The 58,090-nt window shown below is 31.4% G+C and overlaps 5 protein-coding genes across 14 annotated transcripts; 3 read left to right on the top strand and 2 right to left on the bottom strand.

Moving 5' to 3' along the window:
* Nucleotides 1–15,486: 15,486 nt before the first annotated feature.
* On the bottom strand, nt 15,487–16,041 carry LOC130891538 (DNA-binding protein HEXBP-like). Its single transcript, XM_057796358.1, has one exon. The coding sequence runs from the start codon at nt 16,039–16,041 to the stop codon at nt 15,487–15,489; it is 555 nt and encodes a 184-aa protein (XP_057652341.1).
* Nucleotides 16,042–18,247: 2,206 nt separating this feature from the next.
* On the bottom strand, nt 18,248–33,439 carry LOC130891658 (protein timeless). 7 transcript variants are annotated; one of them, XM_057796514.1, is made up of 16 exons: nt 33,202–33,409; nt 30,815–30,919; nt 30,490–30,693; nt 30,019–30,374; nt 29,679–29,948; nt 29,466–29,618; nt 28,977–29,290; nt 28,523–28,883; nt 28,178–28,464; nt 27,926–28,124; nt 22,506–22,639; nt 21,308–21,801; nt 20,978–21,178; nt 19,901–20,054; nt 19,668–19,751; nt 18,248–19,170 (listed from the first exon to the last, which is right to left on the bottom strand). In XM_057796514.1, exons 2-16 carry the CDS (start codon nt 30,900–30,902, stop codon nt 18,891–18,893), a joined length of 3,579 nt encoding a protein of 1,192 aa, XP_057652497.1. In that variant the 5' UTR covers nt 30,903–30,919; nt 33,202–33,409; the 3' UTR covers nt 18,248–18,890. The 7 variants fall into 7 exon arrangements, with proteins under 7 accessions (XP_057652497.1, XP_057652500.1, XP_057652499.1 ...); XM_057796517.1 differs by having other exon boundaries at nt 21,308–21,765; XM_057796516.1 differs by having other exon boundaries at nt 30,490–30,684.
* A 272-nt stretch (nt 33,440–33,711) lies between these two features.
* Nucleotides 33,712–39,197, top strand: LOC130891660 (uncharacterized). Of its 2 annotated transcripts, none has more exons than XM_057796521.1 (17): nt 33,712–33,992; nt 34,048–34,262; nt 34,321–34,619; nt 34,697–34,984; nt 35,951–36,154; nt 36,318–36,440; nt 36,564–36,721; nt 36,795–36,981; nt 37,317–37,503; nt 37,563–37,645; nt 37,705–37,738; nt 37,812–37,920; nt 38,011–38,180; nt 38,240–38,465; nt 38,523–38,644; nt 38,748–38,941; nt 39,020–39,197. In XM_057796521.1, exons 1-17 carry the CDS (start codon nt 33,785–33,787, stop codon nt 39,039–39,041), a joined length of 2,829 nt encoding a protein of 942 aa, XP_057652504.1. In that variant the 5' UTR covers nt 33,712–33,784; the 3' UTR covers nt 39,042–39,197. The 2 variants fall into 2 exon arrangements, with proteins under 2 accessions (XP_057652504.1, XP_057652505.1); XM_057796522.1 differs by having other exon boundaries at nt 33,749–33,992; nt 36,011–36,154.
* Nucleotides 39,198–39,202: 5 nt separating this feature from the next.
* LOC130891663 (inositol polyphosphate 1-phosphatase) lies at nt 39,203–41,604 on the top strand. The gene is made up of 6 exons (XM_057796530.1): nt 39,203–39,493; nt 39,890–40,090; nt 40,207–40,474; nt 40,589–40,754; nt 40,906–41,102; nt 41,334–41,604. The coding sequence occupies exons 1-6, from the start codon at nt 39,488–39,490 to the stop codon at nt 41,567–41,569; spliced, it is 1,074 nt and encodes a 357-aa protein (XP_057652513.1). The 5' UTR covers nt 39,203–39,487; the 3' UTR covers nt 41,570–41,604.
* Nucleotides 41,605–42,507: 903 nt separating this feature from the next.
* LOC130891664 (aquaporin AQPAn.G-like) lies at nt 42,508–57,387 on the top strand. Of its 3 annotated transcripts, none has more exons than XM_057796531.1 (7): nt 42,508–42,629; nt 49,621–49,772; nt 55,386–55,558; nt 55,618–55,761; nt 55,830–56,042; nt 56,159–56,239; nt 56,664–57,387. In XM_057796531.1, exons 2-7 carry the CDS (start codon nt 49,628–49,630, stop codon nt 56,796–56,798), a joined length of 891 nt encoding a protein of 296 aa, XP_057652514.1. In that variant the 5' UTR covers nt 42,508–42,629; nt 49,621–49,627; the 3' UTR covers nt 56,799–57,387. The 3 variants fall into 3 exon arrangements, with proteins under 3 accessions (XP_057652514.1, XP_057652515.1, XP_057652516.1); XM_057796532.1 differs by lacking the exon at nt 42,508–42,629 and adding an exon at nt 45,019–45,188; XM_057796533.1 differs by lacking the exons at nt 42,508–42,629; nt 49,621–49,772 and adding an exon at nt 51,141–51,322.
* Nucleotides 57,388–58,090: the final 703 nt, after the last annotated feature.

Raw genomic sequence — 58,090 nt, 5'->3', positions numbered from 1 at the left:
TATTAGATTTCAAAACCTTACTTAGGTCTGAAAAATACGCCAAAAATACCTCTTCCTTATAAGTTTTGGCCCCTTTCCCCTTACACCATGTAACAAAATGGTCGTATTGCTTCTCATACTTTAGTCTGGATTTGGCAGGTAACAGCTCGGAATTAGCTTCATTTGCAGCCTTCAAAACGGCTTCGGGAAGTTATTCGTCGGATGAATCCATTAATATTATTGTATCGGATTCGGTTTAATGTGGTTTAATTTAAAAGAAGATTGTTCTTATTCGGTCACTTCCAAGACGTTTTGAACAACTTTGACGTTTTAGTAACAATTACACGCTTGGGTTGTCATAGCAACTGATATCAAACCAGTTTTGATATTTGTTTCTCCTTTGAAGAATGTGTGGGAAAGTGACACTTTCAAAACTAAAATGCGTGCGGGAAAGTGGGTTAAAACGCACGGTCGTAGAAAAAGTACTTATTCAGTCGAAATTTCAGTGTTTTTCAAATGTTTCAAAAATGAATTGCGTTCAGTGTTTCACCACATTTCTGTTATTTTACACCGAGAATTCATTTTATTCATATTTATGAATTTATATAAAGGAATCTGAATGGATTTTTTTAATTACAGCAATCGAAACTTAATTTATTAAATTCTTAAAAATTATATATTCTATATCATGAATTTAATTGTTGTTATGTATAAATATAAAATAAAAATAAATTCTGAATAAGTAGAACTTGTATTTTTATCAACAGAAATGTTGATAAAATCAAAGGTTATGATTTCCTTCTTCAGAGTTAGATAAGTGATAATTTAAGTTTGTTCAGTTAATTTCGATTTCAATGTTGCCTCAAGGACTACAAAATTTTAATTTTTATACTTATTGAATATGAACTACATATTAAGGGGAACAGTGAACCAATCAAATACGATTCATGATAAATGCTGGAAATTATTAATAATAGCTAAAATACATTAAGCCTATATCACATCAATTCTCGAACACTTTCAAATATTTGACGTGTTTTTTTTATATATGTCTTTGGAAACAATTCTTCAAATCTCTCGTATCAAGTATCGGTATGTTGTTTTCTCTCAAACTCAGACACATGGAGCCAATTCTAGAGATTGAGTAGTCTGGTGTGTGAGCTAGGTAGGTATGATGTGTATGTGCATTACATTTCTTTCTACGACAACCGTTCACCAGCATTAACGGCAATTTTTATATATTCTGTGTGTGGCTTACCTAAAGTAGAAGTTTTATTGTTAGGAACATACAACTTTAATTAGTGTTGCCATGCCATCTGTAAGTGCTTATAAGAAACACCTAAAGACAATTGAATAAATAGACTAGAATCATTGTAAAACCTAGAATTTCTACTTGACGCTAGATGGCGCTTGTTCAATGAACTCTCTGGAATTGGCAACAGTTACTAGACCAGTTAGATTGTTACCGTACATTCAAACAAAAATTATATACTCGATGCATTCTAATAAAATGTTCGTTTGGGTATATAAAGACGTGAGGCGCTTTTTAATTGGAAGCGATTAACGAAACAAGCTAACAAGCGAATATAAGACTATCGGCTTGTCTGTGTTAATCGATATTGATTTATATTTATTATTATAAGAAGTGTTGAGTTGTGAAGTTTCTGAGTGTGTCTCCATTCTTCATTTGTCATCTTATCAAAATGGACATCAGAAAGATTTTCGGTAAGTTATGTACTGCTTCAATCTTGGACTTAGAGCTAATATTTTTATTTTATTTCTCTTAACTAATAGTTTTGGTAACGGATATACTAGCTAGAGACGTATAATAATCGTTAAGAATTTCATTTTTAATTTTATCTGGAATATTTTTGACAAGGAAAGAAAGGATTGATTATGTGCAAGAGAAATGTTAATATATACTATTATTTTATTAAAAACGGGTTTATTGATTCAATCTTTATGAATTTAACGTTAACTAAACAGTGGCTTCGTTTTCAGTAATTCATTTTGAAAACAAAACGTAAATTATATTTGTGGTTCAATTGAATACAAATTAATACAGATCCTTGATATAAATAAAGTTAAAAAATACAACTGAGTATTTATTTTAATATTTATAAGTAATTGAACAATATAAAACTGTCTTCCAGTTAAAATTTAATTAATTAAAGTTTTATCAAAGCATTTTGTTTTGCAGGAAGTTTGAAACGAAAAAAAAAGGATCAAGTAGCGACAGCGATGAACAGGACAAAGTAACGACAATATCGCATGTGTCTTTATCGGTCACCACAACCACAACAGGTTATATTCAGCCGCAGGAACTATAAGACCATTCATTGATGAATGACTCATATGACTGCAATGAAAATGATATTGGGCAATATGTTGGATAGACACACATGTCATCAACAGTAAAGAAAAAGGAATTGATTGAAAACTGTTGGTTAGGTTAGGACCTATAATGGAAGATGCAAAACATTTAAAGAGAAAATTTAATTATTCTTGGTTGGAAACCATACTTTCCATGGTTGGTATATTCCAGGCGCCAAAAAGGAGCATTTTGTAAATATTGTACGTTCTTCCCACCAAATCCAAATTCATTTAGAGGCATATTGGGATCTTTTACTATAAGGCCCTTTTGTAAATTCAAAGATATTCACGAGCAGTGAAACGAGTTCATTGCACGAAAGCACATTGAAACCCACTTCCATAAGGAGGCATTGAAAGCTGTTAAATCCATTTTCGAAGGTGTGCCTGTCGATTTGCAACTGAACAAATATTCCCGGGGAGTTATTGAAAAAAAACGCAACATTATAAAATCTATTATTTCCTGCATTACGTTTTGCAGGTCACACGAATAAGAACTGAGAGGTTAACATTATAGTGAAGGTATTCTCGAGGATTTATATAAGCTGCGGGAGATTTGATTTTAAAGAAACACATTGAGCAAGAGAAAAAGAAAGTTCAGTGTATATTCAAAATGAAATTATTGTTATTTGTGAAAGCGTTATTAAGGCTGATATGAAAAAAGTGAAAGAAGTAGCAGCATATAGCAGACGAAACAGCTGATATTTCTGGCACTGAACAACTATCGATTGGGTTGCGATATTTTGGTGATGAAACACAGGAAGTCCAAGTAATGTTTACCAGTTTAATTGAGCTAACAGATTTGGATGCGAAATTTATTGCATATAGCATAGATGGGTTTTTGACAAAAGAAGTTCTGAATATAAATAAATGCGTTGGTTTTGGTTTTGATGGTTGTTCAACGATGTCAAGAAAAAACGGAAAACTACACCAAAGCCTTCTACTTTCATTGCTAGTTCCACAAACTGAACCTAGTTATCAATGATCTAAATTCACTTCCTGAAATTAGAAATGCCATGGGAACCACCAAAAATACTATAAACTTTTTTCGGGAATCAGTTTTGAGGATGAAGTTGATACCTAATATTTCCACACTTTGCGAGACAAGATGGAGTGAAAAACACAAATAAACCATCAAGAGTTTTTAAAGAAAATCTTCCAGTAAATCTGGAAGCCTTACATACATTTTCTCAAGAAGGAAATAGTGCAACTCGGAAAAGTGCCTTGCATGCGGCTACTTCCATAATTTCTTTCATTCTCGAAATTATGTTGGTAGCCAAATACTCAGCTTTGAAGAAGCTCGACAAGTTTGAAAACTGTGAAAATTAGCGCCTACCAATATCTTCATTCAAAAATTTAAATTTACCAAGAGAAGCTGAAATTATACTTTTTTTTGATTAAATTGATGCTGTCCCCTTGTAATTGTAATTCTGTGTAAAGTGGAGGCCATTAAATTTTTTAAACAAATTTGTCAAATATGTGATGTTTGCTTTAAAAGTGGTCAGGTTTTGTTTTAAATCTGGATCATTAGTTTCCAAACAAAAATTGAGTCAAAAAGTAAATAAAATCTTGATAAACATCTTCTAACAACCAGCGTACTTCGGTATCTTACAGCAATCGTTTCCTTTATTTGCTTCGCACAATTGTGCAAATGAGCGCATATTCAATGCATTGTTTCTTATTTTGATAACTGCACACAAATTGAAACGTTTGGTGCAATCTATCACCCAAATTTTTCACTACTAGATGTTGTCGGTGGATAACACAGTTAATTGCAGTTACCTCTAGTATTATTCTTGATATCTCATAAGCGATATCGCCTTACTATAGCAAGAGGTCCATCTGTTGCCACCGGAAAGTTTGTGAATGGAATCGATTTTTAAACAAAAAAAAATCAATCGCGACATTAAATATTGATTAACCTTGGTCTTGGTTTTCTTAAGATTTCGCTAATAGTAGCTCTTCATGAATTTGTTCGCCTATTACAAATCGAACATATGCCAATAATAATGCATAATTGCCAGGTAAAGATGACTCATCCAGTTGAATATAGAAATAAGTTGCATGCAAATAATTACACAAAAACTTTCAATATCAGATCTCGTCTTTGTACAGTGTTGTTACTCAAAGGAAATTCTTTGAGTGTGTCAAATGAAGACTTTTGCAAAACAGTTTTTAGAACCTCTTAACCAGCAGGTAAAATTAACTATTCTCCAATGCGGTTTTCCAGATTTTGGTACAAGCACTATCTCATCGTTGCTGATCACAAATACACAAAAAATGCACCGACTGCTCTACATAAACATGAAAAAAATGAACCTCATGAATTTGATATTAAAAAAACAAAAGTCTTAGCTCAGGACAGTAACTACCAAAAATTATTAATCAAAGAAATGATACACATAAAACAAGATAAATATTCTGTAAATGATAGACAAGATATAAAAAACGTCGGCCAAATTTACCATAATTTGATCAATTAGTTTATTTCAATCTACGTGGTATAATATTGTTTTATTGAAATTTAGAGACAAATACACTGATTCTAATACTATGCTTTGAATAATGTTTTTAAAATATCTACTAACATGCTTTTATCTATCTATTTTAATGCTCCGAAGGAAGTAGCGTTATATATATGTATAACGTTAAGTGTGTGATGTGATATTTCATCGAATTATTTTATCCAAACAACCCTCGAACACAAGAAATTAGAGAGAGGAAAAAAAATGAATTTATATATCTATATATACATATACAGGGTAATTTATTAAGAATGTCCAATCTCTGAACTGTAGATTCTAGACCTCAAAATATGATGATTCTGCTCAACCTGCCTTATGCAAATATTGCTAGTTTCGGGGTGTTCAAAATTTAAATTTTCATTTTCGCAATAATTTTTTATGTTTTCACAATTTCTCTTTGAAAATTGGCAATTTTACGTCTTGGTCTTGGAAGTGAGTTTGCTTGGCCACCAAGAGGCCCTGATTTAAATCCTTTGGATTGTTCAATTCGGTCGCAAATGAAAGCATTAGTTTACAAAGAAATAATTACTTCACTTCCACAACAGCGACGGAAAATAGAAGAAGTAATGTAATGCGGATGTTATTGAAAATAATAGACAAGGATTATTTGATATCAAGAGATCTTTACGAAAGCGGATCATAAAGTGTATTGAAGTAAATAGTGGGTATTTTGAGCATTTGCTTTGAGGTTTTTTATTTTTGTTTACAAATGTTTCTAAATGTTCTCTTCTGTTTCAAAATTAGTTTTTTTAATAATTTTTAAAAGATAGATAAAAATTGACTTGAGTATTTATCAAATCAAAAATGATATTGACAATGACAATTTGCGTATTAATATTAATCAATGGATCACATACATCATGAATTAAAAAAAAAATGAAATCAAAATAGAACTTCGTTCTAATAAGGAAAATTAATTTTTCCTTATTCCTCACATTTCAAATATGTAGCAGTAATCAATTAAATTATTTGTAGTTTTATTAGAATTTACAAAATAAAATTATAAATTTTACTCAAATTATTTAGGTGTTTTTTATAATTTATAGCATTTTCGTTCTTATGAATATGAACCATTTCTTCAATTTTCTTTTTTGTTATAAAAATGACAAAAAAAATCTCTTGTCTCCGATTTCGCTAAAATTGTGCACGGAGGGAGGATCCCAGAAAAGCTACCAGTTTCTTCGAAAAAAAAATCATTAAGTGGGGAAAAGTGGATAAAAGTCGAAAAACTTTTTTTCATGAGAAAATACATGTAACCTCGTGTTTTGTTCGATACTCTCCTTTTCTGATTTGATTAGATAGCTGTTTATAAAAATATCAAATTTGATTATAATTGATTTAGTCTCACCCTTAAGGAGAGGCAACCAATCATACACTATATTTAGAACTGGATGTCAAATAACACGAAAAAGACTATTTATAGTTTCCGATTTCGCTCGTTAAACGGCGATAAAATCGTGAAATCATAGAAAAAGTAAAAGAATTGAGGTTTCATTTGAAAAAAAATTTTTATTTTATCTATGCGAGTCTTATAACGGGTTGCGGATATGACACGCGCAACAAAACACGTGCGTCCTCTCTGCCACAATGTTTGACCACACTTTCTCACTGTACAGTAGAGAGGAAAGTTTGTGTCTTGTCGGGTAGATGGCCAGGGGTGAATCAAGAAGAGAAAATTAGATTTTCACGAAAACCATTACTCAAATTCGAAAACTGATGTTATTTTCGGAATCTCCATGAGAAAAAACATGTAACTATGCGTTTTTATCAATACTTTCGGAAGTATGCCCTTTCTTCAAATTTTCAAAGGCTAACAACCCCTTTGTTATGAAAATGTTTATTAATTGAAGAACGTAGAATTTAGAACGATGTTGTTGAGATTTATTTCGAATTCCAAAATATCAGCTGCGTATGTATATAGTACAAAACAAAACATTTTTGTTATCTTGGTATCGAGAATTCTGTGATTTTAAAATTTCTCATAGTTTAGGGTAGTTCTTATCTCCAAATTAAATAAACATTCAGAAGGGATTTTGTTGAACGATATCTCATGAATACCAAAAATAAGTTCGAAATGTAAAGTAAATAACCAAAGGTATCTAAGATGGGTCTGCACGGTAATTTTTCGAAAATATCAGTAATAAATCATCGATATAAAGTAAACAAACTGCTATTTCAAAAGCAGAAATAAAGGATTTTACAATTGCACCGCACATGTTGTTTTTCAAATATAGTGAATATGAACCCACGGATATAACATTATAAACTATTAAAAATATTGATTACTAAACACTCTACATACACTATAAAAGTTTTTTGTAGAATAAAAAGAAATAAAAATGATGTGAAAAACTGAATCAAGTGCTCAATCATGGAAGGATCATAGAACCTTCCATCGAACGTTCCCTGAAAATAGATAATTTTACATTTCGGCAACAATAATAAAAGTATAATAAATCTGCAATTCCTCAAATAAGAAAAAGGCCCATAAGAAAGTCCACCATAAAATATTGGATACTTTTAACTAAATACGGACATCAATAGCACAATAGTATAATAAAAATAATTTTGGGTATTTTTGCAAACTCTGAAATGTGTATTTTTGAAAAAATGTACGAGGCTATTATTGAGGACTATTGAGAAATAGCATTACTTGATCATAATAAGAATACTTTTATTATTGAGTTATTGAGTGACTTATCTACAGGACGTTCCCAAAATAATCAAGAAAACCAAATAGAAATCTTTGAATAATAATTGAACCATTCTAAAAGTATTCTGATATCTTATGATATTAAATAAATTTTACCTATTTATATATAAAACTTTTGTATACCTAGTTATTTATTTTTGTCTTTTAGCGTAATAAAGATGTTAAAAGAGTTACACAGAGTGTACCAAATAATAGTAGATGTACGGTTTACAATTAATTTTAGCAATTTTCTTATAAACTTAACGTAACGTAACAGTTTCACTTCTTAACGTGTTTATTTTTCGAACACATATTCATTTCGAAAAACAATTGACATTAATTTGATTACAAGCAAATGCCATGAAAACATTTTGACGAAATCATCCACGAAAAGTAGACAAAATTTAACAAATATATCGACATAAATGATATACGAGACCCGTCCCATTTGAGTTGGACCAATTGAAAAAAATTACTAATTATTGCTTTTTCGGCTATTAAAAACCGGCAAATTGTTTCGTTTTGAGCATTTTATATTTTCTATAAACATTTTAGATACTTTTATAGGAGTTACAAGTCTTAACATATTTTATAATTACAAACCAAAGAAAACAAAAACCAAATGTAATCAAAAAAGGTTAAATATTAAACATACTTTTAAAAGTTACCATTGCTTAACATCCCCTTTATTTTTAATAACAGCCGTAATTCTTTGAGGCATCATGTTTATCAAATTCTGGCAGCATGCGGGAGTAAAATCATCCCAAATTTCTTGTAGTGTTTCTTTTAATCCCATTACAGTTCTAGCTGCATTTGCACGCAACTGCTTTTCATTTCATGCCAAAGTGTTTCTATTGGTGATAAATCTGGACTCTTGAAACCCACTCTAAAAGTGGAATATTGTTGTCTGGGAACCATTTTGAAGCCTTTTTTCACTTATGGCATGCTGCTCCATCTTGCTGAAAAATAAAGGCCTTCCCAGCGGTTAAAGTTACCTCTCTTGTTGGCAAGAAGGATTCTTCTAAAATTTCCAGGTACTTTTCAGTATTGACAACTCCGTTTATGAAATGCAGTTTTTCCACTCTTGCAGATATCGAGCCCCACGCCATCACAGATGCCGGAAATTTTACTTTCTGCTTCAAACAATCTGGATAAAAAGCTTCATTTTTTTGTCGAATAACTCTACTTCGATCGTCACCCACGCAAACTTCAAAACGAGACTCATCACTCCAATGTATACAGCTCCACTGTTCAAAATTTCAATTTTTATGCTCTTTGGCCCATTTAAGTCTATTTTTCTTTTGGATTTGAGTCAATAATGGCTTTTCCTTGGCCTATGTAAAGAAAATTTAAATTTAGAAAAATATGCATTAAACTAAGGCAGGGGTCTAAAAATTAAGGCCCGCGGACAGATTTTGTCCAGCCCGCGGAGAGCTAGCATACTTGAAAACTCCTTTTAGAGAACATATTTTTTATAGCAAATTAAATTTAGTTTACTGAAGTATTCTAATTTTATGTTGAATAATTATTAATATGACATCTACATTGATATGGTCATGCGCTAACTACTCATAACATTGTTGTTGGATAAAGAAACACAGAATTGTAATAAGCAAAGACATGTATAATATGCAGAAAATTTAACTTCAGTATATAATAACTAACAAATTATTGAAATGAATCCAACTAACATTTTATACATTTTAAATAAAAACATAATTTATAACAAGCATAATGACATATGAAATACTAATGATATTTATGTAATTGAGATTTTCCACTGTAAAAATGTTTTGTGTACTTCATTTTGGAAAAGGTCTTCTCACACAAATAAGTAGTACCAAAAACAGAAAACAACCCACAAGCTAATTTATGTAAATTATCAAATTGTGTCAGTGGAAGACTCTTATAAAATTCCAACAAAGATGAGTCTTGATATTTGTTCTTAATTATATCACTCCACTGTAGATCAATCATTTCCATTTGAAGTTCCGGGGATAGGGTTTCAATGTCAGTATCAAAAGGATTCTGAAAAATCTCAATTTGATTCGCAATGGCATCAAAGTCCAAGAAACGAGTATCAAAATTTATTTTCAAAGCACTCAGTCTCAGTGGTGTGGCTGAATATTTCACATGTTTTAAAATGTGAAAAACATTTACTTCGTAGTTGTGATTGAAACAGTATCAATTTCTTCCGGAATGATTTGATATTAGTGTATAAATCAGGAAGATACTGGTTTTCTCCTTGCAATCTCAAATTCAGTTCGTTCGCATGTTTTGTCAAATCAACATAGAATAAATCAACACCTGAGCAGTATCTGACACATCCGTTGACTCATCCAAGGCCAAAGAAAACTACTCAACATGTCCATTTTTGTCGAACAGTTGAGAGGATATATTTTCAATGATGTTTTCTACCCTTAGAGCCACAGTGTTTGCTGACATACTGACAGTTTTTAATAAATTTACCTTTTCAGGGCACATTTCTTCGGCTACTAGAATTATGCATTCTTTGATTATTTCTCCATCGGTGAATGGTTTTCCACGTTTTGCAATTTCAAGAACCACACGAAAGCTGGCACGAGTTGCAGCCTCTTGTTTAGTTTTGAGTTTTGTAAATGAAGATTGCTTCGATTTCAATCCGCGCTTCATAGCTTCGAATTTTTCTGTCCGCAAACTTCCTGTATATTTTGAGTAATTTTGAAAACGTTTTGTTTCATAATGAGGTTAAATGTTATATTTTTTGAGAACAGCTATGCTTTCATTGCAAATCAAACATCAAACGCCTTGTTACTGGACTCAATTACGAAATACTGAATGTTCCACTGATCTTTAATTTTCTGCATTCACTATCAATTTTTCGCTACTTTTACATACTACTAAAAGCTCCATACTACACAAAAGCAACAATTCAAATCAAAATACTGTTACAAAGATGTCTTAAACTTAAACACGCACAAACACGTTTTAAGGAGGTACGCACTATTTTATTTCACAACAGTGTCATATATTCCAATTACTGCCATCTAGAAGTGAGTGGAAGACACTAGAACTTTCTCGAACCAACGAGATTATTCTGTACGTGCTATTAGCGCCATCTGTTAGCGATAGAAGGTACTAACTATTTCCGCTTGTGGCCACCAGATGTCATGTCACGTTACACCTTATAGCTCGTACTCTACGACTATTCTAGATATTACAGATAATGACAGGAAAATTAATAATATGCTGTGTTGCCGTTTTGGGGACTTTAGTCCGATTTGCAGCCTTTTTTAAACGCTGCGTACTTTTTCGAACTTTTTTTTTATCAGTGGACTATTTCACTTTTTACCACCGGCAACAATGATAATATGGTTTTGGCCCTTGGATCTTACTGGAGTAATCAATATGGCCCTAAGGCTGAAAAGTTTGGAGACCCCTGAACTAAGGTGTTACAAAATTCACCTTGTATGGCCGAAATTTTTGAGTCTCTCTGTGACATGTGGATCTTGAAACCCGCCTACCCACTCTGTATTACTCCAAAGTACACTTAGTTTACCATAGTTAGCACGCTTGTTTGTTGAATTTCGATTTTCTTACGTACCGGCGTTTAGGGACAATCGAACCATTTGCTTTATACAAGCGAACTATATTTCGAACACTTTATTTTGACATGTTTACAATTTTCGCGATTTCCGAGTTATTTGTCCCTTTTTTGAATAAGTTTATTATGATTAATCGAATTTTTTTGTCAATAACTTTTCCTCTACCCTGTCACTTAAAAAAAAACATTTTGTGAAAATATGACTTACACAGCCTACTTTATTATTTGCGTATTTTAGACCTAACGAAACTTTGAACACAATTTTGGAAACAATGAACCCTTGTATATGCATAAAAAATTATTATCAACAAGACCTATTTATTATTACCATCATATTAAATATCATTCAAAATATTTGACAATATCCATCCAAAACCTATTTTAGACGTAAAACTAAAAGTTTAAAACATTTTACTAACAGCTACTTTTTGGCATTTTAAAGTAAAGTTTAATAATTTCGAATTTTTCTAAGTGCCAATTGAAATGGGATGGGGCTCGTATGGAATTTATTTATCGATTATTTTGTTTACAATTTCAACGTTCAAATCCTTTCCTGATAGTTATAACATGTATTCGTTTGCGTCAACTTGAGTACGTGCAAGTGCCTATTCCACAATAATACTTTGCACTTATCACTTTGCAGTTTGCAATTTATTTTCGAATTCCTGTTCCACAATAATAAGGAGTTGCAAAGTGAAAAGTGCTAAGTGCAAAGAATACATTGATAAGCTATATTTTTTCCGATTTTTGTTCCACAATATATATCTTTTCGCAAAATACCAATTGTCATCTTGACACTAGTCAAATTATTCTACTAAATGTTTGAGTGGTTTGCAAAAATAGTTTATTCGTATAAATATGAGAAAAAAGATTTGATTATTAAAAAAAAGCGCAATATATTATTTGGAAATTTCAAAACAACCTCTAATGCAGACAAGCAAAACGCATGAGAGAGTATATCGTCATTGGCTACGTCTTTAGAATTGGCGTCTCCAGAAAAAAAGTGGACCCAAGTAAGAGACAATTTGTTCGGCTTATGGAAAAGCCGCACTTTGGTAAGTTCACGTAATAAATAATTCAAAATGTTGAGTACATTTGAGTTGTTTGTGTTTCGTAGAAAAAACGAGATAATGCACGTCGGACAGGAGCATCGGGGGGGAAAGACAAAAAATTGGACGAAGTGGATTTGGCAATACTGGATAGTTTGAATGAAGATAATGCTGTAGTGGATGGAATAAATCTTCCAGAAACTCAACCAATTGTGTGCAAAACAAGAAAAACCACAATGAAGATAGGAGAGTTGTTGTTAATTTACAGTGGGTTTTGGGTTTGTGGTTGCAAATAAATTGAGTCCAATCTTGATCAATGTTCGATTTATTGAACAGGATTTCAAAGTGCGTTCAAATAACAATAATAAGGGAATAACAATTTCGGAGCACGTTTTTCTTTCGCCTTTCTTTTCGCTTGTGTCACTATTACATGAAACTGTCAAAAGGTGCTTTTCGCCTACTAATTTTTAATAAAATCAGAATACATTAGAATACATAATTACCAACTTTGACTCTATATAAAACAAAAGTATAGTGTGAAGTTTACAGCGAAGTGTCTCAAAAACTTTTCTGTTGAGTACTTTTGTGAAAATGTCTGCAATCTGTTTGCTGCTCTCGACGTGTTGCAGTGTCACAGTGTTGCCGACGTGTTGCTTAATGTGTTTTCGTGGTATCTCAATGTGTCTCTTGCCTCTGGTTGTCTTTCCTTCTTGTGCATTCTGTAACATGTGAATCGCTGACATGTTGTCGATTTTCAGAGTGATCGGCTGATCACTTTCCAGGATACCAAGTTCCAGTGCGAGTCTCTTGATCCAGCACACATCTCCAATCACAGACACTGCGGCTCGGTACTCGGCTTCTGCGGTTGAAGTCGCTACCAAACGCTGCTTCTGTGAGTACCAGACTACTGGTCCTCCTCTCATCATCACCAATACTCCACTTGTCGATTTTCCTGTCTCAGGGTCTCCTCCGAAGTCTGAATCGGTGTATGGTACGAGTTCTTTGCCTCCTCCGAAGTAGATTCCTGCTGTCACTGTCCCTCTGAAGTACTGGAATACACGTTTCACCATCGCCTGATGGCTTTTCATGGGATTGTTGCAGAATCGACTGAGGTAGTTCACGGCGAAACTGATGTCTGGTCGAGATATTGTAGCGAGGTACAACAAACTCCCTATCGCCTCGCGATAGTTGTTCTTCGCCGGTAGTGCTTCGTCGTTCTTGAAATCTGTTTTCTTGGTGATCATTCCTTGCTCAATCGGTGTGGATGCTGGGTTGCACTGTTCGAGTTTCATCCTCCTCAAGATCTTCTCCATGTACCGAGGCTGATTCACGAAGATTCCATCTTTGTCGACCTTGATTTCCATGCCCAAGTACGTCAACTTGTCCTGAACTTTCTCACTGTAAGTAATCTGAAACTCCTTGCTTATCTCCTTCAAAAGTCTGTATACTCTCTTTTCATCTTTCCCAATTATCAGTCCATCATCCACGAAGAGTGAGAGCATAATGCTCTTGTCCTTGGTGTAGTAAATACACGGGTCGTCATCTGCGTTGATCAGGCCAACTTTCATTACAAAGTGTGTAGTGACTCTCTCGTTCCACACCTTTGGGGCTTGCTTGAGTCCGTAAAGACTCTTATCCAACCTGCAAACTTTACCTGATCCATCGTCGAATCCTTCAGGCTGATTCATGTAGATGACTTGTTCCAGATTTCCATACAAGAATGCCGTTTTCACATCGAACGATACCAACTTCATTCCTTGTAGTCCACTCCTTCCTTCTGTTCAAATCTTCTGGCTACGAGTCTGGCCTTGTATCTTCCATCTGCTTTCTCTCGAAGTACCCACCGACATGTGATAAGTTTCACTCCTTCAGGGCAGTCCACCAGTTCCCAAGTTTTCATTTCCATTAGCGAGTCGTACTCCTCCTGCATTGCTTTTCTCCACTTTTCATCTTTAAGTGCCTGACTCACCGGAATGTCTTCAGCTTCACCAATCATGGCTACTTTTGCGCTCATTCCTCCATGTCTGTTATTAAGTACATAGTCTTTCAGTCTCGGCGGTGGTTGCAAAGTTCGACGATCTCGCAAACTTCTCCTTCCTGGCTCTTCTTCTGGCGGTTGTGTCCCACTTTCGTTCTCACTTTCCTCTTCAGCACTTTCTCCAGTCGTCCAGTTGTCTTCTTCTTCGTCTGACTCACTGCTACTTTCTTCTTTCTTCTCAGGTGTACCCTCTGTTGCCGATGTCTCAACTTCAGTGCCTTGCCTCTGTCGTATCCTCTCCTCGTCGAAGATTACATTGTCTGAAGTAATGACCTCTCTTTTCTCTTTCATGTAAATCCTGTAACAGGGCGAATCAATGTCATAGCCAACCAGAATTCCCTTTTCTGATTTTCTATTTATTTTGCCTCTCTTTTGTGCTTGGGTCAGCACATAACATTCACAGCCAAAAGGTCGCAGTTTCTCAATCTTCATTTTCCTTCCAAACCACAATTCTGCTGGACTCTTTCCTGGTACGTTGCTGGTTCCTGTCTGGTTGATCGTGAAGATCACGTGGTTCATTGCCTCTGCCCATAGTTTCTCGTTCAATCCATCTTCATGTATCGCTGCCCTGGCTGCTTCGACAATAGTTCTCATTTCTCTTTCAACCCTTTCATTTTGCTCTGGCGTGTGTACATTCGTAAAGGTGTGAAAGATTCCCAACTTGTCCATGAGTTCTTTCGTTTTTGCATTCTTCAGTTCCGTGCCGTTGTCCGATCTCAGGCTCTTCACTCTCCTTCCTAGTTGATTTTCTACAAGTCTCAGGTAGCTTGCAATCTTCTCAGGGGTCTCACTTTTCGTCTTCATGAAATAACAGCTTCGGTAGTGAGTGAAGTCGTCCTTCAACATGAGCCAATACTTTGCTCCTCCCAGAGATGGGATGTTCATCTCTCCAGTGTCGACATGAACAAGATCTAACGGCTGCTGGGCTGTCTTGGGATTGTTCGGATGTGCGGATCGATGTTGCTTGCCATATGCGCACCCTGTGCACACATAATTATTCCAGTCATCAACATACTTGATCCCTTTCCTTTTCAGTATGTCCCTCACATACTTCACGTTTTGATGGGCAGGTCTTTCATGCCATACTTTGTTCGACTGAACCATCAAACTTGCCTCTTCTTCCTGTCCTTCTCTTCTGAGCATCATTTTGTATAAATTTCCTTTGCGCCTTGCTACTGCCACAACCTCGTTGCTTTTCTTACAATGGAATGTCGACTCGTTTTCATCTGCCTTCTGTACATGTCCCTTGTCTAACATGTGACTGACTGAGACGTTATGTGTTGACTGGCTCCACTGTCTTGATACCATGAAGTTGCCCTGTCCTGCGAGATGTCGTTGTCCAGTGTCGAGAGAGCTGTGGTCAAAAATGCCTTCTTGGGTTTTCCATTTGCTGACTTATTTCCTTCTTCTCGGGATGGACAATCCTTTGCGAAGTGGCCTTTCTGCTTACAATTGTTACATGAGTATTTCTTCTTGCAATACTCAATGTACTTCTGACATGCCTTTCCTCTGCACTCCTTGATCACGTGACCTGGCTTCCCACATTTGTAACATGTGAACTGTGACTTGTCCTGCTTGCTCGACGACTGCCCTTGTTTACCACGTTTTGCCATGAGAGCGTTGCTGGTACTGCCCTCTGCGTTTGTCGTCGGTTCTCTAAGCTGCTCGTCCTCAAGTCTCAGACGTTCGATGAGTGTGTCCAAGTTCTTTGCATGTCCCGTCACGTTGTTCCACGCAGCTCTGAAATGTGCCAGTTTTGGCGGTAAGACACTCAAAATCCTCGTCATGACCCAACTTTCCCTCATTGGATCTTTTTCAGTTGACAATTCCTCTGCCAAGTCTCCATACAGTTCTCTATTGCTGACTTGCTCTCATCATACTCAAAGGTAAAGAATTTGATTCGGGACGTTTCTAAAGTTACATCAGTCTTTGTACCATATAAACTATTTGTCTATCATGTCTTTGGAAGTTTTACAATTAGCAATTTTGTTAGCTATCTTACTGTTTACATTTAAACCTATCAGTGTTTGAGCTTCGACATCTTTCTTTGTCCAAGCTGAAATAGTTGCATCTGACGCAGCACCTGCTGGTCTGACTTTCGTGCCTGATACAATCTTAAACAGGTCTTTGTTCTTAAGTGCTAGGTTTAATTTAAATCGCCAAGAAATAAAATTGACATTCCCCTGACTATCTTCACTTAACATCTCCAACTGAGATTTTACAGTATCCATTTTGCATTTAAATTCTACAATTTGACTGACTTCTGACAATTTTTAAATAAACAAAATGAATTTACAATCTTTCGTGGCGATTTTCTGACTTAAAATGACTTGCGTGTGCGTTGTTCAACGTTGACTTGCTGTGCGAGCCGGATGTGGTCGCCTGACTGCGTGCCTGTTCTGACGTTTTGAACTGCTTGCTGGACTTCGCCGTCGCTTTCCTGGCTTTATTTACAACAAAACCCTTTTACAGCTGCCCTGGGCCCATAACCTGTTGTTAATTTACAGTGGGTTTTGGGTTTGTAGTTGCAAATAAATTGAGTCCAATCTTGATCAATGTTCGATTTATTGAACAGGATTTCAAAGTGCGTTCAAATAACAATAATAACGGAATAACAATTTCGGAGCACGTTTTTCTTTCGCCTTTCTTTTCGCTTGTGTCACTATTACATGAAACTGTCAAAAGGTGCTTATCGCCTACTAATTTTTAATAAAATCAGAATACATTAGAATACATAATTACCAACTTTGACTCTATATAAAACAAAAGTATAGTGTGAAGTTGGATAGGGTCAAGGTTAGGTTGGGTTCGGGTCAGCTGTCAATTGATCAATTCTCAACAAGAGTCAAACTAAAAGAGTTTTTATTAGAGATTGAGATACGTAAAAAAACTGGAGGTATTAAAACTATAAAAAGACTTAGGTTTACAACCAAGTATATTTACAAAAGAATTTTATGACTAAGCCATTCATTATGAGGGATAAATATCTAGCACCTACCCATTTCATGTAATGTTATCTTAAGTAGTTTCTGTTTTTTAGGTTAGATTTTGTTGTATAGCATGAATAAATTAATACGATGTTTCATGTTTATTTCTTAAGGAGGCATCTAAAGTCGTCGCAAAGCAAGTTTGTTTCGGGACCCATTTTGAAAGCTTGAAATGGACCTTTAAACTCTGGCATAATCAGTTTATTAATCAGCTTATTAGCTTACAAGGTATTATAAAACCAGTGGATAATACTTAATAGTCAAAGTGATATGTAAATTAAAAAAAATAACCAATGAATTAATATAAATAACACATTTAATCAATCATGTGCATGCTGCAACATCTCAATAATTATAAGAAACTATAAACATCAATGAAGAGTATCTACCGAAACATTTTCAGTTTATACGTTAAATAATTGCAAAAGGCGATTTTGTCTGTTAATGGTACCTTCGGGAACTACTTCCGGTTTGAATAAGTCTTCGTCGTCACCAGCACCGAGGTTATAGAAACATTCATCGTCAAGTTCATAGAATACACCTTCATTCTGGCAGCAAATATTGTATAGCGTAGCACAGGCTAGTACAATCTTCCCCGCTTTTCGTGGTGAAACTCTGAGATGGTTAAGACATGGGAATCTCTCTTTCAAAATGCTGTAAGCATTCTCAATAACTCGCCGTGTGCTTTTATGCCTCCTATTATAATTATGTTCGACTATAACATTTGGATTTCTTCTCAGGGTAACCATAAGCCACTCTTTCAGTCCATATGTGCTGTCTCCCAAGATCACTACGTTAGGAAAAGGTCGGAATCCTTGACCAAAATCTTTTGCATCGTGGATACTGCCAGGCATCCGCGAAGTCTTTGCAAAAAAAAGTGACAAGTGCAAAGTTAGTGTAAGTTAATTGTGGAACACAAAGACTTCTCACTTTGCAGCAAATGCAAATTAAAAGTGATAAGTGCAACGTTGCAAAGTATTATTGTGGAAATTTTCGATAGGTTTAATTGAAGAAAATATACGAATCAAGACTCTCAATATATTTAATTTAGAACAATATAAAATATACCAAACATCAATTACGCAAAAATGCTACCTAAATTACTTTCAAAATACATTCAATATACCATTAAAAATAATTGGTTTCTCTAGTGTTTGAAATATGATAAAATACCGATTCCAAATTTTGAACATTATTACAATAAAGAATCTTTTTTATACTTCGGCTTGATAACAATAATGAGGTGAATGTTGTGATGTAAAGTTCAAGGCAGTGTGTTTATTTGTAATTGTTTCACGTCAAGCCTAAAAGATACTGTTGCAGAAGACTTCAACTAAAATCGAAATGTCAATCTTTTAAAAATGATCAAAAACAAAATTAATTTTAAAATAGAAGAGAATAAAAATCAAGAACATTTGGAAACATATTCAATCATATATTATAAGTGTATTTGTTTCATTTCTATTCTGTCATATGCGTCATTAAACTCATTAACTTCATTTTATGAAACGGGCTCAATTTACGTATTTAACAAATACGCAGATTCATCTAAAGTACATACAAGTATATCTCAATTATTACGAACAATATTTATGACCAAAAATATAACTTTTGTATAAATTTTTTTCATTAATAAGACATATCTCTATTTAGATTGAACTAAAAAATCACGCAATTTTGTCACTTTGTTTTAAAATCAAAATCACTTTGTCATCTTCGTCACTCACACACATTAAATCCGACGCTACGGAGGGAGTGTCACAATTGGTATTTCTTTCTATTTCGTCACCACTCAACAAATCATTATCGTAATTCGCCAGAAAATCCATGTCAATGGTCGTCGTTTTTAAAGAGTTAATAGCTCGATTAGCTAAACTCAGCTCCGGAGTTGGAATGTTGCAAGATATAATTTCATTATCTGGAATTGCGATGGATAATTGGCCGATACTGAAAATATTTATAAATTAGTATATAAAATTTAAGTACTGCTCAATTTAAACAATGTTTTTTGTTTAAAATAATTGCTAAATTACACTATATCAAAAGTTAATAGTAGCAATGATGATTTATAAATTTATACAGAAAACATTCCACTTTTTTAATGGATATTATCACTTTAGTTTTCATTGAAAGGTATTTGGAATGAAAATAATAGTTCGCGTCTTTAGGTGGGGTGATTTTGTGAAATAAGTACATATTATTATTTAACGAGCACTTCCTTGTTATTATATCAACGCAAACGATGTACAACATTTATTGTAAGTGTAAACTTATTTCATTCTGAATTTATTTTCTTTGAATATTGAAAACTTTAATGCACGTTGCAGTAATATCGCATTTGTCCATTTTTGTACAAAGTTTTTATAGACAGAATGAAATAATATAAACTGTATTTATAGCGACAAACATGCTTATTACTTTTCACGAACGACGACTTTTTTTACCTAGCTATATGTTCGAAACTATCCGGAATGGTTGCTGTTAATTTAACTTTCAATACATTTTGGAACCATTCTGATGTGTTGGGTCTAAAATTGAATATAAGAAAACATAATTATTTAATATTTTATATCAGAGAAAAAATCTTTTGATCTCAAGTGGACTTACTGTTAGGAGATTTGATGTTAAATAGATTTTTTTCTAATTTTTATCATTTCCTTATAAAATAAATACTTACAATGGTGTATATCTGACGACAGATGGTGTTAGTTTAAAATCTGGCACTGAATACCTTCCAGTATCGAGTAGGGAAGGTGTTAGATTTGGTTTTATTTCGTAACCGTTGCATTTTGTTAGTCCTTTCAATGTATTAACATCGAATTTAATTTTGTCTAAAATGAAATTTAATTATAATAGCCGCGAATGCAACGTGAAAAAAAAGTAATCCCAGAAGCAGTTAGAAGTAAAATACTAAAGCTACCATTATACTAGGATGCTAGCATCCCACTTTCAGTCGAATTTGTGTAGGGATCCCGGACTGCTATTTTATTTTAATTTTGAACTCTTCAAAATGCTCAAAGATTGAAGTGACGACAGATTTCTATGCATTCAGTTTGTCAATCTTGTTGGCGTCGCTTTCTAACCTACTATCCCAAATACAAGGATGTTTTTCTACTTCACATATTAAATTTTCTATATCCAATTTGTTATCAACATATTTTTCAATACGTTTCAACTCTTCCTCTTTATTTTTCTTCTTTAAATCTAGTTCTTTTTGTTTGGTTTTAGGCCTACTTTTGTTTTCCGTAAGCTCAGGTTCCGGTTCTTCCAGAGACGAGCCTTCCGAAGGGGTATTTCCTATGTCACCCACAACACTTTCACTCACGTCATAAAACATTTCACTTTCCATCCCAAAACACACTAAAGATATACTGTACTAGACACAGTAATCACTCAGACTCAGACAGCAGTCCTCAGGCCCTCACGTGATCAAACTGCGTGCGCACGCATATGTCAAATAGAGCGCCTGCTCGAATGCTAGCAGCCTAGTATAATGCGCCGTATTTGAAGCGACCGGCTGCTCGCATTTCAGCATCCCAGCCGGGATGCACAAAATCGAGCCTCCGGGTGGCTGTTTTAGCATCCGATGCTGGCATCCCTAGTCTAATCGCTCCCATTTTATTTAATGCCCCGCTAACCTCCCGGATACCAGCATCCTAGTATAATGGTAGTCTAAAACGTTTCGATTATCGTTTGAATGTGTGGGTTAATTAATAGCTATTGCGTCAAAATTATAAAATGTATATAAAACTACCTTTGTCTACTGGTCCTAATTGTTGTGCTATACTGAACATATGATCGGCAGTCCAAAAGTTTGGTATTCTCACGAAAATTTTACCGGTGTCAACCGGTAAATAAAAGCCGAGTTTATGAAGTAATAATACGAATGGTTGATACTTCAAAATGTTTCCTTGATCTACGGTCCACGGGACTAATGGTATAGGCAAATTCAACACTAAAATATATAACGTATATTTATGTCATTTTGAAGGTTGAATCAGATCAGTTTAATATTTCATAGAAATTTTGTGATGCCGCAATTTTAGATTAATAAATATATAATTAATTTGAATTTTAAACTTACTGGTAAAATAATAAACTATCGGTTCTAATAAATGATGGGTTTCTTTAAACTGTTCGGGATTGCCCAACAATAATTTGACATAACACGCTTCTAATAATACATCCTGGAGCCAATCTAAAAATTTTCCTTTGTTTTCTTTGTGCAAATAATCTTTGATAGCTTCTGTATCGCTGACTATCAGATTGCCTTTGTGAATAGGTATATCCTCAACGATCCTTCTCATTCTTTTGACATCGGCGAAACTATTTCGTCTTTCGATTCTTCGCTCTTTAAGAAGATTCTCGTATTCATTTTCGGATATTATATTTTGTTCTAAAAGTTCTTCTATAATTGACATCTGAGATTTGATTTTGAATCCGCTTTCTTCGTATCTTTGTGTTATTCCAGCAATAGCGTTAGACGATTCTTTACTTTGATTATAATACTTTAGTAGATTATCTTTTTCTTCTTTAGTCCACCTAAACAACATTAGTATTTCATCGAGAGGCCTACACCTGGGCAGAAAAGAACAATAATTTTTAAAAATCTGCTCAAATATTTGATAAAGAAATTGTTTTAGTACCATTGCCTCGGTTTCCAGAGTTAAGTCCACGATTTTTATTGTCGCCGTTACTTTATACATAATAAAGCTGATATATAATCTGAGCTTTTTTCCCTTTTCCAAGTATTTTAATAATACATTCATTCACTGATTAAAATTGTTTCTGATAATAAAGAAACGTAATTCGCGAAATAAATTATGTCGATAATGCTTTAATGTAAAACGTGATACCTATCGAGTCGAAAGAAAATTTGTGTAATTCCACATTAAACGAATAAAGTCTACCAGAACTTTAAGACAAACGATTACTTAAACGTATTATAATAGAAGTAATAATAAAAAGTAAAGCATGGAAGAAAAGTTCCTTTGAAAATACATAGTTGTTTCACAATTATTATTTTTGTTTTATTTTGTCATAGCCGATGGAATGACTTAATTAAATTACAAGCATGAAAAGTGTCAAATACTAAACCAAAACTGATGTGTATATCAAAGCGTTGGATCCTAGTGTAGCAATCGTGAAACAAACTATTACCGTTAGTCCACAAGCTGTAGGAAGGTACATTGTTAGTTAATTAGTAAAAAAGTTAGTGTTTTTCTGTACCTAAAACGAAATTTACTTTTCGGTGAAATTTGTTAAAAAAAAACTATACTCACTCGGGAACTTTTTCATTTGTCTTCGTAGCGAGATTTCCGTTAAAATCTATGGACGATGGATTATTATCAATGCAATGCGTTCCAGAAATATTAATAAATTTATGTATTACGTATTCTATAAGATCAGACCAATCCTAAATATAAAAGTATTAATAAATAATCATTCTTCTACTAATACTATCATAATGTTCTAAATAGGTGATTAATTTTTCTTAGATTCGTTCGGCTTATTTCGAAAATTTTCATAATCCAGTCAAAATAGACAAAAATAAGTCATTCGATCCTACTTCTGCAAAAGTGCAAAATTAAGGTTTTTTTCATTTTTCTCGAAAACAGTAAATATTATCGTGAAAGTAGGTCAGACAAAAGTTGTAGTTCATACAATTCTCTACAAAAATGGTTCAGTCACTTTTTATCTTACGACTCACCATTCGTGAGATATCGCGGTTTTAATCATCAGAAAATTCATATTTTACATAATATGCACTAAAATGCAGCCTGTATACGTCACCGGACGTTAAATATAAATGAAAATAAGAAACTATTGGTTTGTGTTACTTACACAATAAAACTTGTATATGTTACAGGAGAAGTAGATTGTTAGGGAGAGTTGACTCTGCATAGGAGAAAGAGTTAACTCTTACTAAAAGTTTCAGTAAAAGTTGGATGAGAATAAACAGATCAACTTTACCTAGGAAGAGTTAACTATACCTACTGTGGTTTAGTAAAAGTTTATTCCGAGATGTTGCTCTTCTCATATAACTGCGCGCGCATATCTTTGTTTTGTTTATGTTTATTCCAGCTCTAGTTGTTTACTGTCTTTACCGTTATCTTCCCGTTCACGTGGATTCAGTAAGTGTTTACATTTCAATAATTAGTTGCAGTTTGTTGTAATAGCCCAGTAAACGAAGTAGTTTAAAGTTGTAAAGTAATCTATCTAATGTGTGTCGTGATTCTCCGAATTTGAGCGATCTTACGTTAACTGGACAGCCAAAAACCTAGGCGGAATCTGTTTTTTCTTTCATTCATAGTTTAGATGCCGCTCAAGGCAAAGATAAACCGGAAAAGTAATATTTTGTTATCTATAGATTCCAGGAGTGTTATTTGTTCAAGTTTGAAATGTTTCCCAAATATCGAATGATCCATTTACAAATACTATTTCATTTTTTATCGTTTTTTCCAGATCACTCACTGTTTCTGTTTCTGATATGTTTTTAAAAATTGATGCCTTGCTAGTCTTGCAATTAATTCAATACAAATGCTTTTTCTCTTCGTTTCCTGGACTACAATTAATTTCAGTGTGTCTTTAAATTTTAATAATCACTTTCAGAGTGTAATGTAATTATGCCAGACTCCAAGGAACAAGTGTTTCGAGAAAAGCTAAATCTAGAACGCTCGGCTTCCAAAGTAAATTCACAGGTGTTGTCCAAATTGAAATACGACAGCTATATTGAAAAAGTCACAAGTCTAAAAACCTCGATTAAAAAAGAAAGCATTGATCTTAGGTTTTTAAGGCGATATGATATTATTGAAGTAAGCGGTATTACAAAACTAATTCACTCTGTCACAGACCAAGAAAACGTAAAGTATTATGTTTTTGATGAAGAGCTGTTTGAAGTTCTAAACGAGGCGCACATATCCACTGGACATGGAGGAAGAGATCGCATGATTGAGTAATTGAAAGGAAAATTACAAAATGTAACTACAAAGGACAATTTACTATTTTTAAGCTTGTGCGAACCTTGTATTCAAAAATTGAATGAATGAATTCTCGATGTCAAGTGGATTTGATTGATTTCCAGTCGCAACCCGATAAAGATTTTAAATTGATAATGGTGTACCAGGATCATTTAACAAAGTTTGTTGTGCTAAAGCCACTGAAATCAAAGACTGCAAACGAAGTATTTGATATTTTTACTTTGTTAGTATGGCCAAACTTCAAAATGGTGCATGGCAAACCGCGACATAGTCAGTGTCAAGGTAGTGTTGAGAGATCCAATCAAGACATAGAGAATATGATAACAGCAAAATAGAGTGAAGGCTTAAAGTTTATTCAACTTATGAAAATACTGCATTGCATAGTGGGATAAAAAGGTCTCCGTACGAGGCAATGTTCAGTTGCCCCCCGAGACATGGCTGATCCATTTCAAAACTACCTACTGAGATATTGACAAATTTAGAAATAGAAGAGGATCTTCAATGTGCTTTTAATCAAATACAGGAGCAGTAACAACAAGAAAGCGAAGCAGAATGTAACGGGAATGGAAATACTAATATCATTGGACCAAACCAAAATTTATCAAGTGGTGAAAATTGGCTCGTGGATGATGGTAATTATATCCTCACTGACCTGGACAAGTCTACAGAGTCCATCACGAAGCAGAGAAATGAAGCGTTTCACTGTCTAGAACAGCAAGCTAAACCCATGAAAAAAAGCTCCGATCGGATTCATCCGCCACTAGCAAAAGGAACATCACTCCGCATTCCTGTCGCAGATGTTGACCGCGGAAGAGGAGATGCTCGATCTATCCTTGGCATAATACTGGAGGTCGACGATGATGGATTCTATCGAATCGGAACAAGAAATGAAATTCTAAAGTAGCTTTTTTCAAGGTAATTTTCTCTTTCTCTCTGATTCTCGTTTCTCTCCCAGTCCCCAATATTAAATTTTTATATTTTTCAGGTCTCAATTCAGTAAATGTCCCACAAACATTATTAATGAAAATTAAGTCCCTATGGAAAAAATTATTGCTTTGAGGACTGTTGCAACTTCACAATCGCTTGGAAATGGACAAGGATTTTTCAAATGCTCTTGCCACACTAAATGCATATCTAATAAGTGCATGTGTAAAAAGAAAGATGTACTCTGCAACTCAAAGTGTCACAGATATTTACCTTGTTGTAATAAATAATAAACATTGTCCAATAAAATTGTTGATTTGGAGTTTTTACTTTTTTATTTGTTTTTTTTTTATTTATTTATAGGGAAGACTGTTTTTCCTTAAGGAAAGTCAACTTTCACTAATTCAAGGTAGTAAGAGTATAATTTCATTAGATATAATCAACTCTGACTTTCTTGTTGATTACAATATCACTGTTTCCATTTATTCAACTTTTCCTGAAAATATCCGTAAGAGTCGACTTTACCAAGGCCAAATCGGTTTTCCCCTTGCAAAAAGTCAACTTTTACTAACTCAATGCAGTAAGAGTATATTTTCCATAGGTCAAGTCAACTCTGTCTAGTAAAGGTTGTTAAAAATTTATCACTTTTTCCTTTTAATCAACTTTTACTAAAAAGTCCAGTAAGAGTCGACTTTACCTAGGAAGAATCAACTCAAACTGGAGAATCCACTTTTCCTGTAACATATACATTAAATGAAGATTTTAAAATATACGACTATACTGTTGGTCCCTAATTCCCTTCGACGGTAACCTTGAGTAACATCTGCTAGCTACAGCTATGTCATTGTTCGAGTGTGGAGGGTCACATACCTGCCTATTTTTGAATAAAGTGAATGAAATGACTCAGTATATAATGTTAGTTTTGAAAATTCCTGTGCAGTGCAGTAATATTTTCAATTTTAATTTGTGCTGTTAAATCATTGAAACAAAATGTCAGAAGTTTGTTTCATTTGTTGTTGTTGTTGATCGTGGAATGAAGTGTTGAAAGGAATGATAATTTGTTTAAATACTTGAAAGACAAGCAATCTGTGACAGTCCACGTGCAAGAGTAGTATTGTTGCAGCTAAGAGACAGAACAAGGTAGTACATCTACGATAAGTCCACCTCATACTAGAGCACTGGTAAGTGAGCCAGATTTCAACTTTAAAAGATATTGTTTATTTTGCGGCGATAAAGCAAATTAAGAAGCTGAAAAGAAGAAAGCGCAGAATGTTCGTCGTAAAATTTATAACGTACCTACACTAGAATTTAAAGATTCCATTTTAAAGGTAGCTCGGACTCGTTCTGATGACGTAGCAAAAGCAGTTATTGCCCGTATTGAGTAGTTGCTGCTGAAGCTAAGTACCACCATAACTGTTATAATATCTTTCTCAGGCCTACTACGGGATATAAAGTCGCGGTCGGCCCGAAGATGAGTCAGTAAACTTGGCAATGGAGGAAAAATTTCAGTACATTGAAAATAATGATGATTGTCAATTTTCATTACAAGAATTAAAATATATCAGCAAAAATCCAACTATAGATAATAAAACAATTAAAAGAAGATTAAAGTTAAAGTATGGTGATAAAATTATTATAACTGAGAAGAAAGGTAGCTTAACAATTATCTATTTTATTGATAATCAGTACGATATTCTTAATAAAGCTTGGTATGAAAATCAAAAACAAAATAAAAACGAAGAACGATTCAGAATATTAAAAGCTGCTGCAGCAATCATTCGAGAGGATATTCAATCTGTAGCGATTGATAATGATAATTATCCCCCGCCGAGTCGAATGTTTAACAGCGATATTCCGGAGTCCTTGACTTATTTTTTGGAGTAAGTAATTTTAAAAATTCGTCCATTTAAATTAGATCATTTGAAATTAATATGTACAACTAACAGCCACTGTATAATGACTGCTGTTCCGCCTAGGTCTTTCAAATCAAGATTGCAATTGGGTTTATCAGTTTTTTTTCATCGACGATTTGGATCGAAGCGTCTTATATAGATTTTTTCGTCTTTCGGATTGTGTGCATCATACAATGATACTGTAATGTATGAGGTAGCAGCAATTCTGCATCGTCTACCGCATAATTTGCCACCAAAAACTGGCACAGTTATTCAGTATGTTGCAGACATTATGCTGATATAAATGTACATACTTTAGACGGTCATAATACGCTTCACATCATGGGGATCATTAAAATTATTACTCCAAAAAGTTCAGTTATATCAGAAAAGCCTATATTACGAACAAACATACTTCCAAAAAAATGCGCCAAATACATTACCTCATAGGTGGTGCGGAAATGTGTGCATATTATGTAAAATATGAATTTTCTAATGATTAAAACCGCGATATCTCACGAATGGTGAGTCGTAAGATAAAAAGTGACTGAACCATTTTTGTAGAGAATTGTATGATCTACAACTTTTGTCTGACCTACTTTCACGATAATATTTACTGTTTTCGAGAAAAATGGAAAAAACAATAATTTTGTACTTTTGACCTTGAATAAAATTTTTTGCAGAAGTAGGATCGGAGGGGATTTTGACATTTCATTTATAATGACGTATTTAACGTCTCTGTCAATTTTCAGCTCTATGCGAATTTTGCCTAAGTCAAATGTCTATTTTGAATGGACTATCAGTCATTCTCGACCTCATACAAGAATAATTGAGAATTGAAAAAAGAAGATTAAAACGTTGATTGAATTGAAAATTGAATATAAGCGAAATTTTAATACTACTCACATCACAAAGTTCATAATCGGTCTCCCATATTTGGGAAAACGTTTTGAGAATGCTTGGTTGAAATAACGTTTCTATATTATTGAGATCACCACCGATATGGTGCATCATAGTAAAAATGCAATTGTTTATGAATTCTCCATTTTCTTTGAAATTTTCCAACAGCAGCCCATATTGTCGCATAATTTCAACCGTTCCAAAACTAAAAATAAATTAATTTAAAAAAAAACTATTTTAATTGATATAACAACATACTTTTTTAAATGTTCCGCCATATTAGAATGGTGTTCTTGTGTAGTACAAGAATTGTCCAAAAATAAACAAAAATTATGATTAGTTAAAATAAGATCCTGCAAATACTGTTTGCTTTGCATGTTCACATTGTACCTTCTCAATAATAATACAAATAACATTTTCAAATCTTGCACCTTCACTATTTGAGATTGCAATTTACCCAAATTATCTTTATCAGTGTCGCTTAAATGTATCATCTTTTGATATGCTTCTACTCCTTGAAGAAATTCTCTGATTGCCGTGACAACCTAAACAAATACGACAAAAGATAAAAGCTATTCAAATTAATCAATATTATTTGTTTACCAAATGAAGTCTTCGAAGACAGGGTCTCAAGTCCAAATTTGGTGTGGCGCAACTAATTTCTAATTCCTCGCAAATACATATCCCTTGAAACACCAAATATGACAAAATGTCATAACTCAAGACTGGACTGATATGTTCCGGATCTATTTCTAATTGTACGGCAAATTTTAAGAAATATGTTACTAACCAGAAGAAATGTGAAGTATCAATATGGATGTGAACATTTGATAAAAGTTCAGTATACAAGTTGTTTACTAAGGTCCCGTATCCTTTTAAAAGGAAATCAACCGTAAATTCTTTCAATATATTCGCTATATCTTCGTCAGTTGGAAGATGGTGGATTAAGCCCTTCATATTTATTCTGAAGATAAGATTTTTTTTATTATTTCCCTTTAGTTCATTATCTACATTAATCAAGAATATTGTAAAAATTGTATTCGGAAATTACACTTACATATTAGTTTTTCTTCTCTTCACGAGCTTCTTCCTCCTCAATTCCTTTTTATCCAAAGTTGTAGTTGATCTGCTTTTATTAGTATGGTACCGTGTTTTTTGAAAAGTTGGCGGCTTTTGATGTACTGGTTTTTGATGTGTCGGTTGGTCATCTTCGTTACTGGACGTCGATATAGATTCTTGATTTTCAACTTGAGTTACGTAACCGCAATCAGATATTTCGCTTTGATTAGATTGGCAGATCGAAGTGGATCTTTTGGAAAAATTTTGACCAGATAAATGTAATGGGATAGCGGAAATCACGATATCATTAGACTAAAATTAAATAAGTGTGTAATTAGAGCACAAATAAAAAATATGTATACAAATTGATATAGTTGGTGTTCTTTGATTATTCTATGAATAAAATCTAAATGTTTCTGTTGAATTTTTAATCTCTATAACCTTTTTTAGTGAGAATGAGAAAGAAATTATGAAAATGCTGTTTTACCTCCATGCTATGTCCCATCGAAGACACTCCACTGCTCGTACTAGTTTCTGTTTCAGTACTTTTATTCCTTTTCATCGCATTCAAGCTTTTAGTTCTGTTTTGTGCAGATCTCACAGCTTCCGTTGGATTACTCTTAGTTCTTTCTATTATCGCCTGAAATTGTTTTTATCAATATAATATTGAAATATTATTTCATAATTGATGTGTACCGACCCTGCTGCTAATGTTATTGTTGCTGTTATTAGTTGATTTATTTCGATAGTTCCCACCATTATCGCTAGAATCTGATGTAGGATCCGAAGTAATTACCGGCGAAGAATCATCGCTACCTTGATCGGGTGGTGAAGTATTGCTTTCATTATCTTCAGAACTATCGCTGTAAGAAGCTTCCAACCACAGATTTAGTAGTTTTTGGAGAGTACCAACGTGCTGATCTTTGTACATTAACGCTATTAGTTGGACTAGAGTAACGCCCCAGTAACCCTGAAATAGTTATAAAAAATACTTCATATTTTAATTGGCTATAGACGAAATGAAGCGGTTTGTTTCATACCTTTTGTGAAGAGGATATTAGAAAAATGATAATCTTATCAATACTTTGGGTGAATAAGTTCCACATGATCTGATTCTGCATACTAGTGTAACAGAAACCGCTAGATGGTGGTGATTTGTATTCGGGAATATGTAGAATATTCCTCAACAAAAGTAAACAATTGTTAATATTGTCACATTGTTCCAAATCTAATTGAGAATCTGATTCGACTATGAATTTCATGTGATCCACTACTGCTTTGGTGTTTTTGATTTCCGTAAAAACTTCTTTACTGGAAGTTAATAATTTTTTCAATTCGAACATTGTATGATTTCCAACGTCTGTACTTGACATTGCTTCATGAGAAAGGAGATATTCTGAAACAAAGGAGACACTTTTTGTTCTTGTACTATAGGAAAGATTTTATATTCAATTTTCTCTTCAAAAATTTTAGCACTTCATAAACTCTAACAATTAAATACAAAACCTTACCTACTGGAATAGTGAGATTCACCAAAATTTTAATAGTTGTATCAATAATTTTAGACGCATCACTAATTTTGCTGTCATCTTTAACAAGTAGAAGTAGTGGCATTAAATTTTTCTTGATATTTTCACCAAAACCAATTGCTCTTCGAAATGTTCTCAAAGTGCTATCCTCAGCATCTAATTTTCTTGAGATCTCCTCTAAAATAACTAAACAATCCATTATATATCAACTAAAGAGCGAATATAATATTTTAAAAATAAAAAATTTACGATCGATTTCGATATGAAGATTAATTATGAAAAATACTTTCTAAAATAATATATTTACCTAAACAATCTTCGTTGACGGAAACGTCGTCTCCACTTTGAACTAATAATGAAGAAAACGTGTTGTGTATTGGATTATAATTAGCCATAATTCTCCTTTGTGACTCTGAAGCATAATTGATAATCATGATACAAATTACACTTTATAAAAAAATTCTAAAATGGGAAATTGGAAAAATGTATTAACCAATAGAAGAGTTTTATTTGCAGGAATATTTATCAGGAGAGGGTAGCAATTTTGATGATTCAAATTCAAAAAACAAATTTGAAGCTTAGCGACTTATACAGGAATTTATATTATCACTATTTATTGAGTTTATTTGGGTATATATTCAATATAAATAAAACTAGTTACTTATTATTTTTTCATTGATAAAAAAATATGAATGTAAAATCGTGTTTAAGTTTATTCATTTATATAAACTAATCGTAAACAAGCCCATTTTTAGAATTATGTCTCCAAATATGTCGGTTTGTTTATGTATTAGTTATTAAAAAATATGATTTCAAAAAAAGTTTGTAATATAAATATTCGAAAGCTCGATTTTCATCATTTAAGATTCTATTTTCTATTTCAAAGAAGCTTTGTAATTGATCAAGTCTTCGAATCATAAACCTTATTTTAAATTTCTAAAAATAAACTCTTCCGTTGATAATACTTGTGGTCGATGGTTTTTATTCTAAAATATTCACCTTCTGCTAATCCGTAGATGTATAACTTTTTAACCTATTATATCAACAACAGTACCTTACATTTAAATATAGTAACTTCACACCTTATATTCATTTGTCTCACCAATTCAGTTTAATAAACAAACTAGTATAGAAGATTTGCAAATAATATTGATATAATCGAGTCGTCCTTGATTTTTCAAAAGCACTTTCGTTCAATATTTTATGTAGTACCGTTATATTAACGGGACAATGTTATGCAAGTCTAACGTTATATTGTTACTCCTTTTTATTTCACAATGTTTACATTCTTTATATATAACGTAATTATGTATCAAAAGAACCGTTATCACAGAAAAATATATTTATTAAAAATAAAGTCGACTATCTATTAATCTATACCGAAAAAGATCTACCATATTATAATGTTTTCGATAAATATGCGTCATTTTAATAAAGAAAAGTCCTACAAATGTATGAAAAATTCTATTGTTCATGATCTGTCCAATCAATGTTTTTTTCTCGGCTGTCAATTCCACTGGTTTCCACCTAAGTTCATTTTCGTAAATTGGTTTCTTTGGAAAGAATATCTCGTGAATATTATGTCAACGGTTTTTATGTAGTAGTCAGTTACGTAAAAACGTCAATAGTGCTATTTTTTTCAATTAGATTGGACGCGTATTTATTTAATAGAAATTAATCTATAGAAGTGTCTTAAAAACCCACTATTTTTATTATGCAGTTATAATTTATTTTACAGTTTGCGCCACATTACATATTTCGCAATTATAAAAAAATAGTCACTCCAATTTTAACCGTGTGTACTGTTGCAGAAACGTTTCATTTGACATGTATATATAAATATATTTCGAATAAATCTTCAGAATTTAGTAAAAAAGCTTGCTTATTTATTAATTCGTACCATGTGGTATATTTTTGTAATTGTAATAAAAGAGGCATTATGTCCAACCACTTTTCCAATACTAACTTCAGTATATAAACTGTTTGCGTTGATTTTAAGCATTCAATTATATAATTTTTAAAATTTTTCGTAGAACCAAGAGGTAAAATATCAGCGTATTCAGAAGTAAGATGTGTAAAAACACAAACCTCATATCTGTTCATACTTGTGATAGATAAATAAATTATATTTCTAAGAGCTGATAAAATATACTTTTTTGGTAATTTTGTTAAAAGTTTCCAATTCCATATATGTTCAGCAAAATATCTTGCAGAATTTCTTTTCGTTTTCAGAATAAAATGCGATTTCTTCAGATCCTTTTTATTCACCTTCAAAGATCTTATTATATCAATTTTTAAGGCAAGTTTTCTAGAAATATCGTTACCTTGTCGACGTCTCCATTTAGATATGTCTGAAGATTTCTCAGTTTCTACGAATTCTGGTTTAAATATTTTCTTTTTGATCGAGCGAAATATATCAAAAGCTGATATTTTAACCATTTATAATCGATTCAAAATACATGTCAATCGAATTGACATATTTTAGAAAAATAAAACAATAAACATTTATGTATATTCAATTCTTGTTATGTAGACTGTTAAATTGAAATGTTGAACTAAAATATATCACACGAGTGTGATAACTCTTCTTGTAACTGCGTTGATTAGTAGGTACCTAATAATAAAGTGAGGAGACGAATTTTGAAAACAAGAATTGGACAAACCTTAAATGTAATAGGTAAATAAAATACTAACCTTACTACACAAAAATCCAACAATCTACAATATTATATTAAATAAAACACAGTGCTAAGACACTTTCGACTAACATCAAACATTCTATCAAAACGTATTGAAAAAAGAAGAAGTTTAATAAAAATAAATAGAAAACTCAAATTAATAGACAGACAACACCAATACATCCATTAAGAGAGAACATCACTCCGTATTTGATAAAGAAAACTCGTTGCCGCTATTAATGCACGTGCGATATAAACGTGCTTTCGTTTTCCCGTTAAGCATGTGAATTTCCACCACATGTTCGGCGATTCGCAAGCGCAAAAAGTGATTTCTTTTATCTTAAGAATTGACGCAATTCTTGTAATGACGGTTAGATAGAAATACAAGAAATATTTAATTATCTGTCGAAATTGAACATAATTGATTGAATAATTGAAATTTCATAGATTTCAGTCAGTTGCAGTTGATTTCTTTTTCACTTAGTTGGTCTTTGTTTTCGCATATCTACTAACGTTTATTATTTGACAAAACTAACAAGTCAAATATTCTTGACAAGCAAATAACTTTCCTTGAAATACACAATCGAAAAAACATAATTATGTTCACCATGCAATGTAAAGGCATTCTACCGAATGTGAATATATCTATGATGAATTATTTAGAAACTGAAATAACCAGTTCGAAACTTGATTCTAAACCAGAGGATGTAGAAGAGAAAAACAGCCTTGAAGAGACCACCTACGCTGACTCGGAATTTTCTTCGGATGAAGAAGAACCAGCTTTATTTGAAAATCGTGTTCTATGCGGTAAACTATTAAGTAACGCTACTAAAACAAACGTCCAAATTTCACCTTTTCTTAGGTTATTGGGGTGTAAATAGATTCGAGAAACATGCGTGGGCCGATAGTAAAAGACCCTTCACAAGAATCTCACGTTATAGAGACATTAGGGATTTTACAGAGGAAGAAAGGCAAGGAAACCTGTCGAAAAGAATCATTTCTACTTCTCTATCCTATATAGAAAAGTCACCATACGACTTAAAATACGCATTCTGCAAATGTAAATTAGAAGGCAAGGTAAACATTCATAAACAGTTTTTTTCTTTACATCATTATTCGTATCCTATCTTTTTAGGGTTTAATCGATATTTCAGCCTTAAGACCATATCACTATATTCAGTATTTGAATATTTCTCATAATTGTTTAACAAGCTTAAACGCTTTGAGTGAAATGCCTTACTTACAATATTTGGATGCATCTTTCAACAGTATAGAGAATGCATTCGATTTTACACCACCATTATATTTGACTACAGTAAATTATACTGGTAATAACATTGTAACTATCCCTAATTTGACAAATTTTTGGTCAATCGTACATCTTAATATGTCTAATAATAATATACATGAAATTAGAGGATTGGACGGTCTAAAGTATGTATTACCCATTTTTAATCCTCTATTCTAGGTGTCTATATTTGCTTATAATGTTTAAGAAGTTTAAATTTCAGATATTTAATATATTTGGACCTGTCCAAAAATAAAATAAGGATGCTGGAAAATTTGAATAATTCGAATATGGATACTTTATTAATCAAAAATAACAACATATGTTTGTATCGTGCCGAAGCATTTCATAAGTTAGAAAGATTACGTACAGTAGATTTATCTTTTAATAAACTGACGTCTCTACAATTTTTACGTCAAAATTACATGCTTGAAAATGTTATTATGACCAACAATGAAATTTCACAATTTTTAGAACTGTTCTATTTGAAGGACTTACGATACCTGAAAAGGTAGGTTTTGTTCTTTGTAAATTAAAGAGTTGACTTTCGAACAAATTCTTTACGCAATCAAGTCAGATAGTTGAAATACTTATTCGTGATTACCTATAGAGGAAAATTCCAAGAACCCAAGCTTGGCCCAACCATGTAGAACTTTGGGCCAAGCTTGTAAACCAGGCCTGGCCCAGTCTTGGTAAAACTGTGGAGTGATAACGATGGGCCAAGCTTGGTTGCCAAGACTGGGCTATGCTTAAATGCCAGGGCTGGGACAACCTTAACTACCAGGACTGGTCCAAGATTAAACATTCATTACATAACTTTTTCTTCATTATCTTTATTTCATTTCTTCAATTAGTTAAATAAAAATATTAAACGCTTCTAGATTGCACAAGTCTGTACCACTATCGTTAACCTCCCTCACAGAGCTGATGTTCACACTTAAATAATTTAAGCTTTTAAGTTCACAATTGAGTTAGTCTTTTTTTCTCAATTCAATGCACGCCATCTTTGAACTCGAAGATACGCACCAGACATGGTTAATTTTAGTAGTAATAAATAATAAAAAATGTGTGATAAGAATATACTGAATAAACTAGAGATCGGATTGATCAGACCCATAATATAAAAAAGTATGGCTGCCGACGGGCGAAAATACTCGAACCACGCCGTATGTAGGCGAACAGCCGAAGCTTGGGTTCCCAATGAATGACCAAGGCTGGGTTAACCAGAATTGGCCCTACCTTGCTCGAAGCCTAGGTTGTCAAGCTTGGGTAATCATTGGTATGGCCGGAGCTGAGTTAAGTAGCCTGGCCCACGCATAGGCCAATACAGGTACGCCGATGCTAGGCTTCCCAGGACTGGCCCAAGATTGGCCCCGTTGTCAACTCTGGGGTTTCCTGGGTATGGGTATGATGATGATAGAATTTGATAATTAAAAACGAAACGAACTAATTAAAAACGATCATTTGTTTTTTCCAGTTTAAACCTAATAGATAATCCAATAGCATCAATGTCTCATTACAAATCCATGTGTCTTAGAACTTTCAAAAAGCTGCAGTATTTGAACGAAGGAAAAGTTACAGCTGAGGATAGAGTTAATGCGTCCACAATGCAAGATATTAGTCTTCTTTATCCACCTCATGTAAAGAGATCTCAACTTTTACTTCTAGAACAACTCAAAAGGTCATATATTTTTACTATAATATTGAATCCATAAAAAAAATTCATGAACATTTGAATGCTAGATTACAATTTATATATTTTGTACTTTCTGAATTCTTATAAACTAGTTTAATTAGTAAATATTATCAATTTATATTCCTAATTCCTTCGTTGATCGTTTTAGACCTAACACCGGCGCCCACGTGTGCCCTTTTGACCAACCTCATCCAAATGTGATAATTATTATAGGCCCGCCAGGTTCCGGAAAACGAGACGTAGTTATGAATTTTGTAGCTGAAAGCAGTTTGTGAGTACAAAGATATTAAAATTTTCAGACCCGTAATTAATTCCAAGTAAAATAATCATTTTGGACTGCACTGTATTTCTTTGTGAATTAATTATGAAAAATAAATATTTTTAAATATTTCAGACTCCAATTGGGGGTCAGCTATACGACGAAACCCAAACGGAAAGATGAAAAATTTGGCATAGACTATTACTTTGTGGATAATTTAAAATTCATAGACATGCTAAAAAAAGCAGAGTTTCTTTCGATTTCAGAATTTAATGGATACCTTTACGGTATAAGTAAGTATAACATTAGCTTTTTGAAATAATTCAATACCTTATCAGAATTTAATATCTATATATTTATTTAAAGCTCATCAAGAACTTACGAAAGGCAGAAATTCGATTTTGGTGTTTTTCTCTGATTTGGAAACCGCACTTGTGTTAAAGATGGCCGGTATAAATCCAGAAATTGTTTTAGCGCTACCCAGAGATGAACAACTACATTTGCAATGGGTCAGAGATAAATATTCTTTCGATCAATCTCAAGAACTTTATAGGTACTGGATACGTGGGTCATTAAATCCCGATACTGAAAAAAAAAGTTCGTTTCTGATTCAAGCTATTTTTTTTGTTAGTTATTGTATTTTGGATATAAAATAGTTTAAATAAATTAGTTTAGAAACAGATATTTGGCTTTGATGATGACCATAAGTTCACGTAAAAAGAGAATTTTTGTACCGGGATATTATGACCCATATTAAGACAAACGTTGTATATAGAGTTGAAAAATGGAAACTGTCGACATTCTAACAAAAAATGGAAAAAAATGCCAAAATAGACAGATGATAATAGATAGTTTTGGGAATTAATATTCCAAAATTATTATTTTTAGCAACATGAACGATGGAATGTTTACCTCTACACATCCAGTAGCTAGAATTTATCAAGTTGATAAAGATAATGAAGGTGAAGACAGCGATTTTTCAAATGATTCATCTTTTATAATCGATGAATCAGATTCTCTCGAGGAATCAGAGACTAGTAAATATTCACAAATTAGTAATTACAATGATGAACTTGTAAGTAAAAGATTGTAGTTTTAAAATTTATAACTGGTATCTATCAAACATTCTTGTAGGATGATCCATCAAAGTTTATTTTTAAACCATCACATTCACAGACTTCGCTAAAATCGTGTCCGTTAGATACGGGGTCGCAGAGGTGATAATTAAAAAAGTGTAACTATTTTTAATTTAATATTATCATCAATTATTTCCTAGACTTTCAACTTCGAAGGTAGCTTCCGTAAAATTGGTAAGTTCTTTCAATAAAATAATAATAATTTCTAAATAATATAGTTAATAATAATAATAAATATTATACCAAGCAAATTGAACCGATAGAGGTAGAATACACGAAAAAATTAATATACGAAAAAAGTTTGGACGAAAATGGAAAAGAATCGAAATCATTGGAATTAAAAAAAAATCTAACAGGTAATTCTTACCCTTTATACGTGGTTTTACTCAATGAAAATCCAATTATTATAATTAAATTGTTTATAAAGTGATAATTATCTATTAAAGATGATTCGAGATACAAAAATTTTTATGATACTGGAGGATCGTTGAAGAAGTATACAAAAAGCGATTACGAAAACACTGAATATTGTTCCAATGCCGGTTTTATGCCAGAAATTGAATCAAAAAATGATAACAATCAATCGATAATGAAACATGGAACTAAAACCGTTTGTGTATGTTTTTTTTGCTTTGCTAATAATAATAAAACTACAGCTGTTTGTTCTATTTCAAGAAAGATAAATTTGGAAAACGAGTGTCTTTCAACTGGTTGAACCAGCCCGATGGAAAGATTTCCAATCACTCATTTCAAAGAGGTCACTTAAGAAGCGTCAGCAATACACATATTTTTACAAACCTTGAAGCTCGGTTTGATGAGATTCCTTTATTGAGTGCTTTAAGTTCTACTAAAATGGAAGTGCTCGATAAAAGCAGATCTTCAAAAACAGTTTATACTTCGCGTAAGTTTATTACTACAGGTGAGAAAATAGAATTTTTTATACCGTTTTTTATTATAGTCTCAGAGAGATATGATACATTCAAAAATGAAAAATTATCTTCGTTTTTCAAGTACGTTATAAATCTTAGGAAAAAACTTTTAGAATTACATTATCAAAATCCTGGATTGTTTCATTGTGTGGTGAGTTCATTCATATCATAGGATATGTATGCATAAATTTGTATCAATCATAATAATCAGTAGGTATTATAATATAATTGAAGTAAAATTTCTTTCAAATTAGATATTCACAGACAGTCCGGATGAGTGCATATCAACTTTAAAAGATATTGCCAAGGTTTTAACAGAAAACATGCACATCGTCAAGAAATGGCAAAATGGGCCCGATTCATTTGAAAACCATCCTCGTTATCAGCCGATAGTGAAAAACAGAGTACAAAAAATGAATTTGCATCAAAATCCGTTCACAACGATATAGTAAGTGAAATTATCAATAGAAAGAGAACGTGGAATACGATTATTATTCTAAATATTTATATTATTAAAATGTTTCAGTGACGAGGTACAAATTGATTGAAGAACTTAATTTATAAAACTAATCCAACTAAATCGACATATTTGTGTAAAATAAACGAAAAAAATAAATTCTTTAAATTCCCTCGTAACTATCAACTTGAACATAATAATACTACATGTGTATGACGCAGATAATAAACATTTCCTCTGTTTATAAGCGTTCTATATGGGTTGTTGAAAATATTTAGAAAAACAACGCAAGCGTGTGGAGAGAGACCTTGATGAAAGCGAATTCCGCATATTATGAACCTAATTTCCAGATTCGAGCGAAAAGACTGGTCTTGATATAAAATCAATAAAGTTAAAGCCTCCTTTCGCTCACTTATACGACTCGTCGCAATTATTTTGTAATGAAATTAACGATATAATTGAGGAACGTACGTCATTTGTATTATGCAGTTAAGTGATAACAAAACTTTTTTTTGAGTTTTCAGTGGATAATAATACATGAAGGTAGGCAACAAGTTTTACTTTGATTTAATGAAACACGATTTCTTTAAATTGATAAAGATAATACATACTTAATTTTTAAAATATACTGTATTATTATACCCCTTAAATCTAGCATGTGTCATAAACATTTTAGAATCTATAAGGTTATGAGTCGAGATTCGTTTTTTATCTAATTATAAAATAAATGGCAAGTATTTAAGCTAAACATTCAATTGTTTACAATTTTTCATAGTATGTATAAAATCTTTTTAATTGAAACTTTCGAGAACATTGAAACAATTTTTCAGAGGGGGTTATCAGAGGATTGAACATTTCCGGATTTCCAGCTAAACGTTTTTATCAAACTCGATAAAATATTAATACACATGTTATTACACAATATTTTTTTTAATTCAGATGGACTTGCTGAAAGCATTAATTGTTGTATCAGAAAAAGCAGCGAACGTTGCTAGGGTATGCCGTAAAGATGAACATCTTTTTGAACTTTTAGTACAAAAAAAGAAGACGGCCGAAGCTAATCCTCGATTTGTTGAAGATTTCAAAACTCTTGCCGATGTTCTCATACAAGAAATGGTTAAACATGACATTGGAAAACAAGTAAGACTAATCAAATATGGTTATAATTGTTTAGATAAGTTTACAACAAACTTTTGATATATTAAAAATAGATATCATATATAAATACATATTTATATAAAATTTTATAATTTCAGTTTGAAGAGCTAGCTCCTAATATAAGAGGAGAAGAAACTAACATTTTTAAAAATAAACTTGGAGAAAAAATATGTGTGGAAATTAAACACAATGAAGAAGAAACTTCAAACCTTTTAGAAACAGTGTTAAACGGTGATCACATCGCTGCAAGACTTTTGGCTGGAGAGGTACATAAACACTTGAATATAGAAGATATTAATACTGACGTACCTCACGAGCCATTTGACGTGAAATTTAACGAATTGGGAATATGGATAGATCCGATAGGTAAATATTTGTCAAACAGAAAAAAAATATTATTTGTACAATGATTTAACGTTGATTAATTAATCAATTTATTGGAGTTGTTAAGATTTTAGTGATACAATCAATACGTTACAGATTGTACCGGGGAGTATGTTCACGGTGGTGCTGGAGAATGTATAAATAATGTACATCTAAATGGACTTAAGTGTGTTACAATATTGATAGGAGCATTTAATAAAAATACAGGAGTTCCAGTTATGGGTGTTATCAATAGACCATTTTTAGATAAAGAAGATTCTCAGTAAGCTAAACTAAACTTAGATTAAAAAAAAATACAAATAAGTTAAATATTAATGTCTTAAATGTCAATGTTTCAGTCTTTCATGAGCTATACCATAATTAATATTATCGAGTTTTTAAGAAGAATAAAGGATAATAGTTTTTTTTTTCAGGTTTTCGCAGCAATGTATTTGGGGCGTCTCCATACCTAATTTCAAATACAAAAGTACACTCAAAAAGCCCACCCGAACAAACACCATTTGTATAAGTAGCAGTGAAGAAGAAGGCATTAAAGAAAAATTAGAAAATCATGGTTTTAATTTAATCCAAGCCTCGGGAGCTGGATATAAAATTTTAACTGTTATTTTAGGTAAACAAATATTCAATCTTATTTAAAATTGTTTATTAAATCTATACTTGAATACCTGAAGTCTATAAATTAATTTGTAGTTAACTACAATATCATGAGATTGTAGAGTGTTCGGTTTGCTGTTGAAAGTGTAGATGGCGTTTTTCGATGTAATATACTTCATTATTTTAGTCAATACCTAATTTCATTTTCTTTAATAACATTTACTACATTTTTTCCTTGATTTTATAGGTTTGGCCGATGCTTATATTTTAACGAAAGGCACAACTTTTAAATGGGATACTTGTGCTCCACATGCTATTCTTAAATCGATAGGTGGCGACATTGTAAATTACGTTGATATATCCAAAGAAAAAATCGAGAGTATTCATTATTTTATTGAAGAAAGTACATGTAACTTAAATGGAATTATAGTGTACCAAGACGATAATATATTAAATGAAATTGTTGGCATTCTAAAGTTGTAAATATTTTTTCTTAATAAACATAGTTTTATATAAAATATTTTTGTTTTATTTTTGTTACATATTAAAAATGAATGAAATGAATGAATAAACAGTATAGTTAAAAAGAGCTAGTCGGTAGATGATACATTATCTGAATAATAAAACATTACATATGAATGCAAATAATTTTTAGTAATTTAATGAAAAACCTTTCAAAAAACGATCGGTTCGTTAGTTTATTGCAACTTATGTGTCGTGGAGAAGATAGAAAGATACTATATGATAAAATTAATTCCAAATTCTCTCTGTTTGTTATTATTGTTATTTTTGTTAGTATACGCTAAATTCTGTGTAAACAGGCGTTAAGATTAATTTTTTGTATGGCTGCATAATTCGTTTTTCTCTTTAGCCTTAAGAACTTTGACAGAATGTTTTTTCGAGAATAATTTAAGAGAGGTTAGGGTTGTTCCAAATAGAATGTGTTAGATAAAAGCATTTTAAATTAAATAAAAGATGAAACAGACACCACAGTCTAATTATTTCCACGAAAATTTTTGTTTATTGATATTATCAATCCAGAGTTAAAATATGTATAAAATTAAAAGTTGAATGTACGTTAACCTAAAATATAAGTCCATTAGATTCAAGTTAGGTTAGGTTAACTATCAAACTATATCTGAATTTATAATACTCTAACGAGAAAAACTGTTTAAATATATTAAGCTAAATCTATAATTATAAATATTGCATTAATACCTTACGACTGGTTATTAGTATACGTACACAACAGAAATTTCATGATTTTTAAACGTCGTTTTTGCTGAAATAAAAGTGTAACGACCGCTAAATAAAAACAATTCGCAAATAGAATATCTTATATGCATCGTTTAGTACTTTTTTTCGAATGAATATCATTAAAAATGGAATATACATACAGATAAAAATAGCCACATTTATAGCGATCAGCTGATGATTGTGAATACAGCTTGGTAAGATCAATACTGAATCGCGAATGATTTTGGGAGTGCGATATAATTTTTCCCTTGAGTTTAAGGGAAAAGTTACCACGATGTTAATAAAGGTGAGTATTTTTAAATTATTGTTGAGTAAATGGGTTTTAAAGATTTTTCCATATTTTTATAAAGTCACAATGACAACTCGAAATCTAGCTAATCGATATTTTAGTATTATAAAGCCGTAATTTTTAATTATCGGATGCCGCCATTATCATATAAAACCGACAACTTGTTATTGTACTTCCGGCATTATAGAAAAATCAACCCTATTTTTTTTAATTACGTTTTAAACATACACCATAACCTCTAATTCGTAATAACATTAAGAGAAATTTGTACACTTGTTTTTTCTTCTTTTTCGTGATGAAGACGAGATTTATGTTAAAAATCCCTAAAAAACTTTATTGTATTATCACTATCCTAAGTCAATTACATTCATCCATGCAAATTATTAGGTATGTCTATTATTATCACAAGGATTTTCTTGAGATAACATCTGCGAGAATTTATTTCACGGTAGATACTCATAGTTTTGTGACGGTCTAATATCAATATTCCTCTTTGAGCTAATGGCTATATAATGTGATTAATTTGAAAATAATACTGTTGAAAAATTTTCGAATCGTTTTTATTGCAAAAAGTAGAAAGCAGTTTGTTTTTGCTCCTATTACATCTTCATCCGTGATCTTATCATAATTGTCTCATCTCAAATTAAAAAAAGATTATTTGTACACTCAAACTAAAGATTTCACTCTCTAATAAGAAAGTGAACATAAGACAAGTCAAGGTTATTTTACACGATTATCTTGATTTGTCGCGGTCGTCGCAATACCAACAATATTTCCAAGAAGGCAATAATTTTTGATAGATATGACGAAAAGATACAAAACCTCAATCAGTATTTCATTATTTTCAGTTTAATTTCAGGAGAATATAGGTCAAGAAATAAGTAGAGGTGCGGTTTGATTTTTTACGACTTGAAGACGAATACGATACAAAGAAAAAAAATTTTCAAACCATATTTATATAAAATTTATATGGATATGTTTGATTCCATTTGTTAGTATACGCTAAAATCTGTGTAAACAGGTTTTAAGATTAATTTTTTGTTGGGTTGTGTAACTCGTTTTTCTCTTTAGCCTTAAGAACTTTGACAGAATGTTTTTCGAGAATAATTTAGGAGAGGTTAGGGTTGTTCCAAATAGAATGTTTTAGATAAAAGTATTTTAAGTTAAATAAAAGATGAGACAGACTTCATAGTCTAATTATTTCCACGAAACGATTCACAATACATTTATACATATAGATTATTCAATTATTAAAACAGCTTCCTGTATATCGATGTTAAAGGTTGAAATAAAAATTAATAAAGTGTACCGTTGAACATCGAAAAGAAAGTTTTGAAAATTGAAACAGCCAATCGAACTTTAATATTATATTAGAATGTAAGTCTACATGTTTGAGAAAGTTGATAATATTGGAATTAGCGGAAAGAAAGCATTTGTGGTACATTTAACTTTTTCAAATAATTATATGAGTTATAAAACTAATTGAATCGTTGAAAACTCTGTTTAGTTTCGAGCAGGAGCATAGTAACCGTAAAATTACCAAAGGATTTTTAGTTACTAAAGATGAAGAGTGACTTTAATTAATTATTTTATCATTTCAAACATATTCGATATCCTTATAAAAAGCTAATAACAATATTTCTATCTGTATAGATATTATTGAGCTAAAACCTAGAAGCATATTACCACTTTTACAACTTTATCTTTTTCAGTTTAGATCTACGTAAATAAATGTATCACTGAAATAACATAAGTGACGTCTTCGGTGTCGATCTGACCAGTATTTTCTTCCATTATTTTCAACACAGATTTTATCGATTTTTATTTTATTATAAGTACCATTATACAAATGTTTTGAAGTTCCCCCTGCAGCTCTCTGTTTTTATGGCATAATAAAGAAAATCAATAAAATGGATAAAGAAAAATTGAAATTTTTGGAAGTATTTAAAATTGTAGGTAAATAAATAAGTAGCCATGAACTCTTTGAAACTCTCGAAACCTGATATGGTTACAATTTATATTTATAAAACATTCTATTATTTCCACAGACTCTTAAAGATTTTTTTCACTAATTTGAAACTTAAAGGAATTTAAAGCAATTTATAGGAGATGGAATCATGCTTTTTTTTATTTTTCACCTCGTAATCAATTACCAATCCACTATTTTTTCTGTTAATTTCACGTCTAACCAAAATTATTAAATTTTCTTTTAGACGGTATTAATATTTTATTTTAATATACGCTGAACTTTTTGGATACCTGCAAACAAATATTATCCACGACATAAATACATACTTTCCTTCAATTATACCCGATGATTTGTACAGAATTTTCCCCACTCGGGAAAATGCTGCAAAATATAATGATCAATCCTTATAGTAGAGGTGATTGTGTATAGAAATATAATATTTTACCAGCCGGCTGTTTTCTTCATTCACTCAGGTGCTCTCTAATAGTCAATGTCATTAACAACATATGCTTTAAATAATAACATTTGAGCGACCTACATCATAAAATAAGATTAAAGTTGATCTATAAGAAAGGAAGACGAATCTTGTAAGTACCTCATCAATTTAATTTGTATTTAAATTAGTCTTTCGCACTTACATGCTTACATAATAATAATATGTGAAACGAATCACTGATAGAACGATCATATTTGGAAAAAATGTTCGTTTTTCATTATATTTTAGTTATATTCAATTTATTTTTTCTAGGTAAATAATACTTAGGTAGGCGATTTTTAGTCGTTTCTAATATCATTCGATAATATTATTTGATATTGAGTTTTTATTAACCCGTTGTAATTTTTATACATGAAGAATATTGCAGATGACTTGTCTCTAAACTAAACTGCCACATATTCTCAATAGTGAACAATTTAAAAACTACAATCTCAACTACATAAATGAAATCAGTGAAAAAATAACGTGGGGATATTGATATTATTTACTAAATTAAAAATGATAATTTATAAGTATAATAACGCTAACTAAAACTATCTTTAAATAGCATGGGAACAATATTTTTATTTCAAATTTCCATTAATGAAACTTTCATCTATTCTACAGTTATCCTCGACATATATTTTTTCCCATTTTGGTGTTAATTAAAAATATATCGGGTAGGTACTATTTTTATTGTTCGTATTTTTAAATATTAAAATGGATTTAATTTTGCGACAACTAACATTAATCTAGTATCGATAACAAAAAATGATACATTTGAAACCTGTGTTTGGATTATGAAAAAATTAATTTTTTATTTGACGGTTGAAATTGTAAGACACGATCCAAATGATCTTGACCTCAAATCTGACATAAACAATCGAGGTGCGTCCGAAAAAATCTTCATTTGTACTTATAATTGTATAGCTAAGAAAGTGTAATTTTATGAGATAATCTAAATAATATGAGTCATTTGATTACAATAAAATGATTACAATTAACAATTACTGAATATACAAATCTGCGCTTCATTGTTAATTCTTTGACGCAATTATTGAGATTAATGAGAGTATCGAAGATGATATTCAATAGCAAACTCAATTTTATTCATTACTTTCTTCTGTTTATCTCGCAACTCCTATAGATTTTAATGATTATCTCAAAAGGCATTGTGAAATATCATATCTGACACAATAAAAAGTATTGTATAAATAGAATTATTATACATATTAACTGGTACAATGCATAATACATAATTGAGTAATTAACAGATACATATTATATACTATTATTTTCAATACAATGGTTTTTTAATAACGATTTTACACAATATTGATTTAGAATTTATCGTCTCTCGATGAAGCCATCCTAGGGGCAGTTTGTTTATGTTGCCCCGCACACATGACATTATTCGAACATAGGCGTAACATGCGAAATGTAAAATATAATAAAAAAATCAAAAATTTTTCTTTTAGAACAGAAACCAGAGAATTTAGAAAACTTACGCTGGATTTTAGTCTTCGAACAGATTTTTGGAATCCCTTAATCTTTTTTCTTTGAAGAACCACTGTATTTTTCAGAACCCTCATATTTTTTTAGCCTGCTTCGGTGTATCGAAATCAGAACTGCTGAGATTTCCAGCAAATTTTCTTTTCCTGAATTGAAGAAACACTTGATTAATAACTATCCATATCTACCTTCAAAAATTTTGTTAATTACCTTTTTATAGAAGTTTTCTATTTTTTTGAAACCTTAACATCAGTGACTATGAGAACATTCTTCTTGTTGGTTACAAGAATTATTCTCAGTTTCAAAAGCAAAAGTTTCAGATGAGTGCAATGATATAATTCCTGAAAATTTGGATGAAGGGGCTCTGTGTAAACTACAAAATACGCAATATGAATTAACAACATTTTTCAAACAGACAATAAATACTTTTCAAATGTAGAATCAAAACACTGCCAAGAAGTACCCGGTTTAATATCCAAACTTAACATAACTTTTTTCCTTACTGGAAGATACCTCATAATCTGAACTGCTATCTGATTGAAAGTATGGTAAAGGTTTTACATTCTTTTTCAAAAAAATCTTCTCAGGATTTCCTTTCATTTGCTTCCCTTTGCTTTGAAATGAGAGCAACAAATATAAGCTTCTTTGGGTAAATCTTTTTCCTGCATTTCAATACAGCTAGCCACTTTTATCTTTGCTCTACATTCGTACGAAATCTACAATTTTATATTGTAAGAAGTTAATCGATTTATTAACAAATAAGGTTGAGTTACGCCACTGATACTCACCTATGGAATGAAAGGTTAGGTTTTAAATAATCCACTTTTTTACAAACATAACACGATTTACCCATTGTCTTAGCACTAATATGTCACTTAAATAGTAATTAAACACTCAAAAATATTTTCCTTCAACACACTTATTCAAAATGCTTTCTCAATATTTAGTAAACAAAGGGAGCCATTTTACCGCAAACGAATACAGATGTTGCCAAGCTTATATTTTTTTTTAAACTTTTTGAGCAAAATTATTTTCTCGGTCATGAAAACATTTTTGTTGAAATCAATTGTGGAAAATATTTCCCAATAACCAAATTTAGTGAGGACTAGAGACAGATTCTTATTGATTTTCAATAAAATTAAGATGTATAAATAATTATTTGTGAAACGTACAATGCATTCAGATAATAAATATTAACTGTGAAATTTGACAATACTGAGGTCAACTGTAAGTTGGCTTCAATCATATTCAAACATGCTAGGTCTATTCTTTTTATTTATTCGTCCAAGCATGGGGCTACAGTAAATAAAATTGTCGGGCAAATAAAGTCAATAAAAGTTGGACTAACGTAAACTAGGATAAAGATAGGAATAATTGCAGTATGATTTGTTATATTCACATATTATTAAATGCGGTAACAGTACATATTAAACACCCTTAATCAATTCCTTTGTGAATCATAGCGTGAACGATAAAAAAACCTAAATCAATAGCAGTAGGTGCTTATTTCATTTCCACATTAAATCGTAATCGGTTATAAATTAGGATTTTTTTCCAAATTGGTTTATACACGAACATTCCCAATAATTATCATACAAGTGTCGTTAACTCAAATTCCTGATTAGGATTGAAGATCGACTATAATAAAATTAGCAAACAAAATCCGTTAAAACTTGTATTTAGCGTGTTATTTGCCGCGGAAAAAAATCTTCTCACACACACATTCATCGGTCATATCTATTCATTCATTACTTAACCGATAACTTGTACTGAATATATATTTACCAATTGTGGTGCTATATTGAAATATAATCACCTACTTTAATTGTATCACGCAGTGCCGTACGACTTATTTTAAATATATAAAAAACATAAAAGTTGAATGAATGAAATTTGACTATCAACTGTTAAAAAAATATTAATATAGTATTTAGTATATTTTTTAAAAACATTCTCAAGTAAATCTTTTGATTAGGATTCACAATCGATTTCTTTTTGTGAATAACCTCTTGCGTTATTTTTTAAAGCATTTATGCTCCTTTCCTAATTTATTAATTAATATAAGAAGCTTAATGAACTTGTAATAAGTTGGAAATATGTATTTAAATGTGACTAAAAAGGTTGACAAATAATCGTTCGACGGTTATGTAAACCGTCAAATCAGATACGCTATTTGAAATAAAAAGCATGCAATGGTTCTAAAACTTTATAATAGCCACTTAATTCTAAAAATGTAACGTTAAACCTTTGGTAATTATGATCTGTAACAGTAAGAGATATAATATATCTACCTATCTTATCCTTGATCTACTAAAAGAAGTTCGAATCGATTGTGTAGAAGATTGTTGAAAAAAAATTTACGTTAAAACTAGACAAGATTCTTCAACATAAACAATTTATGGTGTTATTTTCTTATTTGGATATTAATTCAGTCCACCCATCTTCAACTTTTTGATTCTGTTATCCTTGATTCGGTAATAATTCATAACCAAGAATAAAATAATTTCATTGAAACAGACGTTGAAAACAATTTTAAGTAAGTGAAAGTCATTCTAATATTGCATGGAAGGGCTACTGTATAAATATTTGTGATTTAAAACAATATAAGAATTAAAACTAATATTGAACAGAATCATTTGATAAAAACGGGCTTAAATAAACAACCTTTTTCAGGTAAACACTATCCTAATCTATTATACCGAAAGAGTCTAGATATTTACTATATTTCTATACCAGAAAATTGAAATATTTTTTACCTAATACTTCGAGATTTGTTTATATTTTCTATACCATGCCAATAAACACTTGTCCCCCCCTTTCTTGATTTGCGCGCAGTTATTATTCATGAAATTTAACACGAAATAAATATAAAAAACGTGTTAAATACAAAATAAATTAATGGAATTTTCACGTGAAATTGTTTTTAAGTTTGTAATGTTGTGTTATTACCAAATTTTACTAATACATATTACAAAACTGATTATTAGTTTTGTTGAATATATGAATAAAGAATTTTATGAAATTAATTACAGAATTGCCATGTTGGAAGACGTAAATAAAAATACTGCTAGAAACATCACCAATGGCATTCTACTACAAGTTTGTGATTTGCAAAAAGTGGAAAAAAGTGAAAAATCTAAAGAAAAGGCTATCGCCAAGGCATCTAAAAAGATGACAGATGAAAGTAAGTATTCAGAACAATCATGAACTCAGAACTGCAAATTTTTGAGGATTTATCTTAACGCCTCTATTGATATTAAAAAATAAATGTACTACTTAATTTAATATAATCGCAAATTATTCAATATTACAATAGTATAATAATGTAATTTTCAGTGGCAAAAAAATTGATCACATTATTTTTATCTAATCAGTAATATTTGATAATTTATCGAGTGAACTTTAATTTAAGATGATACGTATATCTTTCTCAAGTTTTTATTTTTCATTATACTAAAGGGACAAACATATATTTTTATATCCATAGTTTCATAGAAATCGAATTTTCTTTTAGTAACTTGTTTAAATAATTATTAATAAATATTTATTTATTTATTTGATGGTAAGAACTAAAAGTATTTGCGCTATCTTCGAAACAGAAAATGATTCAGAAAGTAATTTTTTTTATTTATATGGTCAAAATTCAAAATTGCAGAATTAATAAACAAACAATTGAGCAAGATTTTAACAAAACACATCTCTGAATTACGAACGATCAAATTTAATTATGTTTGTTCAAAATTAAATTAAAAGCAAATTAATTATCTTAGGCCAGGTATACAAAAACCCTATTTTACAAAAGGACAAGTTATTTTCATTCAAAAAAAATTATTATAGATAGAATATAGATAGAAAATTTCGACAAACATCAACATATTGATGAAGTAATTGAACACGTATAATTAAAGTTCGATTTTTCACGTTCATTATTACCATTTAATTTTTTAAAACCCTTACGAAATAATGCATCGAATTCATCGACCTTGTCGTCTTGAAATGATTCTTGTGCAATGGTATAAGATTAAAAGTCGATAGATACTTTTCATTATCTCGTTAAAACCAAATGAGAAAGTTTTAAATATTAAATCATGCCGCCGTAGGTCAATAATCCATTTCTGACACAAATACTCGCCCGAAATAAGAAAGAACATCATTTACTTTTTCAATAAATGATTTTCAAAAGTAGCGTAATTTTTAAATAGAAATATTTTAAAAACCTGACGTAATTTTACTTTCCATCTAAATCTATTCAGTTTAGAGAAGACTTTTCGTATCAATATTTTTCTACATTTTCTTTCAGTAAGTAGATTTTTAAAAGACTGTCATAGTCGATCTTTGTTCATCGGAATATCATAATATAAATGACGATTTATCATCCAACTTTCCTCTGGTTAAAAATAAAAATGATATCCATTTTTACTAAGCTGTAGATCAACTACTGGACTAAAAACAAAACGAAAAAATTTGTTTCGTTCATTTTCCAAATCGTCATATTCGCAAAATTGACGCCATTTGCGATAAAAAGACACCTAATCTATCGAGTGGTCTCAATTAAACAATATTAAATTTGTGATAATATTCATGTATAAATAAACATATGAAAGATTATTATTTCTACATTATAACACAAGAGAACGATTGCTTTTGGAGCGGTTGTAGATTTCAAAAATAATTTGTTTGGTGATTTTATAAATATAAAGTGTAACGTCTTTTCTTCGACGATGGCAGAAAAAGGTTTGATACATTTTTTCATTTCAATAGCCATAGAAATAATTTAGCTACTTAGAAATAATTACGTTTTTTCTTATTTTTAACATAAAATAATAAAAAAAAACTAATAACATTCTTACAAAAAATAGAACAGCGAACTAATATATCGGAATTTTCGATAGGTATACTTTTATAATCCAATTAAAATTTTAATGGAATTCTACTGGAAATTATAGTTAGTTAAAATTTGGAAGATTTGAGATAATTTGATAAAAAGTTGTATAGAAATAATTAAAAATCAAAAAGAGCAAGTGCCATCAATCGAATAGATAATTCTGTTTTATCTTGCAAAAATGCCAGTAATCTAATAAAGGTCAAATCATATTGAATGTCTGTTCATATAAATAGCACATTTGATTTATACAAGAAAATAATTAAACCTTTTATTTCATTTTTATACAATTTTTTTATAATTATTAACTAGATTTTCGATAAATTGTAAGGAAATCTTTGCTAACTTGGTATCGAAAGTAAAATAAAATACCAAAGTTCACCGCTTCATATAGTATTTTATATTCTATATTCTAAATCTGAAATGGAAAATATTCTATGCGAATTATATGAATATTCAAAACTACAGCAAACAATCTTCATTTCTTGATAAACTTTATTGAAAACACTTTTACCTGTGTTTTACTTTACCAAGGATACGGCGCATTTTTACAAAGAACATTTCTTTAATGTCATTTATTATATATAACTCGGATTAGTTACTAGAGAAATATTTATATTCAAAAGAATGGTTGCCATTCCTAGAAATTATCTTAATAATATTGAATGACGGTTACCGAACACCTTATAGGAGGGTTTTGGGAATTTTTTCTAATTATGATCATTTTGCGCGGATGAAAATATACAGACAACAAAAATTATCGCATCACTGGTATTTTAGGATATTTTAATACTTAATTTTAGTTTTTTTGGGACAATCTGTATATGTATCAACTTAATAGATATTTCTGGACTTCTTATCATAGGCAAAAAAATATCACAATTTCTTACAAATTTTTTTGGAAGCAAAAATGCTCGAGTAAATCATTTCTGTCTTGGAAAATGCATTGAAATCCAGAACATTTAACTCAACGTTTAACAAGATATGTGACGAATGAAGGAGCCGCTAGAATTATAGCCGCAGTCAAAGATACGTCGCCGAGATAATTGGAGTTCAACAAAGCACCATATCCAGAATTGTTATTCGCTACCAAGAAACAGGACAGCTAACCAGAAGATCCGGACGAGGTCGCGGAAGGGTAAATTCGGTAGTAGATGATCGTTATTTGAGGTTAACAGCGATAAGAATTAGGCATTAGGCATCGAAGGCTGCAAACAGATCTGTTGGTTGCTCGTAATGTCCGAATAAGCCTACAAACAGTTCGAAATAGGCTGAAAGAAGCAGATATAACGAGCCAGAGTGCCAGCTAAAGGTACCAGAGAACATCGAGTAGCAATATTGGAATTTTATTCGAGAACACGCAAATTGGAATATTCAAGATTGGTCCAATATTTTATTCACGGATGAATCAAGATTTTGTCTGTATTCATCAGATAGGCGTGTACCAATTCATAGGCGACATGGTGATCAAGCTAATTTTTGTCAAAGTGAAAGCTTTGGTGGTGGCTCTATCATGGTTTGGGGAGGAATCTCTTTCGAGGGTCGCACGGAGTTAGTACCAGTGAATGATGGAAGACTAAATGCTGACATTGGCTTGCACGTAGCCGCTAGAATTATAGCCGCAGTCAAAGATACGTCGCCGAGATAATTGGAGTTCAACAAAGCACCATATCCAGAATTGTTATTCGCTACCAAGAAACAGGACAGCTAACCAGAAGATCCGGACGAGGTCGCGGAAGGGTAAATTCGGTAGTAGATGATCGTTATTTGAGGTTAACAGCGTTAAGAATTAGGCATTAGGCATCGAAGGCTGCAAACAGATCTGTTGGTTGCTCGTAATGTCCGAATAAGCCTACAAACAGTTCGAAATAGGCTGAAAGAAGCAGATATAACGAGCCAGAGTGCCAGCTAAAGGTACCAGAGAACATCGAGTAGCAATATTGGAATTTTATTCGAGAACACGCAAATTGGAATATTCAAGATTGGTCCAATATTTTATTCACGGATGAATCAAGATTTTGTCTGTATTCATCAGATAGGCGTGTACCAATTCATAGGCGACATGGTGATCAAGCTAATTTTTGTCAAAGTGAAAGCTTTGGTGGTGGCTCTATCATGGTTTGGGGAGGAATCTCTTTCGAGGGTCGCACGGAGTTAGTACCAGTGAATGATGGAAGACTAAATGCTGACATTGGCTTGCACGTAGCCCGGACCTTAACCCAATAGAGCATGTCAGGGACCATCTAGGATGGCAAATTCAGCAACATCCGGCATCAATAAGAACACTAGGTGATCTTCAAAATGTTCTTTTTAATTTCTGGGAAAACATGCCGCAAGGATACGTCCAGAATCTGTTTAGAAGCTTTCCAAGACGAATGAAAGCTGTAATTAGAGCGAGGGGCGGCAACATACTCTATTAGAAATTCATTGGCTGGTTTTAGTTTAAGCACCGTTCATTTTTTTGTATAAATGTTTTGTACAATTTTTTTGATATTTTCTATGTTTTGGTAAATCAAACTTTTTGTCCTCTGTAGATTAAACTGATATAAAATAAATGTTGCAAAAGGCGTACCTATTGGCGTTTTAATTCGTAATAATAATAAAATTCGAAAAAGAGGCAACACATTTAAAATATTTAGAAAATAATGAGTGATGCGTTAATTATTGTGGGGTGTATATTGGAATTGTATCAAAATAACATTTATTGATATATTTTTATACGTTCATCCACTTAAATCCTAATTTGAATAGCTCAAACTTGAGTCTCAATATTAAAAACAACTCCTAAAATACCTAACTTTTTATAAGGTTAATATAAAACAGTTTGAATATTCTTAAGATTTGCAAGTTTTCTAAACTCAATGGTAAAAATAAATCGTTTCCAGGATTTTGTTTTACAACTTTTACATTATAATTATTTAGAATGATGTTAGATTAAGGATACGTAATCACTGAATATAGAACAGAAAAAAATTAAATACGAATCATTAAAAAAAAAAAGAAATTATTAGTGGAAAACAGCAATTTTTTGTTAATTGTATAGAGAAAACGATTTCCATTACATAAGAAAAAACATTTTGACAAATAAACGAGAACCGGTGAAGCGTGTCTATCAATTTTATAAATAAAAATTTTAACGTCATTAACGCCAATATCTATAAGAATTACGTAAATTCCGCTACTGCGTCTTCCACAAATTATTAGTTATCCATTTAATTAGCTTTAACGATATTTAAAGTTTGAGACTTCGAAATAATTATTGGAAAGAACACACACTACTAAGGGATTTCTTATCTCCACTTATTAATTATTCATTTATTAATTTTTTTAAGTATGAATGCCTTACAGTTTTTTGTAAGCATTTTCTAGTAGATATTTTATTTGATCAACGAAAAGGAATATGGTAAATTTGGTTGTGCGAATGTTTTATAACGTAAAACCTCGTCTTGAAAGAATATAATAATATTACACACTATACATATAATCGACATTGCAAACGTTTATTTCGAATATGATATCAAGGATGCTTTTGTACGAGACTAAAATAATAATTTACTAATGATATTTCTGTCTGCCTTATAACCTTAAATTTCGCGAACAATGAAGATTCTACAGATAACATTAAAAAAGTTAATAAATAAATGAATCACGTATTAAATTTGAATGCGTCGGAAGTAAATTAAGGAAATAATTTGTATAATATGAGATATTAAAACGAACAATTAAATTTTTGACATAACAAGGTAGAATATATTCAAACAATGAAACGTGATTTGGTCGATTCATTTCTAATGAAAATTTAATTGAATATTTTTCTGAGAGTATTTGAACCGTTATTTTTCTACAGGTACAAATATTATCAAGGAGATTTGATATAATTATCATATTTTTACTGATGCATTATTTTTTTTTTAGGAAAAAAATATGCAACTCCAAAAGCATTAACTTTATTCGCATCGGAATTCTTAGGAACTGGTCTTATGATGTTTATGGGCTGTATGGGTTGTATAACAGAAGTAGATAATCCCCCAGCAGTTCATCATTTCGCATCTCTTTCATTCGGATTGATGATACTATTAATTATTCAGGTAATAATAATTATTATTATTTTGAAGTTTTCTTTTCTATTTTTTTATTGAAATTGTAGGCATTTGGTCACATATCTGGAGCCCATCTAAATCCCGGCGTTACATTTGCTGCAGTCGTGATGAAATTACTGTCTCCGACGATGGCAGGAATATACGTAATGGCACAGTTTTCAGGAGCCATTTTAGGCTTTGGACTGTTGAAAGTAAGTTTTTTTCTCAAACGCACATCTGAAGAATTAATCATATAATACTCATGTGTTAATTATCGTAGGTATTAATGCCTTCTGATTATTATAAAGATGGTTTCTGTATGACTCTCCCACATACCTTGTTAACACCGATGCAAGCTCTTGCAATTGAAACTATAATAACTGCAACGTTAATAATAGTCGTATGTGCGGTTTGGGATAAAAGAAACGAAGATAAATCGGATTCTGTACCATTGAGGTTTGCCTTTGTAATTGCTGGGATTTCCATGGTTGCGGTAATTACCTTGTTTACATTATTACGATTATAGTTCTTTTGGAAAGTACTATCTTTTATAAATTAATATTAATTTTTTATATTTTACATTATATATCTATTAATTTATAATTTTAGGGTCCACTTACTGGTGCCAGTATGAACACAGCTAGAAGTTTGGCTCCTGCATTATTATTAGGAAACTTCAAACATATATGGGTAAGTTTTAGTCTCTCAATACTCAATTTCTTTTCACTATTTATTCCAATTTAATACAATACATACACATAGTATATAGTAACATCAATTTATTTTATTTTTTTATATAAATTACGTAAAGAAAAGAACATTCAATAACATTTTTATTAAATAAACAACTTTGAATACGAATCGGGTCGGTAAATAATGTATAATCAATCATTGATTCATTGATGTGGGTACTTTTGAATGGGTTGACGGACAACCTAATAGTTTTCTTTACATCTAGATATTACGAAAGATTTTAATGAATCTTAATATTAGCGCCTTTCTATGGACTAACTTGTTTATTTTCACACATAATTAGTTATCGTCGATAAATAACTATAATTTTTACATTTTGTTGAAAAATTTTTCTTTCTTAACATTGTTTTCTTTTTTTCAGGTGTATTGGATTGGACCCAATATCGGCGCAATTTTAGGTGTTGGAATATATAAATTCTTATTCAGTATACCTGAAGATAGAAATGAAAACAATGAGGAACTCAGTTTAAAAGACAACAAACTAGAAAAAGTCTAATATATTGAATATTTATGATAATACATTCCAAGTATCTGAGAAATAATTTTAAATAGGTTTTAAAATGTTCAAAACTAATAACCAAGCTTCTAAATTCGCAATAATTCTCAAGATTTTCCACAAATCTCAAAAACATATTTCCTTTTTGGCTAAAAATGTTTTATGCTTGTGATATAATTTTAAGAGCTTTTAGAATTCCAGTTAACGTGATATGAATGGATAAAATTAAATGTCTTTGTAGTAAAAAAAATAAGCAACGATATATTGTACTAAAATATGAGAAATATTGAATATAAATGATGTAACAACTAACAACAGAATGTCATATTGACATTTACTATTTATTATTTTAATTTGCTATAGCAGGCAGCTGTATAATAAATTTTGTATGTCTGTTCTATCATTGAAATAACTAAGAAATATATTTATATATACATATATTTTTATTGAAAAATAATTTTTTCAAACCTCTCGTAATTAATCCCTCTAAGATAATTCACATATTTTTGATATTCTAATGTATATATTTATTATTTGTATATTTAGTGTATTCATGAAATTATTTGTAAATAAACTATTCATTTCTAAATATTTGTATTTTTGAATCAAACTTCACCAAAAAAGCATTTTTGAAATATGCATTATTATTTTACAAAGTACTCGTAAATAAAGTTTTTCATCGTAATCTATCAAGCCAAGAGACGAGATTGAAGGATTTATATTCTGTCCTATTAATTTAATAAGTTTAATATCTAGTAAATTATTTCAAGAGATGCCTAACAACTAGATAAAAAGTTAATGCCATCTATATTCATACATTTTAAGACCTCAATCCTGTTGAAAATCCCTTGTAAAAATTTTTGAAGAAATCTAGAAATTTCATCGGCTCTACTGTAAAAAGCTACCGGCAGATGGAAGCATGATCGACAAAAAAGAGATCAAGAGATGAAACATTATATTAAACATTTTCCGTTATCTTTTTTCACGCCGATGCTAATCTTATCTATTATGCAATAGGCTTGTTTCCACTAATAATAAATCGGATGGCTTTAAGTTTCTAATGATTAACCATGATAATTAGTAAATAAAAAAACAACTTCTCTTCAAAAATAATAAAAGATTAATAATATTTTTGGAAAATAAAATCGACAAAATGAGGTATTTAAATCACTTGACATTTAACACAAATCAGAAAAGCTTGACGTCACACCTCGCGAAACGCTATGTTGTAGCTGTCATTTTCATATATATTGTCCAGGTTATTTCGAGTTTTCAGCAATTATTGTTAAATT

This window comes from Diorhabda carinulata, chromosome 3, assembly GCF_026250575.1.
Source record: "Diorhabda carinulata isolate Delta chromosome 3, icDioCari1.1, whole genome shotgun sequence".
NCBI lineage: Eukaryota > Metazoa > Arthropoda > Insecta > Coleoptera > Chrysomelidae > Diorhabda > Diorhabda carinulata.
This window is presented reverse-complemented; position numbering and strand designations above follow the sequence as displayed.

What these genes read in the sequence shown, in the direction of transcription:
- LOC130891538 (XM_057796358.1), bottom strand. Translation starts at nt 16,041, where the DNA reads ATGAGGGAAAGTTGGGTCATGACGAGGATTTTGAGTGTCTTACCGCCA.
- LOC130891658 (XM_057796514.1), bottom strand. Translation starts at nt 30,902, where the DNA reads ATGGCTAATTATAATCCAATACACAACACGTTTTCTTCATTATTAGTT. An exon ending in GAATCTCACTATTCCAGTAG is followed by an intron (nt 30,375 to 30,489) that starts GTAAGGTTTTGT and finishes CCTTTGTTTCAG; the next exon opens with AATATCTCCTTTCTCATGAA. An exon ending in AGTTTCGAACATATAGCTAG is followed by an intron (nt 19,171 to 19,667) that starts GTAAAAAAAGTC and finishes AAATATTTTCAG; the next exon opens with TATCGGCCAATTATCCATCG.
- LOC130891660 (XM_057796521.1), top strand. Translation starts at nt 33,785, where the DNA reads ATGTTCACCATGCAATGTAAAGGCATTCTACCGAATGTGAATATATCT. An exon ending in TTTGTAGCTGAAAGCAGTTT is followed by an intron (nt 36,441 to 36,563) that starts GTGAGTACAAAG and finishes TAAATATTTCAG; the next exon opens with ACTCCAATTGGGGGTCAGCT. An exon ending in GTAATTACAATGATGAACTT is followed by an intron (nt 37,504 to 37,562) that starts GTAAGTAAAAGA and finishes ACATTCTTGTAG; the next exon opens with GATGATCCATCAAAGTTTAT.
- LOC130891663 (XM_057796530.1), top strand. An exon ending in AACATGACATTGGAAAACAA is followed by an intron (nt 40,091 to 40,206) that starts GTAAGACTAATC and finishes TTATAATTTCAG; the next exon opens with TTTGAAGAGCTAGCTCCTAA. An exon ending in AATTTTAACTGTTATTTTAG is followed by an intron (nt 41,103 to 41,333) that starts GTAAACAAATAT and finishes TTGATTTTATAG; the next exon opens with GTTTGGCCGATGCTTATATT.
- LOC130891664 (XM_057796531.1), top strand. Translation starts at nt 49,628, where the DNA reads ATGTTGGAAGACGTAAATAAAAATACTGCTAGAAACATCACCAATGGC. An exon ending in TAAAAAGATGACAGATGAAA is followed by an intron (nt 49,773 to 55,385) that starts GTAAGTATTCAG and finishes TTTTTTTTTTAG; the next exon opens with GAAAAAAATATGCAACTCCA. An exon ending in GAAACTTCAAACATATATGG is followed by an intron (nt 56,240 to 56,663) that starts GTAAGTTTTAGT and finishes TCTTTTTTTCAG; the next exon opens with GTGTATTGGATTGGACCCAA.